We start from the raw sequence: 58,939 nt of genomic DNA, 5'->3' as shown, positions 1-58,939 counted from the left end.
GGGATTCTTCGCTGGCCTCCCCCAGTCACAAGGGACTCTCCTCTCCACCCTCCCCCCCGAGCTGTGGCTCTGCTCCTCACGGTAGCACCGCTGCAGCTGGATGACTGGCATCACACGTACACCCAATAAATACCCCAGCCTCTCCTGGGAGCCTCACTCGCCAGAACTCAGAGTCCTGTTACAAAAACAAATCTCATTTTTCTTTTATTTAAGCTGCCGTGGTACAGCATATAAATTAATCAAGCTTCTCCAAAGCTCAGATGTTCTGTACAGTTTCATTCATTTTAAAACAATCCACACGTTCCCAATCCAATTTCAGAGCCCCTTTTTGATGCTTTTTAGCTTCCTTTAGCTTTCAGGGCACTTCAGATCCAAGTAATTTGCAAAGACAGATTCAGAGCTGGACTCTGATCATAACACCCCATTTTCCAGATTCCCTGGGCTCCCAGCTTCATTGGAGGAGGTCTCGTCTCCTGCTCTTCGGCTTCTCATTGCCGGCAGTTTGTGGTCTGTAACTTTCTTTCTTGTCAGGATTCCCATTTCTCTGTAGCTCCTCTGTGCTGATTTCATATGTTTATAATATGCCACCTCCTTCCATCCAGCAGGAGCCATGCCCCAGAGTCAGAGGTTCCCAGGGCATAGGGGACCATTGTGACCATCTCGTCTGACCTGCTGCAGAACGCAGGCCAGCGACCCTCACCCAAATCATTCCTAAAGCAGGTCAGCTAGAAAACCACCCACCTGAATAACTAAGAGGGAACCTTCTTGAGGCTCCAACCCCCGGAAGTGCCGGTGCTCAGTCGAGAGGCAGCACGCCGTGTGGCCTGCTATGTCTGGGGAGGTCACGTTTCCTACCAATCTGTTAGTAAGTTGCACTAAGGCACAGAAATGTCCTGTTCTCAGAGCTGACTGGCCCCTGCCCACTCTCCAAGGAAGATCTCGTACCTGTGGCAGCAAGGTCGGGGGGGTTCCTGGACATTGCCACAGCAGACTCCAGTGAGCACGGTGCGTAGGCAGGGCTACTGCTCAGTCACCCATGGCCTGATCCACAGCAATGGACGGGGGTGGGGGGCAAGTGGGGACCCCCACGAGAATACACTAGTCTATAGTATCACAATTTTTTTTATGGAAGGGGCCCCCGAAATTGCTTTGCCTCAGCCCCCCTGAATCCTCTGGGTGGCCCTGGCAATGGAGTCTGTCTATTGACTTCAGTGGGTTTCGAATCAGGCCCTGGCTGGGAGGGGAACGGATGGCAGAAAGGTCACTCACCATGCACACTACTGGTGAAATGGCGTCCCACCAGGGTTGGCTGGAGGAGACCACAGGCCCCGTAAGGTCTCCCGAAGGAGTGCATGGGACAGCCCTGAGGAATCGCAGTGAGCCGAGCGTGAGGGGTCGAGACTTGGAAGGAGGGGGACTGGGTGAGGGTGTCCACGGTTCTCATTACAGCTCATTCACCACTAGTGCTGTGCGAAGTTGTCCTTTGCGCTTCCCGCCTGGTCCCCAGGCACACAGGGGAGCCGTTTGAAGGCCCCAAGAGGGGGTTATGGCAGACAGAGTGGCTCTGCTTACATCCCCTTTCCCTTAGCCATGCCCCAAGAAGCGTGGGAAGGCTCCCCCGCTGCAGGCGGGAAGCTCCAGGGTCCAGGCCCGTGGGGCTGGCACAGAGCCCAGGATCTCTGTGATCGTCCCCTTGCAGAGCCCAGGCACCGCACCGAGCCAGTGCAGCATCTTGAGGTACATCAGGTGCCCGTGGTTTCACCTCCTGCTGTGAAGGAGATGCTGGGCCCCAGCCCATGTTGGCAGCTACACGGAGGAGGAGCTGATCTTTGCCTGCGAGGCTTCTGGATGTGATATTAGTTGGCGTGAGTCCACCTGTGTCTTCTCACTGAGTTAGGATCTTACACAGCCAGTTAATGCATTTAATTTGCTTCTAAAGTTTTCAGAGTTCACCTTTAAGCCCCATTTGAGTTTACCGGTCTGGAGAGAGAGCTTTTAGAAAAAAAAAGTAGATGAGAAAAAAAATCCCTGCGTTATCCTTTGTCGGAAGATTTGATCGTATCGACACTGATCTGAACTTGTGGCATCAGCCCATAATTCACTGTCTGACAGCTAATTAAAGGCCTGGTCCAATTAGGGTGACTTGTGCAGCCGGGCTCAGGCAGAAGATCAGACCAGAAGGGAGAGCCCTGACAGATCCCTGCAAGAAGGCAGTTTTGCTGATATTTTCTCCAGCTCAGGAACAATGATGTCAGTTACTTCAAGGGAAATTGTTGTCGACAGATGGTGCTGGGCATCGTGCTAAGTGATGGCTGTGAAGGCTCCTGTCAAATACATTCTAGCGCCGACTGCAAAGCGATGCTTCTTATGTCACTGCAAGAGAACAAATTCCAGCAAGAACCCCGAAGGCACCCCTGGAACGGAGCCGTGTGACTGCAATGATCAACGCAGGGGGAAGTGCCAGGCGGTACCAGAAAGGGAGTGGGCAGCCAGACTCATCTGAGATACTGCCTCCCCAAAACACACACACACACACACAGGACTCACGCAGGCCCTCTGGGCTCAAACCTGGTCTTTACATCAGGGAGGCTAATGGTGCTGGTTGGGCTCAATGACAAGCTGGGGGCAGGGAACCGCACAGCTGGCTGCTGGAAGGGACAGCACAGCTGCTTTATCCTGATGTCCCGTGTAACGCTGAGGCCACTGCATGCTGTGCACGTGAGTGCACCCGCACAGGCATGCAGTGACTGGGAGAGCACCGTGGGCAGGGAGGACAGGACGGTCTGGGCAAGCCAGAATATCAGGCAAGTTCAGACCTCCCTAGCAGGGCAGTGACACCCACTGCCACCCTGGAGCCCATGCCCAGCACAGCACTGGCCGTTGGGTGCATTTTCAGACTGGTGGCGTCTCCATGTTGCCAAGCGACAGAAATTCTGAGATCAGACTCAGAACCAAATTGGACTGACCCAGAGACCCAGATCTGAGCACTCCAGAATGCTGGCAGAGTTTGGCTCCAGATGTGAGCTCCATCGCTGGCCCCTACATCTAGACTGGTCTGAGCCAAACCCCTGGCTCCAGACACCTCAAACTTTGGAAAGTTCCGATCAGACTTTGCAGCGTAGGCCCCTCTCTGCTCAGAACTAGGGGATGCAGAGAAATCGCACTAGCCACTCCAGCCCTCCCCAGGGACAGCCCAGGGGATCTCAGATCCCAGCAGCGCACAGTGGGTAGAAAGCCCTGCTGGAACTTTTACATCCCAAGGTCACCAGCCTCAATCAGTAGATTTTATGCTCAGGGCTCTGGTTTGCTCCTGATGTTGAAATTTCAGCTCAGTACAGAACCACGTGGGGTTCAGTTTAATTTTATAGCACTAATCACAATCTGCCTGTCTCAGCAGGTTTCCCCAGGAGTACCACGCTCGGCAACAAGCTACCATTCTGCTTGGTCACAGTTTCACACACGCCGAGGCTTTGAAGCAAGGTGACCCACCAGGCTGCCCTGAACACCCCATGCCCCATCCTGGCCCCCCTTACACAGGCAGAACCCCACTGACCTAGTCTTGATTTAGATGAGTTCCCAGCTAGCCCCCCAGGTCTCTGCACTGCTACATCTCAGGAAGCCCTGCCCAGTGCCAGCCAGCCAGCGGCCACTGCTGCAAGCGGCGGTTTGCAGCTGTAGCTCAGAGGGCTCCACTAGCCGAGGACATGAAGAAGAGATTGGAATATTTACCCAGGGACTGAATGGACTCGACGGAGTTTGTTCCTGCTAGGGAATCGGTTAGTAATTAGCCAAAGGGCCCCTACTCTGGACAGCGAGGAGCCCAAGAAAGGGAAGGCGGGGAAGGGCACTGCCTCCATAGGCAGCAAGGGCAGTGCAGCTTTCAAGGATAAAGGAGAGAGTCACTTCAATTGCAAAGAGATTTTATTGCGCCAGTAAAAATACGGCTGTAGGAAGTGGCATGCATCTCCCTGCGCCTCCCAGATGCTGCGGATCAAAGGCGAGTCCTGCAGCCGTATCAAGAGAACAGTCAGAGGGCTGTTGCTGGGAATAACAAGATGGGTCATCTGGAGAGGCAGGGTTGCAAACCGGCGAGCTCAGAGCAAGAGGGGCAGGCTGCATTGCTAGGAGTCACAGGGCAGCGCTATGGTCTAATAAAGCGCGTTCAGTGCTTCCTAGCAAACTCACACGTTGCACACCCCTCTCCCAGGGAGCACGAGTGACGGTTGTGTGCACACAACGCAGCTCTCCAGGCTGGTTCTCTCACCTAGGTATGCCTAGCCTGCCTGTGCCCTGCTGGTTAACAAGGCCCCCGGGCACCGAGCCCCTTTAAAGAGCTGCTTGGTAGTGTTCCACCCCTTCTCCACTGAAATACCAGCTCTGCTGTCCCCAGATAACCTGAGTACACACCAGCTCGTGGGATGCAACTCGGGGTCAGCGCCTTGCTCAATATTACAGCCCTTGGATAGATCTGTATTACTCGTTATAACCTGAATCGTTGGTAAGGAGACTGTGATTCATGTGTAACCGCTTGTTTTCAATCATATCATGATTGTTAGAGACTAACCTTAACTAACAGGCTAAGCTCCTGTCTGAAGAAGATCCTCTCACCCCCACCTCCCCCAGTCCTCTGCAGTGTTTCAGCCAAGGCTGGCTGAGATGCTGTTTTCATGAATGTAAACGCGCTGCCTGGTTACTGCAGGATGAGAAGTGGCTTCTTTGCTTTCTACTTAGACCCCCACAGCTCATGCTCTGTCCTCCCAGGCAGGATAACCCCTCGGAGCTTGGTTTTCCTGTGTGCGGCTTCCCTGTTGATTTCACATCTCTTCATTGACTTTGTATGTAAATGGGCATCCATTGTGTTAGCTCACAGTGCTCCATTTACATCTGACAGCGACGGGTGACTAAACGCCTCTGGCTGACTGAAAACCTGCTTTTTCACCCCAACTGATGCATCACACCTTGATACAGCCTCCAAAAACATACCTGCAGTGTATGCACACAACTCCTTGCACAGCACCTGTACATGCATTTCACACTGAAGACCTCCCGGGACATTCTTTGATGAACCAGAATCAGCCCATTCCTGGAACCCCCTTGCTAGACGGCGTTAAGGGGTTCTTGAGTCAGCAACATTGTGTTTTCCTGGCAGAAACCCCCCACACCGGAGGATTCGGTTAAAAGGAGAGGGCCTCGAGATGAGAAATGAGATTGTGAGGGCCAGTCTGAGGGACTGAAAGGGCCAGCAGCACGCCTGCTCAGAATCTTGCCCTGTACAGGATCAAGAGCAAACTCACAGAATTTTTAACAGGTAAGAAGTTTAAGAACTGACCAAAGGAAACAGCCCGTGACACAATGTGAAATTAACCTGTCGATCTTGCTGTTGCAGGATACAGAGGCCCAGAACTTGAAGAAAGTCAAGGCTTGTCTTTTTCCCCAGGTACATGAGAACAGGGGCAGGTGATTGGAGCTCAGTTTGTGTGTAGCAAGCTCTTTGGCATTTCACAGTAGTTACGTTTGGGTACAAATCTGGCTGCAGTTTTAAAGTTATGCCAAGGGTGTCTCATGCGTGTGGATAGCCTTTGCGTACAAATTGAAATAAAATAGACAGGCACTGGATGCATGTGGATCGGCTCAAGTTACATTCCTCTTGCTGCAGGTATAAACTAATCACCAGCCTTAGTGTGGAACAAAAAAACCCCGAACCCCAACAAACCACAGAACCGTAGGGCTGGAGTGGATCTCAAGATGTCATCAAGCCAGCCCTCTGCGCTGAGGCAGGACTAACGGGTTTGTCTAATCTGTTCTTAAAAATCTCCAGTGACGGGGACGCCCCAACCTCCCTTGGAAGCCTGTTCCAGAGCTTAACTTCCCTGATAATTAGAAAGATTTTCCTAATATCAACACTAACTCTCCCTTGCTGCAGATTAAGCCCATAACTTCTTGTCCTGCCTTCAGTGCACATGGAGAACAATTGATCAGTGTCCACCTTAGAACACCCTTAACATAGCTGAAGACTGTAACATGATCCTCCACAGAGCAGCCGAACGTGTGTGTCCCGGGTCTGTGTGTATTGGCCAAGCACATGGACGTGTGGCAAACACCAGGCAGACCACACCCCGCATTACTGGACACACAAACACAGCCTCTGCAGAATGCAAGAATCTGCGACAGCACCAAAGGTTCTGTTGGTGCCCGAAGTGGCAGCCCAGGAGAACAAGTGCCCAGCAGGGACGGAGATTGATGACTGTCGCCTTATTCTGTGAAGAGTCCAACCTGCTGAATGCAGCTTCAATCTAGGTCACCCTCACTGGCATTCTGTATCCCCGGCAAACAGGGCTGACACTGAGACTTTGAGATACATCTCATAAGTGGTGCAATCAGACAGTTGCTGCGCTACCCGAAAGAGAGAGTGGGGAGACCTAAACGCCAACCAGCTCCCACCATGTAATGGACATGCAATGCATGAAGTTAGCATGTCAGGACCAGACACCCCAGTTCCGTGGCATCAGTCAGCACCTATACACACCCACACACCACCTCCAGAGGCGACAGGGCTCCCTGCCTTAATTCTGCCCAGACAAAGTGATCCCCTGGATTCATGGGAGACTGAACATTGCTGGGTGAGTGCCACACTTCCAGTGCGACTCCTCTTCCACTGCAGCTCGGGCTTCGCTAGGTCATTATTAGGTAGGGGCCTAGGCACCGACTCCGTGGGGGCCAGGAAGAGCGGGGTGGGGGCTTGGGGGAAGGGGTCAGGTGGGGCCTGGGGCAGAGCTGGGGTTGAGCACCCCCTGGGCCTGGAGGAAGCCAGCACCTGTGGGTAGGGGAGGAGACCAATTTGAAAAAACTGGCACCTGACAGGCCCTGAGGCTGGGCGGGAGTCAGAGCGGGCTCGTGCTGCCAGCCAGCCTGAGCTCTCCTATCCCGGTGCAAACCCTGTTCTTAAGGAGAGCTCTGTTTACACAACCTCATCAGGCCTCCAGTCCGCTGGAGGGGCCCTCTCTCCCCGGGCCCCAGAGTCGCAATGGGACACAGTGGAGGCGGATTGAAGTCTAACACAGAGTTGCTGGCTGCCTCAAGCCAGGTCTGCAGGTGTCACTCCCCATACCCTCCAGCCGCCCGGATGTAAACAAGGGCAAAGCTCAGCAGCACAGAGCTCGAGTCCATGCTCAGGAGTCCGAGCAGAGATCCCCGGGGCTTGCGCAGAGAGCTCTGTCCATCCGGACTAGTGCTCCTCAGGGCCTGGCCGAGAGAACACAGCCAGCTCCTGCACCTGGCCGGGTCTCTGCCATGCAGATCCGGCACTTCCTGCCGCCTCTCCTCTCTACTTTCAGCCGGTTCCATTCGAGTCCTTGCTAAACGCTTCCAGGTCCTATTGGATTTGGGCTGTTTAATACCCTGCTCTGAGGAACAGCTCACAATCTCTGCCCCTTGCAGCGCTGCCGTGGGTTCGTGCTGCGTTTAGGCACGGTGCTGCTCTGAGAGCAATACAGTCATTAAGCGCTAATTTCTAAAACAAAGTTAAAATGATGGGATTAAGATCTAATTAAACCTCTAAGTACCCGTGCTATGAATCACGTCAGCACACAGTTTAATGGAGGCTTTTGAAGCCATCATGCATTTTATTTCCTTCGGTGGCCAGTGATTTCCCTAAAGAGGTTGAGTTTGCTTGGTCTGATGTTTGCCTTCCCTGCTCCTGCTTGGCTGGAGACTACTAAAAATGTTTACGTATGAGCAAGAAGCTTGAAAAATCAATTCCTGACCAGACAGAAAATGTCACTTGACAGGCTCATTCGAATGTGTATCACAGTAGAAATAATCTGAGCACAGAAGGCTCTTAATGTTGATCCCAGCCCACAGCCCCCCAACTGGAAGCATCGTTTTAGAAACGACGCGTACGTTGATGTAATTAGCATGAGCAGCCTGCACATTACAACGCGCCGGGTCTAGCCTCCTTTTCGCCAGAACTACATTCAGTCATATTAAAAACTCCCCTTGTTGGGAAAGGTTCGCAGCCTCTTTCTGGTTCTCAGGCTGGGAACGCGAGGGGATGGGGCTGTAAGAATTTTAATGGGGAGCTTTGTCATTTTCTTTTTCCCCAGCAAAATGTCTCCAGATGCCCCAGTGTCAAATCAACAGCAGCATTTTAATGCCATTGCTGCCGCCTACAGAGGCTGAGGGGTCGTCAAGAGTCATTGTCCTTGGGAAAGGCAGCAGGAGCCCAGAGCGCCAGTGCCATAGCTGTTGTGGGTGGCTGGTGGGTGGTCCCAGTGGAAGGCCCTGAAGGGCTCCTTGGGCCGTTAATGTTACAGTTGCTCCCCACCCCCGTCGAGAGAGTCACACGAGGCTACATGCCAGCGAGCCAGGGCAGCATTGGGCCAGCGTCACAGATGCACATGTCAAGAGCTGCTGCCCTTTCCCATCCATGGCTTGGCCAACATCAGGCACGTGCTCAGATTTGCCACCTTGTGCCCTCACTTCTAGGAGAGCAGTCCCAAAAGGCAGCACCCAGGGCCAAAACAGGATTGCCAGAGCTGTTGGTGCATTGCTGGGCGTGTCTGAGCTGGAGATGAGGGGCAGGGAATAGACCATCACCCCCATGGGTTTAGCACCTTCCCTCCCACAGGATGGGGACGGAGGAGCACCAGGAAGTCTAGAACTGTCCTGTCACATTTGCTCACCAGCAGATCTACCCTGCAGAGCAGGTGCTGAGTGCTAGGGGCTCCCATTGACTTCAGCCGGGCAGTTCTGAGCCCTTGCACGGAGCCACTTCCATGGGAACTGGATTGGGCCCCAGAAGTGAACAAGCCTTTCCTGCCCCTCTCTGTGTTCCTAGCCTGCCTCAACCCCCAGGCCGCCTCACTCAGCGAGGTCCCAGAGAGCGGCGTTAGCCGGCGGAGACCCCGCCGCAAGGCGAAGGGGAGGACGGAGGAGTCGCAGGAGCTCTGTTGACCTGGGAGGATTAAGAGGAAGAAAAATCGTATTTTTGACATGAATCTTGGCCAACCCGGTTGGGAGGCCTAACAGGAGTGAGTGTTTGCGTTGGAAATACGCACACCGACACCTACTGCTTGGCCGCATGAACAGGCAGGAAATCGGAGTCGCGGCCTTTCCAGCGGCTCAGGACCATTGCAGAATGTGTGCTAACAAAGGGGTGTGTGGCTCTCCGTCCAGGTGTTTCACACTCCTCTGAATCTCATCAAATACTGTGAACGCCTGCCCCCCAGAGGGCTGGCTCGGGCCGCTGTGTGAAATGGCCACAGTCACACGTGAAAGCCAGGTTCCCAGGGGCATTTGAGGATGGCAACCTCTCAGCACCAGTCCATGCTGCGTTTTGCAAGTACCACTCCCCTCCCCACCCCCGTCCCACTCCTGTTACCTCTGGCAGCCATTCCACTGCCTCCACTCTTTGGAATAACTGGGGGCCTCTCTTGTAAGATCTCACCCCAAGCCTCCCACAAAGGAAGCGCAGGGACTGAGTCAATCACCCTCCCTCCAAAGGATGGATGCTCTGGGGTTACAGCCTTGGAGTGGGACGTCCTCCTGCGTGACCTTAGTGTCTCTATGCCTCAGTTCTTCACCTCGTTCCTTTCTCCCACCCTTTGCCTCTGTTGTTGGAGAGCTCCTTGGGGCAGGACTGTCTTACCGGGGTTCGTACAGCACCTTGCACAATGGGGCCATGATCGCAGTTGAGACCCTGGGATGCTAACAGAATATAAATAATAATCATAACAACAATGGGATGAAGTGCTCAGCTGACCAGACCGTTATTACAAGGTGGCAACTTAGTCTTCCCCTCACACCTCGCCATAAATACTAGTGACGAAAGGGCCTGTCCTACTGGCTATTGCTGTATCTGTTAGTCTCACCGCCCTAATAAACAACTGTGCAAAGAGCCATTTACTGTACCTGAGGCTAATGCTTCCACTTTACAGTCCTGCAGAGGGAGGCGGAGCAGCCTGCTAAACTCTGAGCATTTAATGGATTAATTACATGCACAGGAATGTTTAAGGTGAAGGGAGCCAGATATTCGTGTGGGGGAAATCAGCAATGGAAAGGATTTCTTCCTGCCCATTCCCCAGTGTGTAGAGCACACAAGAGGGGGGTGAGAGAGGAACACTACGGTAATCCAGAAAGATGTTCCTTTGAACAAAAGAATCGCTCCATTTTTCCTGAGATGTCGCAGAAAGGGAGCAAATAAACTCCGGAGAACAGCTGCACCTGTATGCTGAAGTGGCTGCACTAAGTATCTGACATCCTGGTTAATGGTAACGTTTTTCCAACCGTTAACCACATACAGTGAAGTGATGTGATTCTCAAACCTCACACACCAGTATTACTGTAGGCAGGCAGGAACAGCCAGCAATAAGGTCCTGAGACTGGATCAGGACAGTATGTCTAGCCCATTAGACATTAGGTCTTGTTCCTGTTCCCACTGATGGCAGCAGGGGTCTTTCCATTGACTTTAGTGGGCTAGTGAAGGCTTTAAAAGAGACCTTACAATTATATTTATTACACCAAACAAGGACACTGCACCAGAGAAATAGATTGTGTCATGGAACGGGCCACCAAATACCCTGAGAGAACCTACTTCAATACAGGAGGGAGGTGGGGAAAGACACCCAACCAGCTACCCCTAGTTGTCACCTATCATCCCACACTGGAACCCATACAGGGTATCATTAAACAATTACAGCCCATACTCATCGGGGACCCATCCTGAAAGATCTTTCCCAAACCCGCTCTTCTGGCCTTCAAAAAAAAACCCAACCTCACCATCAGAAGGCCAGGACATGGCAACTCAAAGCGGCACCAGACCCTATTAGAACAACAGATGCAAAAGCTGCAGACTTACTCACTGCTCTGATATCGATACCCCACACAGCCCACCTTTCAAGATCCATGCGTCCTACACATGTCTATCACACCATGTGCTGTACCTCATCCAATGCACTAAATGCCCCAACAACAACAACTATGGGGGTGAAATGAGACAATCGCTACACTCTCGAATGAACTCACAAAGAAAATGATAAAAGACAAAAACCTCTCAGGCCTCAGCCTCAAAGGAAACCTGCACAAAAAGATGAGCCTGGGAGCTTCAATTCATAAGTATTAGACACTAAAAACCATGGACTCAAAGAGTACGTCTACACTACCCGCCGGATTGGCGGGTAGTGCTCGATAAATCGATCACCGATAGATCGTGTCTAGTGTAGATGCGATAAATCGATCCCCGATCGCTCTGCCGTCGACTCCTGTACTCCACCGCAGCGAGAGGCGGAAGCGGAGTCGACAGGGGAGTGGCGGTAGTCGACCCCGCGCCGTGAGGCTGGGAGATAAATCGACCTAAGATACGTCGACTTCAGCAATGCTATTCTCATAGCTGAAGTTGCGTATCTTAGGTCGATCCCACCCCCAGTGTAGACCAGGCCAAATACACTGGTTTTATGACTTGTTACAATAATCTCTAACCCACTAACCCTCCTTTCTCTGATGGGTAATGACTGTACATGTCACCTGCAATGGTCTCCTACAATATGTGTTAACTCCTTATGCTAAATCAGCTGCGCCACCTTGTATTTAGCTGTGACACTCGGCGGGCCAGTCTACACTGGGAATTTACATCAGCATAGCTACATCCCTGGGGGGGGCCGCTGTAGCATTTAAAGTGTAGACGCTCTGAGTACCCTTCCTAGCCTTGAAGAAGAGCTCTGTGTAAACTCAACAGCTTGTTTCTTTCACCAACAGACGCTGGTGCAATAAAAGGTATTACCTCACCTGGGTCCAGTTCCTAGAACTAGCTACACTCCTGGATTTGCGATTTCTCAGGTATTTCGTATATCTGGGTTATACGATATCACTAGGGCCCTACCAAATTCACAGACCATTTTTGTCAATTTCACGCTCATAGAATTTTAAAAATTGTAAAAGCAGCAAAGAATCCTGTGGCACCTTATTCTTTGCTGCTTCTACAGAACCAGACTAACACGGCTACCCCTCTGATACTTAAAAATTGTAAGTTTCATGATTTCAGCTTTTAAATCTGAAATTTCACAGTGTTGTAATTGCAGGGATCCTGACCCAAAGAGTGGTTGTGGGGGGATTGCAAGGTTACTGGGGGGGGGGTGAGGTGTTGCAGTATTGCTACCCTTACTTCTGCGCTACTGCTGGCAGCAGCGCTGCCTTCAGAGCTAAGCAGCTGGAGAGTGGCAGCTGCTGGCCGGGAGCCCAGCTCCGAAGGCAGAGCCACCGCCAGCAGCAGCAGAGGTAAGCGTGGCATGGGATGGTATTGCCACCCTTACGTCTTCACTGCTTCCTGCAGAGCTGGGTGCTCGGCCAACAACCACCACTCTCCAGCCACCCAGCTCTGAGGGCAGCAGCACAGACGTAAGGATGGCATGGAATGGTATTGCCACCCTTACTTCTGCGCTGCTAGCTGGGCGCTGCCTTCAGAGCTGGGCACCTGGCCAACATCCACCACTTTTCAGCCACCCAGCTAGGATGGCAGCGCAGAAGTAAGGGTGGCAATACTGCGACTCCCCTACAATAACCTTGCAATTTCCCTGCGACTCCCTTTTGGGTCAGGACCCCCCATCTGAGAAACACTGGTCTCCCCCGTGAAATCTGTATAGTAAAGGGCAGGGGTTGGCAACCTTTCAGAAGTGCTGTGCCCAGTCTTCATTTATTCACTCTAATTTAAGGTATCACATGCCAGTAATACATGTTAACGTTTTTAGAAGGTCTCTTTCCATTAGTCTGTAATATAGAACTAAACTACTGTTGTATGTAAAGTAAATAAGGTTTTTAAAAGGTTTAAGAAGCTTCATTTAAAATTAAATTAAAATGCAGAGCCCCCTGGACCTTTGGCCAGGACCCGGGCAGTGTGAGTGCCACTGAAAATCAGCTCACGTGCCCCCTTTGGCACACGTGCCCTAGGTTGCCTACCCCTGGCATAGGGTAAAAGCACACACAAAAGACCAGATTTCACGTCCGTGACGTGTTTTTCATGGCTGTGACTGGGAATGCAGGTTAATGGCTCCGGAGCGAGGAGGAAGTGGAGTCAGTCAGGGAAGGTCATGCTGGAGATTTTGCTTTAGATCCAGAAGTACAAGCGCCTTCCCAGCTGTCACAGTCCAGGTTCAGCTACTTAGTAAAAGCAAGAGCAGAGAATCTCACCCGCTGGGGCACCACAGCAGTAATTATTATTTATAACAACAGGGAAATGACAACAAAGGCGGGAGGTTAGAATGCTCCTCCCTAGGTGGAACCGAGTGCCTACATCAGCAGCAGCCACTTCGTGATTTTAGGGTTTCTCAGTTCTTGAGACCCCTTAAATGGGACTGAATTTCCTGAGGGTGGAATTTTCCAGCAAGCTCTGAAAAATCAGGCCCATTTGAGGTGTCTTAAGTTGGGCCCCCAAAAGCTGAGACACCAAAAAAGAATCAAGTCCCTTTTGAAAGCCTGGGTGGCAAGCGCAATGGGCACTAACCCTTCGATTACATGCACGCCGCTCTTGGCGCCTCACTGGATAATGTCAGATACGGTGACTAAGCTACACTGTGAAATAATGGGGCATTTTGCCATGAAAACACGCTTCCAAGAACCACTTAGTCACCACGGTGTAGGTGCTGCCTTAGTGTGAACAAAGTGAAATTCAGACCATTTCCAAATCACTCCCTTGTCACCTTGCACCCAAGCTTGACACCGGCATTGACAGAAACTACTCAGACTTTCGAAAGCACCAAAGTCAGATTTGCCTCTTATCAGAAATCAATTCAGCAGAATTAGTTTGACTAACAGCTACAGCAGCGTGAGCTGCAAAGGGAGGAATGAGAGGAGACAGCTTGCTAGTTTTCAGACTGTGCGTTACAGAGCCTGTGATTAAGGTGTTATCTGACTATAAATAGGTGGAGCACGTACACTGCCAGCAAGATCTGGGTGACCAGCAAGTCCCAAGAGTTCCCTTCCAGATTAAGTGGGATCTGCAGCCAAAGACGAAGAGCCATGCTAGCATGTGACAAGGGAATCCTCAGCAGTGTGGGGGAGATATTCACCTTGAAACTAAGAGAAGGGGCCAAGTTATTTGCACCCTGCACAAAGGCTTCCACAGTGCTGCAGTAGGAAAGCACTTCATGGAAACCAACCCACTGCCCCGGCGAGAGACAGGAGGGGAAGCCAGGGCAGACTGGGCTGGGAGTGCTGTCCTGGTGCTGAAAGCCAGCAGCGCCTGGGGACTGGCGTTTTCTAGTTTAGCACCAGGGACAGAGCCCGCACGTTGGGGTGGGGGGAGGTTCCCAGGTCTTACGCTCTTGTTCACCTGTGGAAGGACTGCAGGCTCCAGCCCTAAACAGCTCCCTGTATACCCACATTTTGCCAGGAGTGCAGCTTCCTAAGAGCTCCCTGGGCAGGCTCTGCACAAACTACCCCTGACAGGAACAATCTCAGCACCTGTGCACTCACATGCACAATACCTGTTAGCGCAGGCAGGACTAGGCCTGGAAGTGTCCCAGGCAGCGGTAGGGAAGCCTGCAGCTGAACTGAGGCTGGGTCCAAGACACTCCATTACCCCACTGTCTTTTTCTTCTGCTAAATGCAGTGGGGAAATTCTCTTCTCCAGCAGAGTGCCCTGCCAGGTCCTCCACTTGTGCAAGTGCCCACTCTGGGATTGTCCAAGTAGATTTCAGAGAGTTTGTGGTGTTGGTATGACAACCACTTGTGAAGTGGTCCCTCCACCGATGTGCTACATTGCCCCCTAGAAGCCTCACAACTGGGGACATGCTATGGGGCCTGGACAGAGGGGGAAGGGTAGGATGCCCTCTGGATTTTGGGAAAGGCTAGAGGAAGCAGTGAAATGGACTCGTCAGATCCAGCAGAGGTTTTCTCAGAAGGGTGTAGCATCCTCCCAGCTGAGGCAGGCAGGGGCTCTCTGGGATAAACAAACTAGGGATGCATTAATTTACCTATTAGCTTTTAATATTGCACTAACAAAGCCCATGCAGAGCAGAATATTAGGCCTAGTGGAGGATGCAGGCAATGGTGTATGCTTCATTGAGACGCAGAAGAAAATTTTAGCTCCTAAAAGTCCAGGTGATGTTGGGTAAAGGGGGGAAGATTTTCAAGTTTAAATCTATTGCTAGGCACAGATGAGATGACAGCACCTGTAACTTGTATTCCTGAGCCTGCCACACGGATTGAGTTTCCTGCATAGCCCCGTTGCACTTCGGACATAATGGTGTGTGACATCTTTTCCAAGGGCATAGCTCACCGAGGAAGCATTTAACCACAGAAACCAATTTAATACTCAAGAGAAAAAACTGACATCATCTTTGTTTTGAAGCACCAAGGGGCTGGCTCTCAGGATCTCTGCACCCCCAGGTCACGGTCCCCGTGATTTTGCCACACATTTCAGGCCTGATAGTGCAGTCGCAGCCACTCTAGAAATGCACAGGTGTAATCACAGTAGTTTCAGAAAGTCACCTGACTCTCAGGGACCTGGAGTTCCTACTCTGCAGCTGCAGCTCCACCACAGCACGTCTTACTGCCCCAAGTGATAGCTACGGCCTTGTTCCTGTAACATCATCCTTGTCTAGGGGTCCTAGATGTGCACGTCTCCCTGTTCCTGACCCACTTGCAGCCAGCTCTGCATTCTCCTGTCCTCGAGCATCAGCCTGGGGCAGGGACACATGGACCCAAATCCCCACACCCTCAAACTACCGAAAGGTTCCAGTCCAGAACAGAACAGCATGGGTTGAGCCCATCTCTGGAATGGCTCATACCAGAACTTTGTGAGGCTCCAGTCTTATATAAGTCAATACTCAAGCTCTGCATCATGGGCTCAGCTTTTATTCATCTATTTGTTTTACAGATGGGGCAGTGGCCTGCCCAAGGATGCACACACTGAGTCAGTGCCACAGACCGGAACCGAATCCAGGTGTCCTGACACCTGTCACTCACTCTAATCACTTGACAATACTCTAGGCGCTGCACGACAATGCAGGCAGGGAGCAGGAAGGGCCTGCTCTGCTTTTGGAGCAGCAAGTCATGTTCTCTTTATGTTCCATGTCTCTAAACCACCAGGGACTCCATCCCCATCCCCACTGCTTGAGTCAAGAGAAGAATGAGAAAGAACAAGAAGTTGAACTGGGCTGGGGGGAACCCTCTGATCTCTCCATCCTGAAATGTGCAGCACGACATCCCACAGAGACTCATCCGGCCAACAGAATGTGAGCGAGGAGAGTTACACCTTCAGAACAAACTCCCACTGGCTAGAATGCCCTAAGGAAGGGGCAGCATTCCTAGCAGCCTCTCCAATGTGATCGGTCCTGAGTGCCCCGTGCGCCAGACATGCCAGCCAGGTGATACTAGAAATCGCGAGTGGTACCATGCTCACCTGGCTTTCAGACTCCGGGCTTTGCTGGGCGCACTTTTTGGCATGCCTTTTTTTGGTGCACACTGTCTCAGTCCAATACTTCAGCCAATGAAACCTTTGTCATGGTAACATTATTTCTGTAGCAATTTCTCTGTCCAGTTACAGCTGGAATCCCAGTGGGAATGGCCCATCTTTCTTATTCACTGAACTCCAGATCCCTTGAAAGCACAGAGTCCCCTGGCTATGCGCTGGAGTCATGCTCTGCTCCCATCAAGTCCCACTCACCAGGGCAGCATGCGGATACAGAGAGATGTGACGGATTTGGAGGGTAAAACCAGTGTCTGAAAGGAACAATACCAATGCCTGTGAGCAACACTGCTTTGCACTCTGGAAAGCAGTCTGGGCACATGGCAGCCACTGATCCCCCAGGAGGAGAAAAGGAAGAGGGAGACAGAAGCAGGGCAGAGACAACCCTAGCCAGCAACCGGTGTGATGCGCACAGCTAAGATCTACACACCCTGTGTGTGGCAGGCACAGCAGTCAGACCCCAGAGACCCCGCTGTGTCATCCCGCGAGATGGGAAGTGAAACATTCTGGACCAAGCAAACAAACAACGGTGCCCGCTCCATCTCCACGGGCTTGGCACAGCAGCTCTTGGATCAAGTAAAAAAATTCATCTGGGGTTGGCGTCCATTACTGGTCAGCTTGAAAAGGGCTGAATGAAAAACGAGGCTTCGTTCTTTCTGAGCCGAAACTAGCAGCAGGGCTGTGAGCTCCCCGTGGCACCCACTGCAGGCACTGCAGCCTGGCCTAGCTCCAGCACGCAGTGAGGGGACGAGATACGCATTAGAGCCATGACTTACTAGCCTGCCCAGGGGAACCCTGCTGGGACTGGAAGCATCCCGTGCAGGGGCAGCTGTGCCCGGCCCCCAGACAGGATGGGAGTGGGAAGGGGCGGCAAAGCCAGGCGAGCGCGCTGGGACTAGGCCAGGCTGCAGTGACTGCACAGGAGGGGAATATTCAGCAGCTGCGCTCCTGGCTCTCCCCAAGAACTTTCCAAGGCTTCGTCAAGGCTCAGAAGCCGCCTGGCAGGTAGCTTAACATTATTATCCACATTGCACCAAGGAGAAAACGAGGCCCAGGGAGGGTAGGTGGCCTGGCCATGATCTCACAGCATGTCAGCAACTGAAAGGAGAAAGAACCCAGGAGTCCTGACTCCCAGGCGCCTGCCGGCGAGCCTCAGCAAACAGCCATGTTCCCTGCTCTGTGTGCAGGGAGGCAGGATAGGTTCACATGTGAGGGAAGGGCAATCCCCACATCTTCACGTGAGTGGTGCCCCACGTGGGAAGAGCCGTGGCTGGGAGCCAGCACCCACCTTGCCACACACCAGCCAGTGCAACTGAACCAGTGTGGAAGAGAGTCACCTGGGGCAGGGGAGGGGCTGGAACAGCAAATCCCCCTGGAGGGAGGGGGAAGTAGGGTCCCAGTTCAGTCCTGTTCTGGTCTCATCCCCAGGCAGCACAACACCCGCTGCCCCTGCCCCTGGGTGGGTCGCTGGGCGCTGATCTGGCCTGGACAATTCACACTTTCAACATTCCCCTCCCTCCCCCCAGCACATAACTTCCAAACAAAACCTCAACTTCCCTCGGCTCTCCCAAGGGGGAACTGAAGTCGCCTCTCAGCAGGGCCGGAGCCTGGCAGATTTCAGCTGACAGGGCGAACGGATTGGAAAGTCCTGAGCAGTGGAGAGCAGAGTCCTGACCTGACCTCAGACACAGAGCCGGCTGCCAGAGAACACCGCAAGGAGCGAACAAAGTTGGCCTCATTGTAATTTCCCTGCTCCCGAGTGCAAGTGGGGGGGAAGGAAGAGAGAGGAGCAGAGCTGAGCCAGCTGGTGTATTCCTCTGCCCCGGGTTATTCTACCTGCTAATTGCTGAGAAAATAGGAAAGGACTTTGGAGCCCTTAGGCCAAACACCCTCAAAAAGGGCCTTCGTTTCCCAATGTCTGCTGGGCACAGCTGTCGGGGAGAGAAAGAAAATAACAGCCTGAGCAGGCAGGGATGCAGCTGCAAACACAGCAGGGAAGTAGCTGACTTAATTTAATAGGATGCTGCCCAGAACCCTGCCCCCACTGACTCTGGGGCAGGGGGGAACCCCCCTGCCCCCACTGACTCAGGGACGACCCCCTCCCCACCAGCTCCCAGGGGGAGGGTCCCTACTGACTGCCAGGGAGGTTTTCAGAGCCAGGGATCTCAGTATGACTGTCTAGCCCGTCTGTACAGCAGGCAGCACACGCTGGAAGTGGAAGCTGTGCCCAGACTGGGAGTTACATTTAGGCCTGCCACAGATTGATGGTTCCTGCTCAGCCACCTTCCTCCCGTGCAGGCCAATAACAGGAGTTTACAGCCCCCAAGGCAAAGTGCCTGGTGCGGCCGCATGTCCCAGCTAATCACAAGAGCCCATCTGGTAAAAGCTGGCTGCATCCTTCCACACCAGAGCAGAGGAAAGGCCCTTTCCTCGGGCCAGCACATTCCATTGACTTGCAGACGTCCTTCTCTCCCATCCCCCTGAGAGAGGCTGGGCCCTCGGAGCAGAGCTGTTCTGTGCATTCATGTTAGCCTGCCGGACTCACGCCCTGCAGCAAACCTTCACGCAGACATGGCAGACAGCCCTGCGGGGGACACCAGGCCTGCACCTGGAGAGGGGGCTGGTTTCTGCAGCTACCATCAATCACCATCCTCTGTCTGACAGCACCCCGTCCTCACGCCCGGCCTGCACCGGGGATGCTGACCTGGCCGCAGGAGGCGGCCCAGAGCTGAGAGAGGCAGGCCCAGGCTGGACACCACCAGGCGCTAACTGGTTGTGCGGAATGTCATCCTGTCCGGGGGAAGTGTCCAGGGCCCAGTTACGTCCCGCACGAGGCTGGCTGAGAGCCTCTGCCCCACGGCTCCAGTGCCCTCGTCCCGCCCCGGAGGAGCCCGGCCGGGGGAAAGGCCTGTGCTCCTTAGCGATGCCCAGCAGCAGGAGTGACGGGGCAGGGCCTTCAGGTTGCCAAGAGCCCTGATGATGCAGCAGTTCTGGGCTCGGCGGGGCTGGCAGGCCGGTGGCTGGAGGGTGAGCCACAGGAGCACTAGGAAGTGGCTGCTTTGTGGGGGCCTGGCACGGAGAGTGCATCATGGCCAGCATGTCTGAGGCAGCGCAGCGCGGCTCTTACACCTCCCGCTCACCAGCTACACTGCACTGACTGAACAGCCCCCGCGGATCCCCAGTGACCAGCAAGGGCCGATCTCTGCCCTGCAGACTGGAGCTGGGCAGAACAAACTTCAAAAGGGAGAGAGTCGTTTTCCTGAGGTGCCGTCCCCTTGTGGGTCTTGTTCTCCTCATTCCTCTGTTCAGTACTTAACAGCAGAGGCCCCATCACTTGTGGCTCAGCAGCAAAGGGAAGGGCTGAGCGCAATCAGCTAATTTATTTCCTTTCAGTGCCTGTGGTTCATGGCAGCTCCTGGCTGCTCCTTGCCTTCCATAACCAACTGGATGCGTTTAAGCTACTTCTACCGTACAGGAGTAACTGGGAACAGATCTCGCCTGCTGAAATGAGTCCGGAGACAGATTTCTTCTGGCACTTTGCAACGGATGTGAGGGGAATGCAGGCTGCACGCACAAGTGTAATTTATTAGGCTCACCATATGCTTAGGCTTCGTTTCTTCCCCCCAGCTGAAAATACCTTCTGGACAGAAAGGGCTTCTGCTGGGAACATGGAGAAGTGAAAGAGACAGGGAGGGTTTTTTTACTTCGATCCGCCTGCATGTTCCACAGCTGGGGACCCATGGACGACAGGAGACTGAACTAGAAACGCATCTCAGGGCATTTTGTGACTTGCCTGAGGGTTCTCTCATTGGTGGCTGGTACCAGCTGCGCGGGGCCACAGAGAGCCACCCTCTGACCGAGAGGCATGATGGGTAGCCCCCCCGGAGCAACCTACCGCCAGTCACTGCCCCAGCGATGTGCCCCACTTCAGGGGATCCGCCTCTAGAGTCACAGTGTGCGAAGACAGTCAGTCCCCTCGTCCCTGCTGAGACTGCTAACCCCAGCGCCAGTTAATGCCGATCCCGGTACAGGTCACCCGTCCATCTAGACACCAAACTGAGCACCTCTCCCCACCCCCGGCACATGCATCTCCAAGCTGCTGTCAGCTGCTCACAGCTCGGGCACTGGCCAGCCTGGATCACATCTGACTGGGCAACTGGAGGTGACGGGGTCCATAGCCACTCCCCAGTGCCCTGAGCCTGCTACCCCTCTAAAAGCCTGTTACACCATCCCACCCCCACGCGGGCAGGCTTTGTAGTGGAATTATGCACAGCACAAAGCTGCTTCCAGGGGTCTGTACAACGGATGCCGCAGAGCTCTGGAGTTAGTGAAAAATGACCTGCTTACAATGCACTAACTCCGCCTCCTCCTGTTGAGCCCAAATGAAATTAAAATATTGACAGAAAATTTCCAGGAGGAAAGTGGAAAGTGAACAGGGGTGGGGAAGCAGCAGAGGCTCCTGCCTGGTGCGCTCCAGGCGCCACCAGGAGTCAGGGGAGCTTTCAGGGTCTGAAGAACAAAGAGAGGAGAGCCCGACCCTGCCGGTCTCCTTTGATGTGCAGCACAAGAAGGTCTGGATCTGGTGCAAGGGGCAGCACGCAGCAGGAGTGGGTTTGCACGCGCTTGGAGCTGTCACATGCAGTTTGCAGCAAGGGACCCTGAATGCACGGAGCACGTGACATTAGCCACGCGGAGAACAGACGCGAGTGAATTACAATATTAAAACAAAACAAAAGCGGGTGGGGGGGGGAAATCCTTCTTCAGTTAGACCCAGCCCTCCCCTGAGTGCCATGCAGACCCAGGGCTTTGCCCACACAGAGGGACCCTTGTGTCCATCTCACAGCCCAGCAACTCCCACCCACCGAATGCTGCCACACATCCACTAACAGGCTGGAACAATCATCACTGGTACACGGGCAGGAACTAAGGCTCGTGGCTCTGGCCTTGTCCCGCTCCCCTCTGCTCTGACACTGGCTTGTTTGCCCATGCCTGGCCTCCCTGGGGTAGGGACCCCGCTAATGATCTCCCAGGTAAGAGACCTAGTGCGCCTTTGGGACCAGTGCAAGCCAGCATCACTACTGAGCTGCTTTAGAGAGATGCTTGCACCCCATGGGGAGGCTGGTACTGGCCCAGTGGCTAGTACAAGGGAGAACGGGAGCAGCTGTGGCAAATAGCAGCCAAGAGGGTGAGATGCAGACGGGTGGTTTCCATTTCACTCGCTAACAGTAACACATCCAATGGCCCCAGAGCAGGTGTGGATCCCAGGCCTGCCAAGGGTGCAGGGTCAGCACTGTGGGTGGGGGCCGGTGCGGGACGTCTCACCTCAACGGCAGCTCGGCAGCCGCTATCCCAGAGGTGCTTGGGGGCTGTGCCCGCTGGGCCATGCTGGGCCCAGTAGGACTTTCTCAGTGGTGCTGCATACGCAGCCTTGTATCCTGCCCAGCTGTACTCCGTGCAGTATCTGAGCCCAGATCTATTTGGGACCCGTTCATGCTCTCAGAAGGGTGCCTGGAAACCGCCCCGGGTGCTGCTATGGGACAGGGCAAAAACATAATAGCAGCAAAGGAACAAGCAGCGACAGGCAGCCCAGGATGCGACCCCTGGTCTCCCACTGAGTCTCACTGTGCCGGGCGGCAGGGGCAGCGACGCCTCAGCCTGCACTAGCCTCCATCCCTACCCGCCTCAGAGAGAACGTCGGGGAGGCCACACGCCCCACTGCTGCTAGAGAGAGGAGGGGGGTGTGGAATACTTAACCCTTACACTGCCAGGGAAGCTTAGGCCGACATGGCTGCAGTCTCTGACGTACTAATGCAGACGAAGTGCTGAGATTACTACAGAAGGCCCTAGCAGCAGCCCCTGCATGGCTGAGGTCTCCCCCAGCTCGGACTCTGAACCCAGGGCCAGGCCCGGCCGTAGAGCCAGCAGTCCCACGCATGCGAGGGCTTGTTGTGCCAAGAGAACCTGGCCACATTCCCCACGGAGCCCCGCCCCCAGGGACCCAAGAGACTTGATCCGAATGCAGCCAGAACCTGCACCGGGATCATCAGCCCCATTCCGTACAAACTGCCCCGGAAGAGAAAAGCAAAGACACTCCCAAGCTGCTCAGATGGCACTGAGGCCCCAGCCACTTCTGTGTCCCTGACCTAGGAGGGGACCCCAAGTCCTCAGGGAGGCTGATGCGCTGGCTGACAGGAAAGGTCAGGCCAGCGCCTGCTTCCCCCGTAAGGGCCAGACGGCTCCACTTGCTCTCCCTGCTGCAGCGAGGGATGAGTCTCTCCCCCAGCTGCAGCTGTTGGGGGGGATCCATAATCCACAGTGCTGCTCTGGCTCTGACTCCCGACTCCACGGTCTCTGGCTGGAGTCTCCAGCAGAGCAGCAGGTGGTGCCCTTTAGCTGCAGCGCTCTCCTCACCGGCAGCCTCCATGTCTGGCCGGCCCGTGGGCAGCCCGGCAGAGCGCCCCGTCCCGGCGTTCGGCAGCGCAGCATCCAGCGCAGCAGGGACACTTGGCAATGGCTGGGGACTAGAGTTAATCCAGTGGTGCCCATTGGCGTTTCCCGTGTGTGGGCTTCCCTGCCTTTCCCCCGCTCCACGGGGCGCTGCACCCCCTCAGTGCAGCCAGCCAGGGCGTGGGTTGGGGTACCAGCACTCGGCAAACGGAGCCAGCAGCTCACGGATCTCCACCTACTCCACAACACCTGCCAGCTCCACTTCCCAGGCAGGCCCTGCAGCATGGGATGCAGGGCTGCCATCCGCTCTCTGGGCCCCAGTTAGCACGGGGCACGTCGGCCAAGCATGGGACAGCCGGAACGCAACCCCAGACCCCTGCATGGGGGGGGGTCTCTCCTGTCCTGGGCCGCACAGCCCAGCCCTCCTCTGCCCAGCCCGTCAGCTCACTTCTGGCAGGGACAGGCAACGCGGTTGGTGCAGGGAGCAGGTGAGGGCAGACAGGCAAAGCGGGTCTCTTCCTGGCATTGCTGCAGACACACTGGGGGCCGTGGGCAGCTCACCCCTCACAAGGGTTTGGCCAGTCAGACACCTAGCACTGGATTTTGAGGTGCTGAGCACCCACAGCTCCTATTCCGTGAAGTGGATTGTGGGTGCTCAGCACTGCAGCCACCTCGTTTTCTAGATGTCACCCACTTACCTCCCACAGCCAGTGGGCACTTCTGAAGACAGATGTTAACATCCTGCCCCTGTCCAATGGGGGAAGGGCTGCCCAGCTGCGGAGGAGCAGGGCTGCAGAAGCTGGCTGATGTCTGAACAGTGCCTTGGATGGCAGGCGCTCGAGATGGGCACTGCTAATGCAGTGCAGACTGGCAGGCAGCAGCTAAGCCAGGTAGATGGTACCTCAGAAAAGCAGTTCAGCCTCTGCTCCTGGCTACAGGACGGTGCAAGGGAGGGGAGGAAGCTCCCCCGGTGTCTGTAGAGAGCTTAGCCCCAGGGGTTCTGGCCCACACAGGGGCCTTGGCCTACCCCAGCACCACCACTAGATAGCTCGTTCCAACGCAGCGGGGTGGTCTCAAACCTGTCACGCTTCCCTTGCTCACCAGGTGGGCGAGACTCCTGGACTGACACGAGGGCACAGCTTCCGTAGTGATTCTGAATTGTGCACACAGCATTGTGCACACCGTTCAATTAGCTGGGGCAAATCACAGACGGTCTAGAGATGCAAGAGCTCTATCCCTCCTGGAAGGAAGAGGTCAAACTAATGACCCAGGCTCTTTGAGTGGCTGGAAGTGACCTGGTCTGAGCTAACAGACATTTGCCCCGGGATTCCTTGGCTGGCTAGTCCAGTCGAAAAGCCTCAGTGAATGCTGGAGCTGGATCTCATCTACCTTTTGCCTGTTAGGTTGGTGGATATTTGTCCAACAGAAGTGGAAACAAAACCAAAACAAACAAACAAACAGTTTCATCTTCTTCATTTTTTCAAGACAGATTTTCCTTGAGACATTCTGCTCCACGGGACAGGCCCTGTGGTAGAGGCTGCTTTGAAATGGCTTTGGTGCCTTCACTACAGAACACAATGAAGGAAAGTTTTTAAAAAATGCATTAAAAATAGATTCATAGACTTAAGGTCAGAAGGGATCGTTATAGTCATCTAGTCTGACCTGCACAATGCAGGCCACAGAATCTCACCCATCCACTCCTGTAACAAACCCGTAACCTATGTCTGAGTTACTGAAATCCTCATATTGTGGTTTGAAGACCTCAAGCTGCAGAGAATCCTCCAGCAAGTGACCCGTGCCCCATGCTGCAGAGGAAGGCGAAAAACCTCCAGAGCCTCTGCCAATCCGCCCTGGAGGAAAATTCCTTCCTGTCCCAGCACACAGGGCTGTTCACAGACAACTGCTTGGAGACCGAGGTAGCTCCCTTCATAGGCAAGTCAATACCCCTGACCGACATAGGCACATTCCCTCCACTGTCACATTTCTCCACACAGGACACAGGTAAGGGATAGGGACACTCCTCTTCCACTATCCCTGTCTTCCCAAACTGCTGATTAGACAAAGCCATCAGCTCACAAGGCTGCCTAGGCTCCTCCAAACTTTCCCTACCAGGCACATTGCCACTCCCAACAGATAAGCTGCTGCTTTTTTCACTACACTGAGCTACTTTTAGCAAATCACAGTTACCCATTTCAGGTTCACTTTTACAAGCTGCACTAGCCACCAATCCATCACCTATCACAAATTTACCCTTTCCTTCCTCAGTTAGGGCTTTAACCTGACCCTTTACTTTAATCTGCTCCTGAGAAACATTTTCCTCACCAATGAGATCTTTCTGCTCTTGATCTAACTCCAGATTTCCTTCTGAGACATCAGACAGACATTCAGAAACTCCACTCACAGACACGCTGCTTTTTTGCACAGACAAACAGCTATTTCCCACCAGGTTAGAATCCCCCTCTCCATAGCCATAGCAAAACGGGTTAAACACAGAGAACTGCCCAGAGTAATACCACATATCAACACGGTTATAAACTGGATTTTCCAGAGGATACAGTCTCTGCCGTTCTTCCACTGCTTTTTTGACTTGGAGCTGGAGTCTAGCAGTTTCTTGTTGCATCTTGTGAGTCTCCTGCTGCATCTTGCGAGTCTCCTCCTCAGCAGCCAGCAGCTCCAGACGTCCCTTACGAGCTTTTTCTTCTCTCTTAGCAGCCTCTCTCTCCAGCTGGGCTAAGGCTTGCTTCTCTTCCATTCGAATTTCTGCCAGTTCTTGCTCATAATCAAACTGCAGGCTGTCTCTCAAGGCTTGCAGTTTCCTTGCTTTTCCTGATGCTTTCTGTCTCATGGTCACTGACCTTTAACCCACCAAACTCTCAATCCCAAATTTCAAATTTGGATAGCGTGGGGTTCTGACCCAAAGCTTAATTGACCTGGTTCTGTGGATCCTGCCGACTACGCCACTGTGACGGAGCGATTCTGGCGGGACCCAACTGAGAGTGCCAAATCAGGACCAATTGCTCAAACAGGGCAGTCACAGCCCTAGGCTGGGGTTTTTCCACCTCTAAGGCAAACCAAACCAGCCAGACAAAAAGGACTTTGGTCTCACCCCACTGGCTAACCACAAGTCACACAAGCAATTTCCTTAGACACTCCAGTCTCCCAGTATCACCACCAGTGCACTCGTCCTGGGGATGAATGGTTATGAAAACCAACCCCCCAATAAAAGGAAAAGGGTCTCTCGATCCCAAAGGACCAAGCCCCAGACCCAGGACAATATACACATCAGATCTTACCCACAAATCACGCTGTTGCCAATCCTTTAGAATCTAAAATCTAAAGGTTTATTTACAAAGGGAAAAAGGTAGAGATGAGAGGTAGAATTGGTTAAATGGAATCAATTACATACAGTAATGGCAAAGTTCTTAGTTCAGGCTTGCAGCAGTGATGGAGTAAACTGCAGGTTCAAATTAAGTCTCTGGAATACACCCCCCGCTGGGATGGGTCATTCAGTCCCTTGTGCAGAGCTTCAGTTTGTAGCAAAGTCCCTCCAGAGGTCAGAAGCAGGATTGAAAACAAGATGGAGATGATGCATCAGCCTTATATAGACTTTTCCAGGTGTAAGAATCTCTTTGTTCTCACTGTGGAAAATCACAGCAAAATGGAGTCTGCAGTCACATGGACAAGTCTTTGCATACCTTGCTGAGTCACAAGGCGTATCTGCCTTCTCTCCATGGGTCAATTGTGTAGCTGATGGTCCTTAATGGGCCATCAAGCCAGCTAGGCAGGGCTAACACCAGCTTGTCTGGGATATTTCCCAGAAGCAGAGCATAATACAAAATACAGACAGTACAGAGCCAATACTTATAACTTCAACTACAAAATGATACACAGACATACAGACAGCATAATCATAACCAGCAACCCAGAACCTGGTCTTAGACACCTTATATGACCCTCTTTACTTAAGATTTGGTGCCACTACAGGACCTTGGTTGCAACCCATGTTCTATATGGTCCCAATTTATATCAATAATGTCACAGACCCCAAATATGGCGATCAGCTAAACCCTGAGCATGTGGGCAAGACTCACCAGCCAGCACCCAGGAAGGAATTCTCTGTAGTAACTCAGATCCCACCCCATCAAACATCCCATCACAGACCATTGGGCATATTTACCTGCTAATAAATAATTGACAACTGAGTACTTATGAGTCTGAGAAGTTTTGAAAGTGAGACAGTAGCAGCTAAACGTCTGCACTGCCCTGTATCTAATTCATACTCAAAGTGCTTTGGGAAGTTAGGGTGTGTTTTGCTAGCATTTGCCTCTAATTTATAAAGGGGTCATGTGCTTTGTGCACATGCACACACGTGTGTCTGTCTCTTACACACACACACACACACAATGGTCCTTGTTCTACCATTTCTAAATACCACAGGCAAGCAATTTTACATCGGCTAGAAATTCTTACTTTCAAGATGTTGGGGAAATGAATTTTTCATGCTGAGTCCGGTCATTGTGGGAATTGATAGTTTATTCCCCAGCCCTGTGCTTGGAATGCAGAATGCACATCGGAAGCCAGAGGAGATCATGCTACCTCTTGAAAGAAGCAACCCCAGGACAGTAGCCCCAGGTTAAGGTTTCTGCCGGTCTCTCAAAACCCTCCATCTGTACTGTCAGCTTTTATCCCCCTCTCATCTCTCAAATCCCTTCTTCAAGCTCACTTCTCCCAGAAAGGCTTTCAGAGACTCTGCACAACAAAAAGGAGAGAGAGGGGGAAAGTTGGTCTCCTTATCGGGGCTAGTTATGGCTACAATTGGCTGGCGCCCTGACTGGCACTCATTGGCCACAGCCCTTTTATAATGCCTCCCCACATCCCGTTCCACCAAGGGGTAGGTCACGCCAGGGCCTTGTCTTCCTGTCTCCCGGGTAAGCCCCATGCACCCCGCTCCTGCGCAGAGGGAAGGGGGAGGCTGTTTGCACTGCTGGGAAGGAGGAACGGTCCCTCCACATAATGTACAAAGAAAAAAGTGAAATGAAGGGATGCCCAAATGAGCTGATCTGTGCCCTGCCCATCCATCTCTCCTGGCTTCTGCCCACTCCTGCCAGCTGCAGGCCTCGGGCCTGCTACTGGAGCACACTGCCATCTCTCGGCATTTGCCAAAGGCTGCCCATGGCAAAGGAGGCACCGAGTCATTGGCCATCATTTTATCACCTAAACCAAGGAAGCTTCACGCCTGCTAGATAAAGATTTAGTTATGTTAACAGGGGGAACAAAAAGCCTGAAGCAGGATACCGTCTACACTAGGGAGCGAGTCTCAGTCATGTGTCACGGGGCTGGAAGGAGCTTGTCTCCTCTGCTCTAGCAGCTGCAAATGGGACTTTCCGGGGTGACTACGGGAGGCCCAAGAGTCCAGTGGGACTTGTGTCCCTAACTCACTCAGGCACTTCGGACAAGCCCATCCAAGCCAGGTTCAGTACTGGGGCCCACTCCGACACCACCAGGTCAATACCTGGCGCTCCTGGAGCCTGAGCAATGGAGGTACCTCTCCCTAGCCCCGGTTGGTATCCCCAGAAGAGGGGTGACTGGGGTGGAACATCCCTCAGCCACATTGGTTTACGTTTAAATTCCATCTAAACTGTCGTCTCCCCAGCTGCATTCGGTGCTGTCGCGCCCGGAGGAACTGTTCCACCTACTCCTACCCGGGGCACAGCTCCCCCAGCTCCCATGCACCAGGCAACCTGCAGGAAACAGGCCCGCAGCACTGCCCCCCCAGACCGCTGCTACACCCTGCTCATTTCCCCTCGCTTCTCTGGAGAACGTGGAGAGACTGAAGTCGATGTTCTTTATCTCAACGTCTTAATAACGGCTGAGTGGAGTTAATAAAAGCTGCATTCTGTGCTGCCTCATTGCACTTTATTTAAGTTAGTCCAGGGTAATAGCAACTGGGCCATTATTCACTGCAGTTTTATTGAGGTCTTAGGACTGCTTCGTTGGCCCCTGCTTCCTTCCCTCTCCTTCGCCTTCCCCTTGGAAAGAGCCGCGCTCCCAAAAGCATCACACGCCGTCCCCACGGGAGGGACCTGGGAAAAGGGAAGAACACGGCTGAGTCGGCGCCTGCCAGCCCTACAGACGAACACGCTGGGATTCCGCTGTACTCACCGAGCAAATCCCCCAGTGCAGCCGGTGGGAGGGAGCATTCGGCAGTCATCACGCACACCCATCCCGCACTGCAGGTACACGGACACCTCACCTCCCCTGCACCAGCACGTGCACACACCAGCTCACCAGGCCCCCCCAATGCACACACCCCACCTCCCCTGCACCAGCACGTGCACACACCAGCTCGCCCTGCCCCCCATGCACACACCCCACCTCCCCTGCACCAGCACGTGCACACACCAGCTCGTCCTGCCCCCCCAATGCACACACCCCACCTCCCTGCACCAGCGTGTGCACACACCAGCTCGCCCTGCCCCCCACGCACACACCCCACCTCCCCTGCACCAGCACGGGCACACACCAGCTCGCCCACCTCCCCTGCACCAGCACGTGCAAACACCAGCTCGCCCTGCCCCCCACGCACACACCCCACCTCCCCTGCACCAGCACGTGCACACACCAGCTCGCCCTGCCCCCCACGCACACACCCCACCTCCCCTGCACCAGCACGTGCAAACACCAGCTCGCCCTGCCCCCCCAATGCACACAGCCCACCTCCCCTGCACCAGCACGTGCAAACACCAGCTCGCCCTGCCCCCCCAATGCACACACACCCCACCTCCCCTGCACCGGCATGTGCACACACCAGCTCGCCCTGCCCCCCCAATGCACACACCCCACCTCCCCTGCACCAGCACGTGCAAACACCAGCTCGCCCTGCCCCCCCCCATGCACACACACCCCACCTCCCCTGCACCGGCATGTGCACACACCAGCTCGCCCTGCCCCCCACGCACACACCCCACCTCCCCGCAGCAGCACGTGCAAACACCAGCTCGCCCTGTCCCCCCAATGCACACACACCCCACCTCCCCTGAACCAGCACGTGCAAACACCAGCTCACCCTGCCCCCCACGCACACACCCCACCTCCCCTGCACCAGCACGTGCAAACACCAGCTCACCCTGCCCCCCCCCATGCACACACCCCACCTCTCTGCACCGGCATGTGCACACACCAGCTCACTCTGCCCTCCCCCCCAATGCACACACCCCACCTCCCTGCACCAGCATGTGCACACACCAGCTCACTCTGCCCTCCTCCCCCACGCACACACCCCACCTCCCCGCACCAGCACATGCACACACCAGCTTGCCCTACCCCTCCCCCATGCACACACCCCACCTCCCTGCACCAGCATGTGCACACACCAGCTCGCCCTGCCCCCCAATGCACACATACCACCTCCCTGCACCAGCGTGTGCACACACCAGCTCGCCCTGCCCCCCAATGCACACACACCCCACCTCCCTGCACCAGCGTGTGCACACACCAGCTCACCATGCCCCCCCAATGCACACATACCACCTCCCTGCACCAGCATGTGCACACACCAGCTCACTCTACCCCTCCCCCCCCACGCAGACACCCCACCTCCCCTGCACCGGCATGTGCACACACCAGCTCACCCTGCCCCCCCGGATTAGCCAAGTCCCTGAGGGCAGCCTTGGTCAGTTCTAAAGCTAAAGAGGTTTGGGTCACAGACCGCTGACTCCCTGCCGATTGAGCAGCTCATGTAGAAAGAAAACTTTAGAGAGATCCCAGCAGTCACGTCTGTACCGGTGCTAACCCAAAAGGCTGCATCACACACGTTGGTTTAGGAAGGCACACGCACACACACACACGCACGCACTCCCTCTCCCCATTTCCAGCTGGTCGCTGATTGACTAACACTGACTCAGCCTTGGAACATTCCTTTCAGGTTGTGTGTGGGCTCTAAACTGAGAACGAGCTGATTCAAAACAAAAGACCTGCGGGAGGCCCAGCTGACTGCAATAACATTCTCACTGTTGCGTGCTTGAATTAGAGAACAGTAAATCAGGCATGTTTTAATAATGCCCTTTAATGGCATTTGTGGCGGGTGGAACACACCCACCCACATGCTCTAATGTTTATTGTGGGTTGAGCAGCCTGGATGCAGTCACATATGCAGGACATGTATATGCCAGTGTCCGCTTGTGGCAGCACTGCTGGAAGTCTGCTTTGCATACAGCCAGCTGAGCTCTAATTCTAATGAGCTCAACCTCCCGGGAGAGGACAAGGCCATCAGGATCAGGGTCTGGGTGGATTCCTGGGTCAGATCTCTTTGGATCAGGCTCCTGATAATGAAAATTCACCAGGTGTTGTATCCATAATGTGAATTGCAACATGTTACTATGCACAAGTGACAGGCTAATACATCATTTTCAATATGTGAATGCAGATTAGCTCCAGAGATGCACAGCCACCACCGGCCTGGTGTTACCAGCTGCTGGGGTGTCTTCCTTCCAAGGAGGAGGGAAAGCGGATGAAGTTACATACTGCAACCGCCTAGCAGGTTAGCAAGGAGCAATCAGCTAGATCAGCAAGCAGAAAGAGCCAGGTACAACGGATGCACACGCGGACATTTGTAATAGCCGTTTGCTTTCTGTACTGGTAATTTTAGACCATCTGCCCCAGCCATCACAGATCATGGCTTGGTGGAACACAGGTCCTTTCACCTCCAGGTCATCAGCTCAAATATGGCCCTGGTCAATACTGACTGGCAGCTGTTCCCTTCTGATGGCTGCTTGGCAGCCTGGGGCTGGAATGATTGGCTGGGGTGCTTACGTTGTCCAACGAGAAGTTGATCCACATCATAGAAGCCATCACAACTAGGCTGGTATGAGCCGGCCCCCTTGTGTCAGATGGCAGGGAAGCCACGGACTGAACGGAGCTAGTTTTTAACCAACTGTCATTAATAATACACTTGGTCAGTCATTTTGCTGTGGATTATATTGTGTAACTATTTTATTTATATCTAAAAATAGTAAATGAAACAAATTCCCACGACTCTGGCATTTTTGAGTAATGTCGATTGCTAACGTGGCTCCGGAACCAGTGAGATCTGAGTGTCACTGCGCTAGTTCGGGGGGAACTAGCCACAATCGGCATACACAAAAACACAAGCAGCAGACTCACACCCCTGACTCCCGTTAGGACAGAGTTACATTGCCTCAGTCCACAGAGCATGTAGCTAACTTGGAATACCCAACCTGCCAAGGGTCTCTGGGACACCTCTGCAGGGATGGGGTTCCACATCAGTCGTACACCTCTATTCTACACGGAGATCAGTCACTGTACAAGGAGCTGGGTTTTGAACGTCTGCTGCATGTTATTGCAGCCATAGGAGGAACTGGCTAAGAAAAAATAGCCTGACATCAGCCCAGCATCTCCAGGCCCATGCACCATTGCGCGGTGACTCCCTAGCTGTTCAGAGAGACAAGCTAGTGAGGTTAGTTTGAACAAGTGGAACAATACAGCAGCAGTTCCTCCATTCAGAGAAAGACAATCCCGGGCTGGCAGCATGACCCGTAGGAATCAGTCTCCAGGGCTCTAGGAGGTGCCAGACATTTGAGTCATTGGGATTTAAATATATAAAAAGCCAGTGACTGTGGCAGCTCAGTGTTTGGTGAACACTCATGTCACGTCTATGGGATATTTTTCAAGTCATGTGACAGGGTGGTTTTCAACCTAGTTCTGGGGTGCCTGGAGCAGCTAATCCCTTGGGAGCTGGGGCTTATGGTTTACAAGACAAACGCATGCCCCTTCGGCTGCCAGGTGCATCGTGGTAGGTTGTACAGAAGTGAGATCTGTTGAGTGGGATTTGGCAGCTCTCCCACACCTGCTGCCTTACCAGCTCTGCAGCGGTGCCCTGCAAGGCCGGAAGGGTCCGTGTCACACACAGGTGAGGAAGCTTAACACTGTGCCTCTGAACTCCCGACAGCGATGTGCTCTGCCTCTGGGGAGAGCTGTGCTCAGTCATGCAGCATCTCCTGCCAGCCAGCCCACACGTCAGAGACAGTCACCCCTCGCCTCAGTGCGGTCTGGGTACCCATCCCCACCCAGTGGGGTTCTGCCCCGGGAGGCCAAGAACATCCCTGGCAGACACTCCGGGAGCTCACCCTGTACCCAAAGAGCGCAGGGAGGTGCACGCTGCACCTCTCACCACCAGACCTCTGGGAGCTCGGCATATGACGGACTCAGGTTCTGAACAGCGAGTGAATTAGGATGTTCTTGAAACTGCTGGGTAAAGTCACCTCTCTCGGTACATGCTTATGTCCCTGCTACTTTCCTCTGCTTGCCTGCTTAGTTTCCTTCAGACATTTTAGTGCACGATATAATTTGTACCTGTCTACAATTATAGTCAGAACTGCTGTGCAATTGTTATATTTTAAGAAAAATGGTATTTATAAGGCAGCAATGAAGTGCTTTCGAAAGCACAATGTTCTCTGGCAACTAGCAAAGTATCAGGTTTCTTATTAAATTTTTAGTGGTTACAGATTTGGTTGAAGCCAAGCAGCAGTCCTGTCTCCAGTGCCGCCGTTCCCAGGGCGGTGTAAGTGTGTGTGGGGAGTGCATGAGGCAGTTCTGGAGCAGTGGAAGGCAGGCAGTGTCTCGTCTCATTCTCAGACATGCTTGGGCGGCAGTTTTTGAAGCTTTTAGTTAAGTTTTTGAATTCCCAGCGAAAGCCGTAAATGGGGGATGGGGAACCTGACACACCTAAGCTGACAGTTCAAACCCAGCTGAGTGTAGCAGAGGCCACCCACAACCCCAGACAGTGGTTCGGGCACCTGTGTGAAGTGCCTTGATGGGCTCAAGCCAGCTCCGGCTAGGTAAGTGCCACAGCCTAATGCTCATGGCCAGAAGAGAGGCCCTGGACTGAATGGGCCACTTAGACTAACTCCCTTTGGTGCTGCTTCTGCTACACCTGTCCTGAGGGCAGATGGCAGGTGCCAGGGAATACATCAGGAGAGAGACGACAATCCAGCCCCCCTCCCGCCTGAAATACTCAGCAGCTGTGGGTTGGCCCCAGGGTAAAACAAGTCCCCATCCAGGAGCGCACAGGGCTGGCGAGCGAAGCAGGCCAGGAGGGTTTCCATGAAGCTTTCGTGGGAGAACAGCAATTCATCAAAACCCAAATGTTTTGCAGAAATGGATCAGTTTCAACAGTCCAGGGTGGACTCTCTGGTCAAAGCGAGACACACGCTCACCCGGAACAGCCAGTGGCTCAGTCACTGGGGCACTCAGCAGGAAGGGCAGACCTAAGTTCAAGGAGGGCCCAGGTGAGTGCCCTCTCCACGGGCTAGTGACTGCTCTGGGGGGTGGGGACGAGGACGGGGATCCCTCTCTCTGGTTTTCCCCCAGACTTTTTTTTTGGTGGGGGGGGGGATGCACCTCAGTCTTGTTCCAGTGGAGAACAACAAAGCCAAACGTCCAAAACCCCGACGTTTTCCAGGGAACAGAACTCTCGCGTCCCACCCAGGCCCAGATACGAAGCTCTTCAGACACCGACGCTCATTCTTTATCCGGCACTTCACAACCAATCCCCCGTAGGGGCGTGCAAGGCCCAGAGCGTCATCAGCCGCCTTTCCCCAAGGAGGATGCCGCCCCAGCCCACCCCTCCCCGCGAGCCAGTGGCAGAACCTGAGTTTCTGATCCCAGTCCCGTGCTCAGCCGACAGGGTGCCCTGGTGTCACACACAAAACTGTGCACCTGGCGGACAGGTACTCCTCCTCCCCTCCCCCCATTTGAGAACTCCTCTCCGGGCTGAGCCACACCCTCCTGCCAATTCATATCTGAGATAACAGCCACCTTAGCCTGGCGGTGCTACATTAACAAGGGACCCGTATGCGCCAAAGTGTCCAGGAGGAATGAGACCAGAGCTACATAAATCTGTCTATTGCCAGAGCGTGGATAAAAGAGAACATGCTGGTTAATTAAATCCATTCATAATTGGGTGGATTCTGGCTCTACTTCGGGAGCTTTGCTATGCTCAGAATCATCTTCCTAGAATGGTTTTGGAAAATAAAGCAAACTTGACATTTTCTGAAATGTGCCTTTTCCCCTGAGAGCCCTTGCATAATGCAATGGGAGGCAGCGTGCACTCGCTGATAAGAGCCTGGCACATCACTTTCTAGGGACATCTCAACGGTTCCTCATTTCTCTTCCCCACTCACATTCCGAGCGGCTCCACCTTGCTCCAGGGACGAGTGGGCCTGCAGGGTTTGCACCATACGTTTCTTAGGAGCCTACTATACAGGACACAGCAGAGCTGGTATGAGCTTGTGCCACTGCCAGAAAAGTGGACTGTAAAACTGAAGCTTCACAGCCAGTTCTTTCCCCAACATATTCCCCCTCTCTTAGCCACTTCTTCTCTATTTCATCTCACCCTCACCCTTCTCCTCTCCATTTCCCCCATCCTATTTCTAGAACCGTTTTCCATCCTGGTGCCTCCTTCCCACACTGTACCAAGCCCATCTTCCTGATGGAAAGTCAAGCAAAACATTGGCACTAAGAAAGGATTCATTGCATGTCTCTTCGGTCGCTTTGTGAAATGCCCAGGAGCAGACTGGGACAGCCACCAGTTCATTCATCATTTCACATCGATCATTTGAAAATTGTTAGTTATTCCCGTTCATTGGGCAGGTTCAGCTGTCAGTTCACAGTGGCCTGGTGAGCTCCCGTGGTCACATATGGTTTGTATTACTGTAGGGCTGGTCCTGGACCAGCACCCCCTTGTGCTAGGCGCTCTCCAGACACAGAACACGTTTTCTGTTCCCTGGTTAATTGCACAAGAGCACGTTCAGAGCATTAGCAAAGCTAAAAACGGAAAGTCACTTCCAGCGACTATTTGAGACTAAAGGTCACACGCAGCACGTGTGCTGGTAAAGTGAGCGCTCGAGTGGGCCTGCAGGAAGCGAAAAGAAAGCTGTGAACCCCAGAGAAACAAAGTTAACTCTGGAATTAAAAACAAATATTTGCAGAAAATTCCTTCCAGTTTCCATTCCATTCTGTCCAGGACGGAACAGGCATTAATTGCCTGCAACCAGCTCCACCTGCAGGGAGAGTTCAGACCAGCCGTGTCAGTAACCTGGCGGGGATGGAGGGAAGGGACAAAGCAAATATAGCCCCCAAAACGATTAGCCTGCATGGCTTGCAATGTGTGGTGTTTTTTCTTAAAGCCACCTGACTCCAGGAGGTGGGGTTACATGAGAATCTCAGCTGAAGATTATTTCTAGCCCTCACAGAGCTAGAAAATGTGACCCTAGTGCATCCCGCAGGCTCAGAAACCAGAACGAACCCAGACATTTATCATTTTTTAAAAAATCTCATGATCTGAGGCCTCGCTCATGATTTCTGAGCACTACCTGGCAATACTGACTGTCCCCGCCGCTCCTGCACACCCCACCACCTCAGAGCTCCTCTCCCCAGCAACCCAGGCAGAGTGTCACTCCAGTCCCAGGAGAGCCCCTGCAAGAGGAGATGATGAAGTCAGCCTTTATAAAGGCCAGTTTCTTTAGTGCTCGGCAAGTCACAATTCCAGCTCTGAGGGAGCTGCAGTTGGAAGTCCTCAGATCCTCTGGAGCAGTTGCTGCACCTTGGAAGTCTTTTAGCAGCACAGAGGGAGTCCCCTAAGGAAGTAAAAGCAGCAAAGAATCCTGTGGCACCTTATAGACTAACAGACGTTTTGCAGCATGAGCTTTCGTGGGTGAATGCCCACTTCGTCAGATGCAAGAGTGGGTTTTATCATCCAGCGTCTGTGACTCCCAGCTTCACCATTCCCTGTGCCCAGCTCCCAAGTGACGTAACCAGGAGTCTTCACGCCAAGTCCGCAGGGTTACTGAGCAGGAAGGATTTCTGTGGAGGGGGACAGGGTTGGGGGAAGAGACTGTACAAGCGACACGATGTTTGTACCTTTCTCCCCCTAGAATTTTTTTATTAAACATTTAATAGGTAATTTGAATACTGCAGACTCATTAAAAAATCCTGTTTTAATGGTGGCAATACACTGTGTGTGTGCGTGTCATCTGACCAAGCTCATATGGCTATAAATCAGCACTACATGCAGTAAAGCTAATGAGAGGCAATCATGAAAACCTCATTAGTCCTCATTTACATAAGATACACAGGGAAATTTCCTAACCTTTAATCCTTCCAGTCACAATCCATTTAGACATCTCCTGCACTTTTAATTCAAAGGCACAAGCAAAGCCCAATTCCCCCCTGGGCTGCCATCACAGAACTCCCTGTTCTCAGTCTTCTAGACCGAGGAAGATCCTTCCAACTGCTTCACTCTTTCTAAAAGCGCTACTTAAAGGAGCGGGTACCTGTGCACCCTTTCCGCTCCCTGCCCAGGGCCTCAGACGACTCCTCTGCTCCAAGCCTGACTTTACACACCTATAGGACCCACTCTTGCAATGCACGACCTGTTATTAATGCAGAAACCCACTGGGTGAAGCAGCAAGGCCAGCTGGCGCCGCACAGAGCCTGCCTGCAGTCTTCCTGAGCAGAGCGAGAAGAGTCGCTGGCCAACGGGGGTCTCTGCAGAGCGACAGAGAGCACCCTGTGGGACAGAGCCGCCGGCTCTCCAGCCAGAGAGCGAGAGACCAAGGGGTCGCCCACGCCATGGGGAAAGCTCCACTCCAGCCAGCAATGACTGCGCTGCCTCGCTAACCCCCAGCCCAGTGGGGCGATGGCGAGAACCGAGCGTGTGAAGAACAGCTTTTCACTGCAGAGAACGGCCCTGGAGAGCCAGCTCCAAGGGACCAGCAGCAAAAGTGCCCCCACCAGACACATCGTGCTGCCAGACGCCTGCCCTGTGACACCCTTGTGGGACTAGCGCCTCCATCCTAGTGCCACCACCTCAGTAAGCCCCAGGTGCCCCCTGCCTTTGGGCACAGCGCAGAGTCACACAGCAGCAGAGCCTAGACCTGGCACGAGACCTGTTCACTCATCCAGGCCAGGCCATCCCCCTGGCAGGCAGATCTGCCCCATCGCACCTTTCCAAGGGCGTTCGCCAGACACGTCTTGGGTGTCCCAGGTGACAGCGGGTACTTAGCCGGCCCCACACAGGGACATTCCCGCCCACTTTCCAAGCCCTGGCACTGGACATTGCACCTGAGAAGCAGAGGGGTTTTTGCAACAGAAATAAAAGAAAAAGAAAAGGGGAAATTCAACCTGCTGGAGGAAACAAAGTTTTGACGGCATGAAAGAGACATTTGCTACTTGCGCCAAGACACATCACCATTCTTGTAGCAAATCTGTGAGTTTTGCCAGCTTGGGTTGCAGTGCCGAACCTCCCACAGTGCTGCATGACAGTCAGCAAAGGTGCCAGTCCTGTAGGAAAGCCCCCCAGGGGGCAGCTTGCATAATCCTAGCCTGACTGTGTAAAATGCACACACAGCAGCTACCCCGCCTGGCGCATTTCCGATACAGTCACAAAGCTTAATTAGAATCCTGTGTGCCATAAAAATATCAGAGCATTAAGGGTATTAGATAAAACTACTTCTCCTATTAAAGCAAATCACGTCCTGGAAATCAAAGCAGTAAGCTGTGCAATTTCACTCTGCTATATGACTGGATTAAGTTGTTGCCACAAAAGCCTCTTATTGTACAAAAAAAAGCCATTAGCAACCTATGAAATCAATAGAAAACACAGCCCTGTTGCTGTAAAACAATAGAATTAGCCACAAACCCAGCAATAGCACCAATTAGGCTGGTGCCCTGTTTCATAAACTCACACAGGAAAGAGCCTCACTGAAATAAGAGGAGTTATAATTCCCCCCCACTTGCATCTTAGCTGAGTTGCAGGAATAAATAATGCAGGCTGCAGGATTGTTGGTGGTGGCAATTTTTAGTAGCACTGATTAGGTTTTATAAAAACCCCAACCCCTACAGAGGAAGCGGCAGAGCAGATTAGAGCTGACAAGCCACTGAGGGCTTCATTGATCGGTGAGCCAGCGTCATGAACAGGGCAGATGGAGTTAACTGCAGGAGTTCACGGGCAGGTGTCCGGGTGGCAGCCGAAGTGGCTGGTTTACGCGGTGATCAGGCAGGAAGGAAACCCAGACTTAGCAACACAGGTGGAGAGTAGAGAGATGCCAGGCCCTTCCTGAGAGCATTTGAGAGGCTGGATCCCAGTATCTCTGCTCCAGGTTTTCCTTACACCCTTGTAATGCCGACACCTCAGAGAGCCGAGTGAGCACTGGGGCTCCTGCACTCTGCCCTGAATAGGCTGGGGAAGATTCTGGGGCAGAGGGCAGGCAGGAGGTGAAGCTTCCTGCTAATGAAATTAAAGCCCAAAGCAGGAGGTAGCGTCTCAGGGGCAGTGCAGGCAGCTGCTCTGGACACTCCACGATAGTGCTGCTCATGCACCAGTTTTGACCAGCAGCAGCCGCAGCTCTGCAAGTCGTGAGCCCACCAGCGAAGCCAACCGAGCCTTAAGCTGGTCTGTAGCAGCCACTATTCCAGCCCCGGGCCTACAAACAGGCCTGCAGGACTCTGCCGGTGCACCTCGATCCTCGTCTCCCCACATGCCGCTCTGCTGAGACACCAGATCTGTGGCTCTCCCTGTTCTTCCAGCCCTGCCCATCCCTCCCCCACGCACAGCTCTGCCGGTGCACCTCGATCCTGACCCACAGCACCCGTGGCTATTCCACTCCCCAGCGGCAAATCACGCCAGCCTCTGTGAGGGATGAGTCCCACTAGGGGCAGGAGAGAGATGATCAAATCTGCGTCCTCCTGACCTAACCCCTCCGAACCCAGGTCTCCTCATGCACAAGGCCCATGCAGAAGTCCTGCCCTGCACCACCTCTCCTGAGAGGTGCGCCCTGATTTTCCCTGGGCTACGGTGGCTACACGACTATTTTCAGTGCGCTCGCTCAGTGCGAGCTAGCTCTGTGAGGCTGCGTGAGCTGGGGATCACGCCCCCCACTCCCAGCGTGGAGGGGGCTTTATTTAGTCGGCTTTGCCCAGGCAGCAGAACCCTTCTGTGAAGCGTCAGCCAGCCCTTTGCCAGCAGGTCTCAGGACAGAGCTGCAGAGCAATGGGGCGGGGAGGGGCTGAGAAGGCACGAGTCCGGTGCAGGCAGTAAGAGCTGCAGGAGAAGCAGGCTCCCGGGTGCCTCACAGACATTAGCAGAGACTGGAGCCGGCCAGTAACAAGAACCCCACCCGCCACCCTGCAGGGGAGAGAGGCGGCAGGCCCACGGGAACCGGGCAGCAGGGCCGGCTTTAGGCCTATTCCACCAATTCCCCCGAATCGGGCCCCGCGCCTAAGAGGGCCCCGCGCCCAGTGAGAATCCCTTCCCTGGCTAGAGGCGCCTTTTTAATTTTTACTCACCTGGCAGCGCTCCGGGTCTTCGGCAGCACTTCAATGGTGGGTACTTCACTCACTCCGGGTCTTCAGTGGCACTTCAGCGGCAGGTCCTTCAGTGCCGCCGAAGACCTGGAGTGAGTGAAGGACCCGCCGCCAAAGACTCGGAGCACCGCTTGGTGAATACAAGCCCAACGTGGTTTTGTTTGTTTTTTTTAAAGTCATCCCTGCCAGGCCCCGTCGAAACTGTTCGAATTGGGCCCCACACTTCCTAAAGCCGGCCCTGCCGGGCAGAGTTCTCTGGCAGTGACTGGGAGGTTTAAGTGGGGTGTTGCCTGGATCCCTGATCTGTCATTCCGCTGTGTCTGGGGAGCACTGTTGCCAACTGTCTAATCACACAAACCCAAAGACCTTTGCCCCACTCCCTGCCCCGCCCCTTCCTCAAGGCCCAACCCCACCCTCACTGATTTCACCAGGCTGGGGCTGGGGGTTGGGGTGCAGGAGGGGGGGAGGGAGTTTGGGTGCAGAACGGGGCTCAGGGCTGGGGCAGCAGGTCGGGGTGCAGGAGGGGCCTCGGGATGCAGGCTCCGGCCAGGCGGCACTTACCTCAGGTGGCTCCTGGAAGTGGCGGCATGTCTGGCAGCGGCTCCTGGGCTCAGGGGCGGCCAGGTGGTTGTGCGCGTTGTCCCTGTCTGCAGGCATTGCCCCCGCAGCTCCCATTGGCTGCAGTTCCCCGTTCCCGGCCATGGGAGCTGCGGAGTCGGCGATCAGGGCAGGGGCATCGCGCAGAGACCCCCTGGTCGCGCCTCCTCCTAGGAGTCACTGCTGGATGTGCCGGCCACTTCCAGGAGCGGCGTGGAGCCAGGGCAGGCAGGGAGCCTGCCTGAGCCCCGCTGCACCACCAGACTTTTAGCGGCCTACAATCTCCTGGATTGGCTTCAGTAGCCTCCGGGAGATTGAGCCTGATTCCGGGAGACTCCCGGCCAAACTGGGAGGGTGGGGAACCCTGCTGGGGGGTTGGCTCTCACTACCCTGGGCCAGAGACCGGTGCTGAGAAGCCTAGACTTGAAGGAGGAGAGCAAGGCCCCTCGGTGCACAGGACGAGGGCTCCAAGAGAGACCGCAAGGCCAGCAGCTCAGCGGAGGGCAGGGTGCCAGGAGAGCGCTACAAGCAGCAGGGCCAACGGGGGTCTCTGCAGAGCGACAGAGAGCACCCTGCGGGACAGAGCCGCCAGCTCTCCAGCCAGCTCAGCCGAGGGCAGGGTGCCAGGAGAGCACTACAAGCAGCAGGGGAGCAACGTCTCCAAGAGGAGAGCAGCCATCTCCATGCCCAGCTGGGGCCAGGACCAGCCACTGGACCCCAAACAAAAGTCAAATAAAGATTGTTACTTTAAACATATTCACTTCCCCACCCCCGGCTGCACCTGACCCCGCCAACAGCCTCTGAGCCCAGCAGCCAGCCGGGCATCAAACGCACTCTGCAAACTCGCAACGGTTCTAATCTAAGCCAAGGCAAATTGTCAGCCTGTCACAACTGCCTGAGGCTGCAGGGTTTAGCCAGAGCCTTTTCCCTGCAGGGACAAAAGGAGGCTCAGTATCCGCGGCTTGCCGGGCTGCTGCAGAGTGCGCCGGGAAGGAGGTTACTATAAGCAGCACTAAGAGGCACGGTGGCTTTGCAGTTTGCTGATAAGGATAGAAAAGGAGCTCGTCGAATGGGCATTACGGGCACCACGTCAGCACAAAATCCCGTATAACAACCACACAGGGGACAAGCCCGGAGCAGAGCTCCACTGCAGATGCAGGCCAAGGAGCAGCCCAGAGCCGCTCAAGTCCTGCCCAGTGGATGGAAGTGAGCCAGAGACCGTGTGTCGCAGGGATGGAGGGAAAAGCAGCCCCACTCCTGCCCTTTTCCTGCTGCTCTGCGGAGCTGCTCCACTTTTCACCACAAATTAAGTTGGCAGCTCTTATCCCACAGCAGCTCAGCCTCACACTGGCATCTGCAAACCGTCATCTCATTTCCAAAAGCCCTTTGCTCACTAGGAGGCCAAATTGTTTTTCTCAGAAAACCCCAGGGCCCTTGCAGGGAGGATTGAATGGCATTCGCTAGCCGGTGGAATCATGTCTGCACTGACACTGTCAGTTTAATGCTACAGCTGTGGCTGCCCTGTCGGGATCTGACATAAGTACGGGGCACCACTCTGAGTCCCTGCTGTTTTCTATTATCTTTCTAATACTTCATTTCTAATTTTCAGTGGTTCAGTCTTGGGCAGAGTTGGGTGAAATGCACAACCCCACCTACACTTCACAGAGTGTTGCAAGTGCTGCAAAAATATTTGCAAGACGTAATTTTGCTCAATTTCCTCAAATTTTGTCCATTTGCCTTAGTTTCCTAATTTGGGATCCTATGTGGAGGAAATAGTCATTTTTCTGGTGGCTGGAACCTGACTTCCTCTGATGGCAAAGTCTTGTGTATCTCCACCTCTGAACACACAGCCGAGCTGCTGAACCAAAGGTCACTGGGCCAAACAGCAGCCTCTCAATAATCAAACCCATAAGAACATAAGAACATAAGAGAGGCCGTACCGGGTCAGACCAAAGGTCCATCTAGCCCAGTATCTGTCTACCGACAGTGGCCAATGCCAGGTGCCCCAGAGGGAGTGAATCTAACAGGCAATGATCAAGTGATCTCTCTCCTGCCATCCATCTCCATCCTCTGACGAACAGAGGCTAGGGACACCATTCTTACCCATTCTGGCTAATAGCCATTTATGGACTTAGCCACCATGAATTTATCCAGTCCCCTTTTAAACATTGTTATAGTCCTAGCCTTCACAACCTCCTCAGGTAAGGAGTTCCACAAGTTGACTGTGCGCTGCGTGAAGAAGAACTTCCTTTTATTTGTTTTAAACCTGCTGCCTATTAATTTCATTTGGTGACCCCTAGTTCTTGTATTATGGGAATAAGTAAATAACTTTTCCTTATCCACTTTCTCAACATCACACATGATTTTATAGACTTCTATCATATCCCCCCTTAGTCTCCTCTTTTCCAAGCTGAAGAGTCCTAGCCTCTTTAATCTTTCCTCGTATGGGACCCTCTCTAAACCCCTAATCATTTTAGTTGCTCTTTTCTGAACCTTTTCTAGTGCTAGAATATCTTTTTTGAGGTGAGGAGACCACATCTGTACACAGTATTACCACTGACATGGAAAAATGCTTGGAGAACTGCTACACACTGGCAGAAAGTTACAAATTGTAATCGAAACCGTGACCCAGTGGGCATGGGCGTGAGGATCTATGGGCGCACCTTGCCCTGCAGAACCGAAAGGGGAGTTTTGCCCTAAGTACGGAGTGTTTACCCCTCACCAAGCATGGATTCTGACAGCCCTTGCCCTTTCGGAGATCATGTCTGGAGATGGGGCTGATCAGAACAGTAGTCGGAGCAAAGGCTTGGCTGGGAACTGGGCACCTGCTATTCTTTAAAAGGCTAGAATAGATGTAGATGAGTTTTCTCCAAGCTCCGAGCCACACCAGAGTCCCATGCTCCAGCCTCCGGTGCCAGCTGCCCATCCCTAGGGCAAAGCGTAAGAGGCGGAGGGTGAGAAGGGCACAAAACGTCCAGAGCAGATGATGTTTTTCGCCTTCCTCCGCAGCGTGGGGCACGGGTCACTTGCTGGAGGATTCTCTGCACCTTGAGGTCTTTAAACCATGATTTGAGGATTTCAATAGCTCAGACATAGGTTAGGAGTGGGTGGGTGAGATTCTGTGGCCTGCGTTGTGCAGGAGGTCAGACTAGATGATCATAAGGGTCCCTTCTGACCTTAAAGTCTGTGAGTCTATGTTCGCCGAGCAGGGAGTTTTCTCCACTTCCTCAAACTTTCACCAGTGATTCTCATAGTCAGAGACTTCGCCCTCTTGAAAATAGCCCAAACCTCAAGCGCTGCCAGACAGGCCAGCTCCATCCTGACCCCAGGCACTGGCTGCCCAGTGTTCCGCACCTTCCAGGGGGAACGCACTTCCCCTGCTGCCTGGCCTCCACGGCCTCTCCATACAGGAACCTAGGAACGGCCTCTGCCCAGACTGGTGAGCGCCAAGGAGCTGGGAGCCTAGAGTCGGTGCCCCAAACTGAGACAAGGAGCACTCTGCTGAGAGTGCAGACTGGCTTTCCTCTGCAGGGGCCAATAGTGGAATTAAGGGGGAGAGGTGTGAGCTCCGGCAGAGAGAGGGGAACCTAGAAAAGCCAAGCCCCCTGCCACTCCTCCGGAAAGGGATTCCGTGGGCAATTGGAGAGAGAACAGAGACGGGAACCTGGCAGAGGGAACAGCCCAGCAGCACAATCCCGGGGGAGACGGAAGAGCTGAGCAGTGGCCCGTTCCCCTCAGAAGTGACTGTCAGCACCTTGGAGCCCCTGGTGCAGAGCGCCACCCCCTTCCCTGTAACTAGCAGGGGAGGGAAGCTGCGAAGTTGACACCGGCTACAGTGCAGGCCACGGCCCCATAGGAAGCACGCACCTGCCCCAGAAGAAAGTCTAAACTTCTGTTCTCCAGGTTAGCCCCAAGGCCTGGCACCAGGCTCCAGCCTCATGCACAGCAAGCGGGAGCAGATTTTCCCTCCAAACCTGTGAGGAAACAGGAGTGTAAATGTCTGCCCACCAGACAAAACGTGAGCCCAAGGGAAATGCGAATGGCCCAGCACTTGCTCCAGGGAGGCAGATGGCTTTCTTTGGAGCAGGAGAGGGGATTAAACATGTGACGGGATCCCCGGGGTGCAGCCTGGGACCGTGGGACCGCTGTGCCCCCTTAACTCTCTCCAGCCTGGGCCGTCTCTCACAATGCCTTGCTAGTGACCAGCAGCAAACCCCTCCAGGCGTTGTGATCACTCAGCACAACCACATGTGGAGCCCCACACCCGGCTAGGTTGCATGGCTGCTCCCAGAGCCACTCATGAATCACACAGGGAAAGGCACCAGCCAAATCCCCCCAGCTCCCAGCACTGTACCCCAGGAATATACCGACTTGCACTGCTCAAGACGAGCAATGCGTATCAATTAATTGGTTCACCACTTCACCAATGGAGAGTGGTGCAGATTTGCCCCACACTTCATACAAACTCACTGGTAAAGATAAACAGTCAAACAAATTTAGTGACTACAACAAATAGATTTTAAGTGATAGGCAAAAAGTCAGGGTGAGTTACCAGAAGAAATGAAATATAAACACGCAGTCTAAACTCTCAGCCCTGTTAGACGGGGCAACATCTAGATTAAGCAGTTTTCTTACCCCACTGGATATTGCCGTCCCTAATATACAGGAGTAAAGGCCCCGCATGTGGTCACTGTGTCCGTTTTATACCCTCAGTCCATGTGCTTGGAAAACACAAGGCCAGGCATGTCTGGGTGGGCACTGCTGAGTCTCCCGTCCAGGGGCGGCTCTAGGCATTTTGCCGCCCCAAGCACGGCAGGCAGGCTGCCTCCAGCGGCTTGCCTGCCCTCGCGGCGCCGGCAGAGCGCCCCCAGCGGCTCGCCGCCGAAAGCACGTGCTTGGCGTGCTGGGGCCTGGAGCCACCCCTGCTCCAGGCAAGGTTGAGCAATTCCCCTGCTGTGGCCTCATGCAGAGGAGTCACTGAATCATGGCTCCCTTGCTGGACAATGGCTGACACCTTACAAGGCATGCTTTATACGTAGAATCACGATTCTATAAAAATGAGGACTATGGGCATTCCAGGACGCTCCCCCAAGGCATAGAATGTCACAAAACGTTCCTGTTCAGCCTCTGAGAACCGCTGGGGACTTGTCAGAGTCTTTGGGAGTTCCAGTGCACCCTCGGCCCAGACTCAGATGGGTTCTGCTGTGCCGGCACGATGCAGATATGCAGTGAAGCAGGAGTCAGAGGGATGCTAAGAGATTTGGCTGCTCCGGGAGAGTCCTAGGCAAATGCAAGTATAGACAGAATCACCTCTGTTCTTTCCCAATTTGCTTCAGGTCAATTGCCCTCATTAATTCTTGTCAATTATTTGTACTGCAGTGGTGCTGAGAGACCCATCCCCACGTGCTAGGTGCTGTACAAACACACCACATGGAAACACCTCCCTCTTTCTAAAAACCCTCTAGGGAATGTCTCCCTCGCTTTGCCTCCTGTGCTTATCCAACATCAGCCTCCTCTCAGGCCCTTCAGACACCCTCGCAGCCACCTTCTCCTATGCCACTTGTGCAGCCTCCCCATGTCATTTGGCTTCATCAGCTCCCTCCCGCCTCCCCTTTCCCCACCCCCAGCTCAAATCTCCGCTGAAAACTCTCTCACTAATGGCCTTATAATGAACATGGAGAGGGAGGGAGGAATAGATCGCTCTCTGGTTAGCTTATGCATCACTCAGAGCTGTTCCAAGAGCTAGCACACTTCCTGACAGACAAATGTAGCCCTCCCAGTGCTAATGGACACAGTCAAGCCTCCACTTTCAGGAAACCAAAGGTGTGCGCAATAATGTGCTTTCTTCTCAGCTGTGGTCTCTTGATTGAGCCTAACTTTTCTGGCCATCTGCTGTCCCCCAGCACAAGTGCCAAGACAGAGTCGTATGCTGCTCAAATGAGTCAGATGCATATTGAAAACAATTCTCTGACAAACACCATCTCACACAGCCCCCAGAATGAGATACAGTAAAAACTTTCTCTGAGCAACTACAGAGATGCTTAGAACATCATGTCGGACAAACTTTTGTGTTTCTTAAACTGACTTTTTTTAATTGTTTGTAATTAGGATTAAAAGACGAAGCATGAGAAGAAACAGAATTCCAAATGGGCTTTCCATAATTCAAAGGCTGGCGCTTTTACTGTGGACCAGAATTTTGCCAAAACACTCCGGGGCCGATTCCCCTTTTGATGTCTGCACATAAGTCCCATCGACAATAACACAGGTTGACAAGCTGGATAGGCTCCCTGTTGAATGTGTTCAAAGCCTTAAAATCTAGTGACAAGTATTTAAATATTAAATAATACCTAAAAGCGTGAGAGGCTTGGAAACTGACTCATGGCAAATACAACACCGTGAAGGGGGAATAAGATGGCAATTGACAGCCAGCTATTTAGAGGCAGCTAACTACAAAACACCCAGAATTGCTCAAGAGAGGTAAACCCACCGGTCTCACTGCAGTGATTCCACAGGAGTGATTTAAGAGAGCAATAGAAATTTTGGTGTTTCATTTCTATAAATTAGACTATTAAACATTTTGCCTTGTGTTTCAAATCTGGTGGGAGAAGAATTTAAGAATACCATAACCTACAAAACACTCCTGGATGGTTAGTTGAGCCAGACCTTCAGTTGGCAAAAATCAGTGTCACTCCACTGGAGCTGGTCTGGCAAGTTCAAAGAAAGGGTCGTTGGTGGCGTGAGCATGAACATGACTGGCTGAAGCACCCCGCAGGGCAGAATGCTAGCCGAGGGCACTACCTCGGGGTTCAGATACCTGTCCATGCGGGGCTGGTGGTTTAGCAGCCACGCCTTCTTTAGCTGAATCTGTATATTCCTATTATGCCTGACTGTGCCCCAGAAACCCCCCCATGGACTAACATGCACATGCTGTAGGAAGCGGTGGTCAGGTTTCTCTCTCTGTCTTCACAGTTTCAATGTCCTGTTATATAACAGCTGCTTTGTCCTCCCTGCAACCCACAGATGGGAGACATCTCTGAGCAGGGCTGGAAAATGGAATTGAATGTGAAAAGGGCAACACGCTCCCGTCAGAATGGGGGCTCCATTCAGAGATTCTGCACCCAGTATCCAGAACTCCCCCTGATTCTCTCCAAGCCTAGGACAGAATATGGGTCTGAGGACAGGGTGTCGCTATAGGTGATGCCGCAGAGATGTCTCCAAGATAGACGTGGCCATTGGCTAAGGAAACCCCGGAAGTGCTCAGAAAGTTACGGAGCTGGACTCAGCACCTGCTGGGAATGGTTCCACCCAGCTTCATTTCAGCTCATCCAAGACCTCTCCTGCTAGACCGTGCCGAGGGTGCTGGGAGCCTCTCCTTTCTCGGTGGCATGGAGCACGTGCTGCAGCCCACCTAGCACATGGGCAGTGATGTGAGATGCCCGTTAAAATCTCAGTCTGTCTGGCAAACGCAACAGTCCAACCCCTGTGTGCTAGAGGGGCAAAGCTGCTGCTCCAGCTGGAGCGGAGCCACACTGCGTCCTCAGCCTCATGCCCTGAGCTGGGGGCTCCTAGGCACCTGTGCAAACTGGGAAAAGGCTCAGGAGTCCCGTGAGGCCACGTGCTCAGGAATGGCTGCACTGCGCAGGATCGGCTCAGTCTCAAAGTCACGACGGATGCCCTGAGCGCGCACAGCTGCAGGAAGCAGGGCTCCCCAGTCTGCGCTGCAAACGCCCGACAGCTCTGGAAGCTCCAGTCCCTGCCTGGCTAATAGGCTGTTCCCAGCAATCTGGAGATTTCTCATCCATTAATGAGCCGGTGTCAGTTCCCAGGAAAGCCGACTGAAGTCACCTGCATAGCCCTACTCCCACACCACCTATTAGGCACTGTTTGCAAAGTGCTGAGAGAGGAAAAGTGCCATGTACAGAGCACTGAGGTTTATTATTGTCAGAAGCAGAGAAGGTTTAAGCCAGGGGCTCTCAGCCTTTTTTGAATCACAGCCCCCCACCCAGTCTTTTTATTATTTTTTAACTTGGAGGGGCACCCCATTACAAAATGGGACTTTCTAATGAAGAGGATTCTACTTTAAGTAAATCAGCCTGTTGCGCCTGCTGTCTAAATGCTGCCAGGCCAGGAAAGCTTTTAAAAGCACAGACCTTATGTGACGCAGCAGGGAGCAGGGCGGATTGACCTGGGAATGTCGTCTAGTTTTGCTGGGACTGTCTGCATGGGGGATGGGAGAGCAGGGGGTGACTCTATTTGAGGGACGGGGAGTTGGGCCAGGTGACACCTTTGCCTGGGAAAATGGACAAAGGCTAGAGGAGGAGCCAGGGGGCGTGAGACGGGTGGAGGGATCAGATGGAAGCTGCCCCAGTAATGACATGGAACCTGCCAGACAGAGCTTTGCTGATGCTATAGATTGGACTTGATTTGGCACCAGGAGTGTTGGCCCGTTTGAATAGCAAGGACCTTCCTTGGGCACATAGGAGAGAGGAGTTTCCAGACTGGCTCAGACCAGCGGCCATCTAGGCCAGGATCCTGTTTCTGACAGTGGCTGGCACCAGATGCCCCCGAGGAAGGTGCAAGAAACCCAGCAGTATCAGAAGTGGGATAATCTGGCTGCCATGAAGGTCTCATCCCAATGTCCAGTAGGGATTGGCATCGACCCTACAGCAGGAGGTTTAGTATCCCTCCAAATAAACCATGATTAATTAGAACAACTCCATTTCATTCTTAGCCATAGCCCAGTCTGGTCCCTCTTTCAGTCTCTCTCACGTCACGGCCTCGAGGAAACGTACGAGCCTTTTGCTCAATGGGTGCCAGGGCTGCAGGAGTGGCTGGCTCTCAGGCAGGAGGGCCTGCGGTCGCTTATGTCTACGCTGCAGTAAAAAACCTACAGAGCCTGGGTCAGGTGGCTCAGGCTCGCAGGGCTAACAGCAGCAGCGTAGACGTTCGGGCTCAGATTGGAGCTGGGCTCTGGGACCCAGCGAGGGGAGAGGATCTCAGAGCCGGGCTCCAGCCCCAGCCCAAACGTCTACACTGATATTTTATAGCCCCTGAGAGCCTGTCAGCTGAGCCAGGCCAGCCACGTCCCTGCTGGGGGTCCTTTACTGCCAGGTAGACAGCCCCTTTGTGGCCTCCTCCTGCGGCAAGACTCAATCTGCCCTGCGACGGACGCGCGGCTAAGAGACTCATGTTTATGGCTTATGTCACTTTTCCTCCAGTTAAACTGTGGCCAGGGCCCATTAATCAGCCTCAAGTGGACCCCGAAGGTTCATGCCCTGGGCCCTCAGAACTACGTCTTTTCCTCGGTTGTCTCTCCCCCGTTCCCTTCCTTCGCTGGTCTGAGGGCCAGAGCTTACGTCTGATACCAAGCTCATTACAGCCCATGAATTTCCTTTTCATGAAATACTCCCACACTAAAATGTTCTGTTCCAGCAGACTAGCCCGTCAGAGCGGATATTCATTTGTATTCTGCTTTCCTATTCAAAGAGCACCACGCCGCATCACTCAGAGATTATAGAAAAAATGCATTAAAGAGCGAATTTACCATGCAAAATGTATATGACAAGAGTCCTGGTCACATCCACTTCTTCTCTGCCAGGGTTTCAGCACTCGGTTAAACCCCTCCCGATTCTTTGGGTACAGTTCACCAAAGGAGAACCGACATTCTGACGAGATCTCAGCCATCGGCACTCATGGGACGAGCTCCAGAGCAGAGGAGAGGGAAGCTAGGGACGTACCTGTCAGTCCGAGCAACGGCTCCAATGCAGGATTCCCAACACAGCCCCCACTTAGCCAGGTCTTCGAAGTCAGTGACGTTTTCAGGTATAGCCAAACGCAGGCTGAAAAATGTTCCTGGTAATTCACTGCTAGCATGGAAGAAACAAAAGCGTTGTGTGATGTGATCGCTACCAAAAGGGGATAAGAGCGAAATCACCAGGGCTTTAAACTATTACACAGTGTGAGGAATCTCCATTGCACAGGAAGAAAAACATTTCAGCACCAGACTCCGCTGGAGGCGGGAGAGATGTTTATCTAGGGGAACCGAGTGTGACCCTCAGTCTGTCCGGTTGTTTTACTTTTCATCCCTGCTGCCCTCCCGGGATGGCCAGACCTCCACCACCCCCTGCTCCCTACACACACACAGTTTTGGCAGACCTCTACCTCCCCCCCACACACACGGGATGGCCAGACCTCCACCTACCTACACACACACACACACACACACACACACACACGGGATGGCCAGACCTCCACCACCCCCTGCTCCCTACACACACACAGTATGGGCAGACCTCTACCTACCTCCCCACACACACACACGGGATGACCAGACCTCCACCACCCCCTTCCCCCTACACACACACGGGATGGCCAGACCTCTACTTACCTCCACACACACACACACGGGATGGCCAGACCTCCACCTACCCACCCCCACACACACACACAGTATGGGCAGACCTCTACCTACCTCCACACACACACACACGGGATGGCCAGACCTCCACCACCCCCTGCCCCCTACACACACACGGGATGGCCAGACCTCCACCTACCCACCCCCCCACACACACACGGGATGACCAGACCTCCACCACCCCCTGCCCCCTACACACACACACACAGTATGGGCAGACCTCCACCTACCCACCCCCCCACACACACACGGGATGGCCAGACCTCCACCACCCCCTGCCCCCTACACACACACGGGATGGCCAGACCTCCACCACTCCCTGCCCCCTACACACACACAGTATGGGCAGACCTCCACCTCCCCCACACACACACGGGATGGCCAGACCTCCACCTACCCACCCCCCCACACACACACGGGATGGCCAGACCTCCACCACCCCCTGCCCCCTACACACACACACGGTATGGGCAGACCTCTACCTACCCCCCCCCCCCACACACACACGGGATGACCAGACCTCCACCACCCCCTGCCCCCTACACACACACGGGATGGCCAGACCTCCACCACCCCCTGCCCCCTGCCCCCTACACACACACACACACACACACACACGGGATGGCCAGACCTCCACCTACCCCTGCCACATTTTCTTCCCAAAGTCACGTGAGGGAGCAATAATCACTTTCTCCCAGGAAGCAACAGCGGAAGGGCCGAGGTTAATGGAAGCTCCTTAGAATACTGCTCTTCCTCCCTGGAAATTCGGCGTCTCAATGGCACGCCAGGGACTCGCCTGGAGATGGAGAGCGGGTTTCATTAGAGTGAAGCGCTAATAATAATAATGCCAGCACCAGCAGGCCGGCTGAGTGAGGGACAGGAGGAACCTGAGCGATAACAATGGCAACGCAGACCGTAATTCTAGGCACTAATTGCCCACACTATGCACTCCCAGGATGGGTTTAAATAATAAATACAGGTTAACCATGTCAGAAGCCCATAAGCTCTTCAGTCTCTCTCGGCACTGAGGAAGAAGAGCAGAAAAAGCTACGGCCAGCCCCTCAGTGTTAGCTAACAAAAACCACCTCGTATTTCAGGGGCAGTGTCCTGAGAGCTCTGGCGCGAGCCCCGGGGATGTCAGAGCTGGGACACACCCCGCCACCCTCTCTGACACCGCGCGCCAGCTCCTGCTGCATGCCCCTCTGGAGACATCCTGGGATTTCCCCGGCGGGTGAACCCCGAAGAGCCCTGTTGACTCCAAGAGCGAAGCCTGATTGGCCACTAGTGGGCAAAGACAGGGAGATCCCGAGCCGTGAGCGGTGCACTCCCGAATGCAGATGAAGCTCGGCTGGTCCAGTGGCTTGGGGGCTGGCTATCCCCAGCCGCTCAGGCTTCTCTCGCCGGTGCTGGACACACGGGGAGAGCAGACACAGCTGCCCCCCTTTCGGAGGTCGTGGACTCTTCCGCCGATACTGATCCGGCTGCCTTTCTCCAGAGACCCTCCAACGCGCCATTTCTAAAGAGGGGTTGAGACAAGCCTGCTGGCAGGCCCCTGACTAGCCGCACCAGAGTGAGTCACGGGCATCAGTCAGTCCCTTGGTTCCAAGGCAGCCTGGCTCCGGTGGGACCGATGCTTTGCAGACCCGTGACCGTGACCTCTGCTGTACGCCCTGCTCGTGCCCCTGCTCTGGTCTGACGGGAAGCTGGGCCCTGTCTGGATGAAATGCAGGTGCTGGGATGATGCCTGGTGACCAAACGGAGACAAGGATATCGACACTTTGGTTAAATCCCGCACAGCCTGTCATCTGACAGCCCAATGCAGCATCACCCAGCACTGCCACCCATCCCCTGGCTCCAGGACCAGCTCCATCCCCCAGCACTATTGGGGAATTTCTCCAAGCAACCCTGTCCCGCGCCTCTGTTTGCCGAAGTCATCCCAGCATCAGCCACTACATCGCAGGACCGGAGGAGAGTCCCAGCTGGTTTGTTTGCTCAGGTGGGCACGCCAGAGGTTCCCATCTTCCCCCGACGCATCAGAGATTGGGCACAGCTGGAGATGGGACACTGCCTGGGGCACACCAGCGTTCTCAACGGGTGCACAAGAAGCCTCTGTCCAGCTCCCTGGCTGGTGTGTTTGCTCACGTGTTCAGGGTCACTTGCATTGCCAGATTTAGGGCTGGGAAGCATTGGTGGCAGGTATAATAGGCCAGGGAAGGTTTTAGGGCTGGGGCTGCTTGGGCCAGCCTGGGGCTCCTCTGGTGGTGGGGGAGGCTTGGGGTTCCGGCCGGCCCAGGGCTTCTCCAGCCGCAGGGGCAATGCGAGGGGCTCAGGGCTCCTGCCGCAGAGGGCAGGGCCTTGTGCAGAAGGGGCAGGGGTAGCCTCCCCGAACGTGGGGGTCCACCCACTGCCCATGGTGGGAAGGAATTTCCCACACATCAGATTGGCAGGGGGATGGACCAGCTGCTGACCACCAGGGCATGTTCCTACTAATCAACTCCCTGCCTTTGCCGGGCCTCTGCCACTGGTGGCACCTCAGTCTCTGCTGCTTTCTGCCTCTGGTTACAACCCAGTCTCCTGAGGAGTGAAATCCTTTCACCTACCCCACACGACTGGGCTCAGGAGCAGGGTAACTGGGTGGTGTGTAGTGGCCTGTGACAGACGGGCCCTGCTAGCCTTCCACTCTAGGACACCAACCAGGATAACAGCACCCAGGTTACTGCCCATTTCCTGAGCTCTTTGGCAGCCCGGCAACAGGGCAGACACTGTTCCGTTGCCTCCCTCGCCCATCCGCGGGCTCACAAAGGGGTCGTGTGACTTGGGGGCACAGATATGAGAGCCGGGTTTAAAGGACTGATACACAGACAGGCAGAGGCGCTCCGTCTGTGTGGCCCATTCAGTCCCATTGAGACTGCCAGGAAGGGATCATTTGGGCTAGGGGGTTTTTGGAGAGCGGACACCTGCCAGAAGGGAATGGACTATCTGGTTAGTTTGTTGTATGACACCCATCACCGTGGTATCAAACCTCCTCATCACATTGGGTACAGCCTGTTTTCAGCTGCTGCTTCGCAGTTCAGCAGATTACAACAGACTCTGAGAAATACACAAACACTTGAGGAGCAGCCTGGTGAGTCCAAGTCTTGAGCCAAGAGCTGTGGCCAGCAGCTGCTGCCTGCTGACCAAGGGAGCAGTGGCCTCACCTCTGGTGCACGTGCAGAGCATGCTGACCAGCCCGGCGGTGCCCTGGCCTGGAGCCCGACAGGTGTCATCCACGCTAGCAGCTCCTGTCACTCGGCAGCTCCCAGCAGCAACCCAAGGGGAGCACCGCGGATTGGTTTGTGGGGCTGTGATTGGAGGAGGCTGCTCTTTGCTTAACAGCAGAGGGGGAAAGGACCTCACTCCGCTCAGCTTCACTGGCGGCAGCTGAACTTATTAACCCTTTGTGACGGAGCCATTGCCGTTCACATACCTGACCAGCTCGATTCAAAGTATCCAGCCGAAAAGCTAGCGGTGTGACGGGACGAACATGGTTGGGAGGGTTCATTTAATATTGTACCTTCCTCAGCTGGGTGGGCGAGATAGAGACAAGGGCCGGCAGGTTCCCGACCGGCGTGACATCCTCATCCCGCCAGCGGGGTCAGTGCCTTCCCAGCTGGCAGCTCCAGTGCAAGCAGCTGAGTGGTGATGGGCCATGCAACCTCCAGAGCACTGCTAGGGGCCAGTGGCAGCTCCCACCTCAATTCATGCAGGGGCATAAGAATCAGGCCAAATCCCAGCTCGCAATTTACAATCCCTCCTTGGAGCCCTGTTATTTTCTGCGAGCCAACTGTACGTGCCGGGGCTGGTATTCCTGGGCCTGGCAAGGGCTTTAGACAGGATTTTAAAACACTGTCACTTCAAGGAACGGGGAAATCTATCTGGGGGCAACTTCATGGGACACGTTTGTAACAGGTTTAAAACTGACCCAGTTTCATATTTTCTTTAGCTCTATTGAGAGAGCTTAATTTCCTGTGAAATGCAGGTTGCAAATGAATTTGGATGTGCAGCCAACCAGCAAAGTGGCTCAAAGAAGTGATTTCATTTCAGCTGATCAAGAACGCCAGCCTCCGCCAATGTCCTCGGCTGGGACGTGAAGCCAGGAGCATCTCAAGCCCAACAGTTTGACACTTGCTTGGGGTTAATTTGGATTATATTTAAAACCTAGCAGAGTGAGTGACAATACGTCTCAGCCAGGCAGAAGAACCATCCCACTAGATGCTCGAGACAGGAGGTGGTTGCTTTACTGGTGTTTCACTTAATTTCATTGTTTTCTTCCAGCGAGTCCTTGGCACCCTTTCCCGGGCAGTGAGTGGTTCAGGAGAAAGGCTGTTTAGTGCTGTGTTCAGTATTTTTGAATTTAGTTTTAGTTAGGGTGACCAGACATCCTGATCTTTGTCTTATACACTCAACTCTCCGCCCGCCCTCCTGATTTGCTAGCTGGTCACCCTAGTTTTAGTGCATGGCTATTTGAATAGGGGACAGGAGAGCATTGGATGCTACACTTGGATAAGGGCCCCAGGAACCACACCCTGCCTGTCCATATTAAAGAAATACCGAGGGTGAAATCCTGGCCCCACGGGAGGCGATGGGACCACGGTCTCGGACTTAGCCTGGATTCTGAGCTATTCACCTAGCCCTAGGAAGCCCATTGCAGCATCAATGCCAAGCCAAGCGGCATTCACAGCCAAGAGCTACTGTAATGCTGGCACAGCAAGGCGCCATCATGGTGCATCTCGCTGTGGCTGTGGCCAAAGCACTAATAGCAAATCCAAACGAACGAGGCAAGAGAGAGTCTTCACGTCAGATGCGTCCTCCGCTCTGTGCTGCCTTGCTCCGTAGCTACCCCGGGTCAGCCAGAGGCAGCGCAAGGCCTGCTCTCCCAAGCCGTGCAGGAGACATAGCGCACTGCTCAGGAAGGCAGCTGCTGTTATCCTCACGTTAAACACGCCAGCTGTTCCCGGAGAGACTGGCATTACAAAGCCGACAGCTCCACTCTCTCCTGCAAGCTCCCAGGAACGGAGCTGGGCCCCAAGAGTCAGAGCCCTACAGACATCGCCAGCCCCCGGGGCTGCCGGAGCAGAGCCTGTGAATCTCGGAGGAGAGAGCCTGAGCCTGGGAACCAGCCCCAGGTGGACTAATCCCCGCGGCTCCTCTCGCACAGCTGCAGCACTGCAGGCTGCAACTCCCTCAGAGCTCCCCAGCAAAGCAGGACGGGGCATGTTGTGGGGGCTGCTTTTCCCTCTGAGCTGGCACCACAGCAAAGGCCCAGGCTGGCCCTGGGGGAAGCTGGGCTGCTGGAGGTGCCACCTACCTGGGGAGAGAGAAAAGCGAGGTCCTGGCCACAGCCAGGCATTGAAGATCCCAAGAGTTACAGGTGTTACCCTCCTGCTCCCACCTCAGTGACTGCAGAGTCCGAATTCTCCCCTCCGGGACCGATCATGGAGCATGGCATTTGTACAGCCAGTGGGAGTTTTCAGAAATATTTTGGAGGAAAGAAGGAGCAATCTTCCACTTTCCATGGGTGGACACTACAAACACCTGATTTTTGTCTGGTGTTAGCGACACTGACACAAAATAACACACATCTTGAGAACTAAAATCTAGCTGCGGGGATGGTTAAAGATACAGGGACAAATACAGCCTGGGATGAATCAATGCAGCTCCAGGGGTGTCCCTGAATTTGCATAGTGACCCTGGGGGCTGAATTTGGCTCACATGTCCTGGTACCAGTGCAGTTACTGTATTTACATTTACATCGCTAGATGTACGTTCGTTTGTCCTTGGGGGGGAAATATCTGCTAATGATTTTACATCATTAAACCTCCAAGCTGAGGCTTTGCCATCATTAGATTCAAAGTTCATTTAGCTGGGAGGCAGAGGAGTTTGCAGGGGGCCTGCAAAGAGATTGCCAAGACAGGGCTGGCATAAACAAGAGCAAGCCACCACCTGCTAGTGTTTAAAATGCCACAGTTAAGGGTGGTCACGTTCCCAAGAGGCTGGAGTTGTTCGGTCCCTGCTTTGGGCCTAGGAGCAGACGTCATTGCTGCAGCCGGAGTGTCTCATCCGGAAAGCAGGACATTTGAACAGTCTGTGAGACACACAGCTGGTGTCCAACAGCATCTGCTTTGCTAATGGGAATATTTATGAACATAACAACAAACCCCTAGAACAGACCCCCAGCAATTATGCTAACAAGGAGCTTTGGGTAGCGATCCACCGAATAAAATATCCATCATGTAGGTTCGGGAGCAGGCCTCCTTCCCGTGGCTGGCCCAGGAGAAGGGGTTACGTTTCTCGGGGAAGCACCCCCCTCGCAGCTGGGTGGTAGGAGGAGGTACTGCTGGTTTGATTTGTCCACACTGAAAGACTGGGGATCTCCGGCTCAGAGCAAAAGACCAACTTGGGTGTATGCCAGCACCGGGCCCAAACCCAAGCCCCAGATCCAAACACCTGCCAACTTTGGGGGAGTCAACACGAAAAGCAGGAGCTGAATCTTCCTAATGGCTCAAACCAAACCCCAGCCCCCAGCCATGCCAAAGAACTACAGGTATCTGAACCCTGGATCTTTGCACTCTGAGCCCCTCTTGAGTTGCTGCAGGAGATTGATTTAGCTGCTTAGCAGTTGCTAACTAAGTGACCAACCCACCATTAGCCAATAACCACTGAGGCTTTCACGGGGCTGCTGCCCACTCCATCTCTTAGCGACCGTCTCTCACCTCCCCCACAGGGTCCAGCAGTATCGTTTCAAACCAGTGTCTCAGCAGTGGCTTGTGTTGGACCTAGAGTTCCCCACGCAGGTTTGCTGCTGTGGAGAGACCATCAGTGCTCTGCACTTGAAAGATCATTTTTAATTGCACCCCTCAACAATTCCTGGTGCTGGTGACAAACAAATGCAAATATATGAGCAAGAGGGAAAGTCTCTTGGATTTCTAGAATACTCGGTAACAGCAAGAGAGGGTGATACATTATTTAAAGGCTCATCTAAGGAAGGAAAATAATTTTAGCTTCATTAGCTTTTTAGGACAATATAAGTGAAGAGTGGAGGCTGCAGGCAGCAATGCAGGTGATAAATGTGGCGCTGCGTGGGGCCTTCCGCCCTTTCAGTGGAAAGGCTGCGGCACATTAGCACTGTCCCAGCAGCTCGGGTCACCTGGGGGTGCTCAGAACTATTTGTTAAAAGTCTCCTAGGACAGAAGGTTGCTTGCCTCATGGCTAGCAGCTCTCTCTCTCTCAAGGCAGCTGGGAAAGACACATTTTTCCAAGGCGCCAGTGGCAGAGCAGAGCAGCACAGCAGCAGTGCGGACAGAGGGTCAGAACCAGTTCTAGTGGCCGGTTCCCAGTGAGAGGCCCCACAAGCCCCAAGGACCGTGTGCCCAGCTCCCTGTATGTGCAGGGCTCAGATGTGCCAAGCAAGCTCAGCCAAGGCCAGGGGGAAGCACAATGCAGTCTCTGGACGTCCGGTTCCCAGCCATGGGACATTTCCAGACTGTACAGCCATAAAGGGATACACAAGAACGGCCACACTGGGTCAGCCCAAAGGTCCATCTAGCCCAATATCCTGTGTCCCGACAGTGGCCAGTGCCAGGTGCCCCAGAGGGAGT

At 53.9% G+C, this 58,939-nt stretch overlaps 1 long non-coding RNA gene across 1 annotated transcript; it reads right to left on the bottom strand.

Annotated features, from left to right (window-relative positions):
- Positions 1-27,593: 27,593 nt before the first annotated feature.
- On the bottom strand, positions 27,594-30,098 carry LOC123343985. The gene is made up of 3 exons (XR_006572424.1): positions 30,061-30,098; positions 29,069-29,136; positions 27,594-27,655 (listed from the first exon to the last, which is right to left on the bottom strand). It is a non-coding gene; the product is annotated as an uncharacterized LOC123343985 (long non-coding RNA).
- Between the last annotated feature and the right edge of the window lie 28,841 nt (positions 30,099-58,939).

Source organism: Mauremys mutica, chromosome 11, assembly GCF_020497125.1.
Source record: "Mauremys mutica isolate MM-2020 ecotype Southern chromosome 11, ASM2049712v1, whole genome shotgun sequence".
Lineage (NCBI taxonomy): Eukaryota > Metazoa > Chordata > Testudines > Geoemydidae > Mauremys > Mauremys mutica.
Note: the sequence above shows the minus strand (reverse complement) of the source record. Positions and strands in the feature narration are given on the sequence as shown.